Source organism: Diadema antillarum, unplaced genomic scaffold, assembly GCF_040938485.1.
Source record: "Diadema antillarum isolate AM-2024a unplaced genomic scaffold, OU_Dant_1.0 scf00000004, whole genome shotgun sequence".
Taxonomy (NCBI): domain Eukaryota; kingdom Metazoa; phylum Echinodermata; class Echinoidea; order Diadematoida; family Diadematidae; genus Diadema; species Diadema antillarum.
This window is the reverse complement of record NW_027270893.1, coordinates 315832-387920: the sequence shown is the minus strand read 5'-3', so window position 1 is coordinate 387920 and position 72089 is coordinate 315832. Positions and strand designations below refer to the sequence as shown.

General features: G+C 37.2%; 3 protein-coding genes across 3 annotated transcripts; 1 reads left to right on the top strand and 2 right to left on the bottom strand.

Moving 5' to 3' along the window:
- The first annotated feature begins 229 nt into the window (after positions 1-229).
- On the top strand, positions 230-1350 carry LOC139708865 (succinate dehydrogenase cytochrome b560 subunit, mitochondrial-like). The gene is made up of 2 exons (XM_071620866.1): positions 230-390; positions 1062-1350. Exons 1-2 carry the CDS (start codon positions 250-252, stop codon positions 1164-1166), a joined length of 246 nt encoding a protein of 81 aa, XP_071476967.1. The 5' UTR covers positions 230-249; the 3' UTR covers positions 1167-1350.
- Positions 1351-5786: 4436 nt separating this feature from the next.
- LOC139743515 (transmembrane protein 218-like) lies at positions 5787-8358 on the bottom strand. Its single transcript, XM_071654028.1, has 4 exons — positions 8200-8358; positions 7535-7634; positions 6588-6724; positions 5787-5829 (listed from the first exon to the last, which is right to left on the bottom strand). Exons 1-4 carry the CDS (start codon positions 8301-8303, stop codon positions 5787-5789), a joined length of 384 nt encoding a protein of 127 aa, XP_071510129.1. The 5' UTR covers positions 8304-8358.
- A 29934-nt stretch (positions 8359-38292) lies between these two features.
- Positions 38293-44726, bottom strand: LOC139743312 (NXPE family member 3-like). Its single transcript, XM_071653834.1, has 5 exons — positions 44712-44726; positions 43282-43776; positions 42444-42616; positions 41405-41463; positions 38293-39089 (listed from the first exon to the last, which is right to left on the bottom strand). The coding sequence occupies exons 1-5, from the start codon at positions 44724-44726 to the stop codon at positions 38293-38295; spliced, it is 1539 nt and encodes a 512-aa protein (XP_071509935.1).
- Positions 44727-72089: the final 27363 nt, after the last annotated feature.

The following is a 72089-nucleotide window of genomic DNA, read 5'->3' as shown; positions in this document are numbered from 1 at the left end:
TCCCACACCCTCCCCTCGCTCAGTTGCTTCGCTCCCTCACTCATGCACATGCGCGCGCCGAGATGCCGAGTCGAGTCATGAAAATCTCACTCATAATTTTTTTTTTGAACTTGGCATCTATGAATAAAAGCCAGGTGTACCTTCCAGCATGATGGCCTGAAGTGGAGTGTGCATTATTTAACATATTTGTTTCTGTACCCCTCTACCCTCCCCCTTACACCCCTAGGTATCTATGCAGTGGGACTAGCCATGGCGGTACTCCCCCAGGACTTTGCTCACTACTTGGAGCTGGTGAAGTCACTCCCCTACGGCCCTGCTCTTCTTTTCCTCACCAAGCTGGCCATCGCGTGGCCGGTGACGTTCCACACGCTGAACGGTGTTCGCCACCTGGTGAGTGTGGAAAGCTAGCTTCTCCCCAAACTGATTTGCTCATATTCCATACAAGGAATCTGGAAGTTCTAGCTGCTAGGTATTTGTATCGTCTGCCTATAGTGATATATCATTTATTTTTACCTCCGCCAAGGCAGGAGGTTATGTTTTCGTTGGCATTTGTGTGTTTGTTAGTTTATTTGTTTGTCTGTGTGCAAAATAACTCAAAAAGTTGTAAACAGATTTGGATGAAACTCACAGGAAAGATTGAGGATGACACAAGGAACAGATGATTGAATTTTGTTAGTGATCCGGAAATTTTCATGGATTTTTGGAGGATTTTTATTATCTTTTGGCAGTTAAGGTCAGTGAACTTGGGAGTTCAAGCTAGGTGTATTTGAGGTTTACATACGCGCTCTAAAGCGCATGCTCTGCTCGGGCCAGGCGCCGTGTTGCTGGAAGCTGATGACGTAAACAAAAAAGCTTCTATCTTGGAAAATGTGATTTTCAACTTGGGTATTATTGAGCTGCTTAGCGGAGGTCTGCGCTCTGTACGAGTGCTTTTCTGGTTTTCCTCGTATCATTTTTCACAAGTTATTTGCATAATTATGGTGATGTACATGACATACAAGTTAAATGATTGATGGTGCTGGTACCTCCTTCCTCTATTTTTATTTCCTGCTTCATTGTAGTTCTGGGACATGGGCTATGGCTATGACATCAAGACTCTGTACAAGACTGGCTACCTGGTTCTCGGCCTCTCCATCGCAGGAGCAGCGGGCCTGGCAGCCCTGTAGGGCGCCCTTGCTCATTTCAACCTCCCCGGGCAGACGGCAATGGCGTCATTCCTCAGTAAATGTGGATGCGGACTGCTGCACTTCTGCTGGTCATTAACTTGTTAACTACCGATGTATAATTGGAGTTGTACACCCACACAAGGGCATTGAGATGATGTTTTGGAGATTTCAGATGAAGATCATGCTCTTTACTGAGCTTCCTTTGCGTGATGTTGGCTTTCATTTTTTTTCAAAGACTTTTATCTTTTGTTTATATTCTTCTTTCTTTCCAGAGGTCATAATTTATGAAGGAAACGGGCACTGACATTTCAGAAGAATTTCTGTCTGGAGGGAAAAAAATTATTATTTTATTTTATTTTTTTTTTTGAGGAAGAAGTTTTCTGTATATGCTATATATTTCACAAATTGGCACTTGTTAGGCAATTGCATGACTGGTTAAATTCACAATCTAGGACCGCATCCATGGAATAAGAACAACATGTTGTCACCTGTCACAAGAAATATTAACAATTTTTTCCTTACGTACACTGCATTTGTGTCGGGGAGGGAATATTTTTAGCGGGTTGTAAACATCACAATTACCCGTCAACTCTCCAAATTTGTGAAAAGAAATAGTATCACTGTGAAATAAAGCGTGTATACAGTAATGTATAATATGGAAGTGTACCTGTAACAAGGTTGTACTGTAGAAGATATCTCTAGATAAGTAATGCCTGCCAGTGCTTCAGAAATTTCATAAACTGTGAATTAACATCAATGATTTCTGCTTGGGGCAAATCATCTGGATGCTGTCTTTGTGAAATAGAATATGACACAGAATCAGCCATAAAGTAAATGGAGATGAAGTTAGCGTTGAAATGATTGATCCAGTGTTGGGATTAGCTATTAGCCAAAGTCTGGTCATGTGTGCTCAAGTGATATTTAGCATCTTCAACCATGTAGAAGCTGGTGAACGACATTTCACTTGTTCTGTTGATTAATTCAATCTATACACGAGTACGACCCACTCACTATGCATTGCCCCTTACACTACTTATAAAAAAAGGAAGACCATAACACGTTTACTGTGACTGAATACGTACGTATGTGGATCTCATTGCTGTTTGCCTGGAATATGCATGTGAAGTGTGTACTGAAATTGTGAATGTGTAGATTATAATAAAGTATTTGAAAGAAAACGTCAGAAGTGCAGATTGAGGGATTGCTTTGATTCTTGGTTAAGAAACAATGCTGCTTTTTGAGTTCTCTTGCCTTTTTTTTTTCAAGTTTATGGAAAGAGAGAAAGAGAGAGAGAGAGAGAGAGAGAGAGGGGGGGGGGGGGGGCAGAGAGAGAGGGAGAGAGAGGGAGAGGGAGAAGGGGGGGGGGAGAGCATAGTATAGCATGCCTTATTTACACTCTCATTTTGACAGTGTTGCAAAGTTTTTCTTTGCATTTCTTTTTTCCAAATGCAGATTTTAAGAAATTTAATGTTTTGTTATCGTGATATGTTATCTTTACCTGCAGCAGCCCTTTGAATTGGGCTCTTCATGTTAATTCATTTGTATTCAAATTAAAAATACATACATCAAGAAGAGGCCAGCTTAGTGGACAGAAAGCTATTATTTTCTGGTAAAAATCGCATTCCATTTTGCTGATCATGATACTCATGATCAGATGCAGTTTCTTTTTTGTGTGTGTGTGTGTGTGTTCATTATTGCATTTAAAAGTAAATTCAATTTCCCTTTTCGCTTTCTAAGCATTACCTCTACTCAGGTTATGACTAAATTTTCTCCACCAAGTATTCAGAAATGTGTGCGTTTTTTTTCTTTTTTTGAAGAGGAAAGCTTACGCTAGTGATACCTATACAGTATTGTGGTGTTAGTGTTGGTGTCTGTTACACTGTAAGGAATGATGTAGGCAAGATATGGAGATGTGTTGCCTTTCTCTAATGCTTGACGACACGAAATGATGTCACACTTATCTACCACAGCTTGTGATATGAGGGAGCTTTAGATTTTAGACGCGCGGACGTTCAAAGGAAAAAGACATGATCTGAGCTTGCGCAGTAGCGCGCGTAAAGTCAATCTATTTTTAGCTTGCGTCGCCTGAGTTGTTTACTACGCGTACTGGGCTATTTTCACGTCCGCACATTTTGCGACGTAGAGAGCTTCTTCATGCACTGATCATATGGGGGCGCGATTTTATTTTTTATACGTTGCGTCCCAGGGTAATCTAAAGCTACTTTTCCACACGACGCAGGCAGAGGAGAACGTCCAGCGCAAGCGTCGGCTCAAACGTCCGCGCGTCAAAATCTAAAGCTCCCTATTAAAAGAGTACAGACAGGACTAAATACTATGTTGTGCCTGCTTCAGCCATGTCTATTTCATTTTTTTTGTACTGGATATACATTGCATAAATGAATAATGAACGAGTGAATGAATGAGTGAGTAAATACATACATATCATATACGTATTGTGTGTGTATATATATATATGTATATATGTGTATGTATAATATTATGTATAATAAATAGCGAAAACTTTGAGCAAAGAAAATGGGTTTTCATCGGGATTCGAACCCGAGACCTCTGAATTACTAGACCGGTGCTCTACCGACTGAGCTATTGAAAGCCCTAGATCGGTGTTCGTCCCAAACCCTTAACTCTCTTTGCTCGTGTGGAAACCCATTTTCTTTGCTCAAAAATTTCGCTATTTATTATTATAATTGTTTCTGGTCAGTTTTCCCTTCCTTGTTTCAAAATATATACATGTATGTATGTATATATATATATATATATATATATATATACTGTACATATACAACCATTGTATGAAGTTTGATAGCAAAATTATGGTTCAGCCCACTTTTTTTAAATTTTAGATACATGTATTTTCGATTAAAGCCACAAAAAAAAGAAGAAAAAAAGTAGAAAAGCTAATGACCATAACCTCAAGAATATTCCTTAATTATATACTTAACATGTGAGGTACAATTTACCACTGTAAGATTTAATTTTGCTCTATTGATGGACTTTTAATGTTAAATAATGGCGCTTTACCTATTTTGTGGTCAAACTGATTTTTTTATTAGCATAATGATATTTTTTTTTCTAAATTGATTTTGTAACATTTAAATGGAGGAACAAGACCATGCCACATGACAATCAGGAAAGCAATGTCACACCAACAATAATTTCTCAGAAATAAAGAAGTGTATTTACAAGCCAAATCTCTATGATACATAAATCTATGGATGAATGAACAAATATAATACACATGACTACAAAAGAACACATTGTCTGTCTTACACTACGTCAAGGTTTTGACTGCCTGCCATAGAACCAGCTACCTCTATCCAGGCTTTCAACAAATGCAAAAGTGTACTGAATACATGTACTGTACATGGCTTTGTGACCGACTCCCATCTTTTGGGAGTTCATTGGTTATTGAGGGAAAAATTGTTAGTGTATGGGCAATAATTCCAATTCAATTACTATACAGTACTAAAGCTTTTCCCCCCATTCTGATCACATTCAATATAAGGCTCGGCAGCATCATGCGTTACGTCTGTGGAACATTGCCATGGTAAAAAACAAACAAACAAACAAACAACCCCCAACACAAAAACAAAATGCACAATGCAAGTCTGTACACTTACATAGCATGCATTATATTACACCTGAATAGAACCTTGTTATCTGATCGGTTGTTTGCTATGTGGCTCCATTTACCGTGTAATCTTGGATCCATGCGATTTGCTCCATTGCACGCACGCCGAGAGCCCAGCAGACTGTACGTAAAAATGCCTGCGCTTGCAGTGTGTATGCAACAGTGCGCTAGTGAAAAACGTGCAGTGAGCACTCTCTCCATCTCAGATCCCACACATTCTCTCTTGTTTCTAAATTCATAAAACATCAAATGACAAGATGTTATTCCTAAAGGCTATATAAAACAAATAATGAATGTTTTTCATTCATGCAATGGACAGAATATTTCATTCGGTGAAAGATGAAATTATTGATCCATTCAACTCGGCTGTGCCTCGTTGAATGGATTATTTTATCTTTCACCTCATGAAATAGTCTATCCATTGCACTCATAAACATTCATTATTTGTGTACTTATGAAGGAAGAGGCAGGCCTCTATGTATTACCTGCATGTACTGGTATTGGGCTCCTCAGTCACATTACCAAGAAAGTAAATTGCACACTGTAGGCATTAACCTATTGAGGACTGGCTGATTATGCTACAACACGCATTTCCCGTAGACACTTGCCTGAGTATACTCGGGACTTGTCTTCAATGGGTTAAACATGCAAATGAATAATGTACAGTGGAAACTTGGTACATCGACATCTTTGGGACCACGATAATTTGTTCTTTATATCAGATACTAATGTATTTCATTACTGTATATCAGCAGTCAATAAACAGTACAAAACAAAGGAAATAATTTCATTGGGACCAGAGAAATTAGTGTGTACATGTATCAGGTATTTTGTTATAGCGGATCTCTTTATATTGAGTTTCCACTGTACATTTATTGCATTGATATTGACTTTTCCATGGTGGGGTTTATGCCAAAGACAGAGAATACTAATAGGATTCAATCGAGTATGAAAGTGAATTTTGAAGTGGATTACTGGTCTAGAAAATTTTCCGACGTCTTGGCGTGGTAGATCCTGTGTATCAGGAAACAGTACAGAAACAGTCATCGTCTTTCACACTGGAGGCTCAGCTGTCTCTGGATGTGGGTCTTGTTCCTCTCGTCATTTGAAACACCATCCTCTGGCACTAAATGATCGAACATCTTCGAGGCTGATGCAGTTTACTGACATGACTGTCTTGTGGTTCATACTGACTTTTGACATCATCACACAACATAGAGTGGTACAGTGCCAAAATATTGCCTTGTTATTGCTTATGCCATTGCTCCATACTTTTAATAGGCTGATGGCTACACTGAAACTTCAAATGAGGGTGCACATCATGGTTGCAACCAGCAGTTTACCTACATGACGCGGGTAAAGTGGAAATCTGGAATTAAAGAAATCTGAAACAGTGCACTCCCGTTATAACGAACATGGTTATAACAAAATTCCGGTTACAAAGAAGTAAAAATTCAGGCACAAGATTATCCACTCTGTATAATTATTGTGTATTTGTATGGTTATAACGAGATCTCGACATAACAAAAGAAAACCGCCGGTCTCGAGGACTTTGTTACAACGGGAGTCCACTGTACAACCAAAAAATACCAGATATGACAATATTTTGTGGTCCCACTGTGATAATTTCACCCCTTCATGTAGGACTCGGCTAAGCCATGGATATAGCAAGATGTTTGACAGTACTGTATCAGCAAAAACCTTTGCAGTCCCAGATCTCTTTGAACAGACTTTCCGCTGCACATGAATCAGCTGCTCTGTCTCCACCCTACAATCTCTTGCTCTTGATGGGCTTTGCGTGGATGGGTTCCGTCCAGTGCAGTGAGAACATGAAGACGAGGGAGAGGAAAGCGAAGAGGCCAAACAGGGTCAGCATGAGCACCCGGGGGATGAAGGTTTGGTCTGTGATCTGTCGGGAGTTGAAAGGAGATTTTATAATGTCAGCAACAACAGAAACAACAACAACAGCAGCAACAACAACAACAACAACAACAACAAGAGCAACAACAACAACTTTTGAGGGACAGGGTGATGGCTCTCAAAGAAAATAAAATCAAAACAAACTTACTTTGTCACATTTCTAAAATTTAAATGTTAGAATTCCTGGTTACTGATTGAATACGCAACTCTCAACTGAAAAGCGACTGCTTGTTTAAACTGTGTTTGATTTTAAAACAGTAAAATTGATTTGAATAGAAAGAGTAAAACTTGATAAGCACAACACTAAAAATGTGATCAAAAGCAGATATAAATCAGGGAAGATATGAACTTGTGCTCAGTGAATAAGACCACTAAACTATCAACCCCAAGGGTCCTGCTTCAAGCCTCCTGGTATACAGTAGTTATGTCCTTAGGCAAATCACTTTATCCAGATTTCATACAATGTAGTCCTTCAGAAGGGACTTGGAATGTCAGTCCTGAGGGCGGGTTTTTGTTTTTTTTGATACAGTGCACTCCTGTTATAACAAACACAGTTATAACGAAATTCTGGTTACAACAAAGTACATTGTAATAATTCAGGCCACAACATAATCCACTCTATGTATTTCTATTGTTTATTTGCTCGGATATAACAAAATTTCAATATAACGAAAGAAAACTGCCGGTCCCAAGGACTTTGTTATAATGGAAGTTCACTGTACAGGCAGTCACTGCCTGTTTAGCAGCCACATGATCACAGCATATTTCAAAATATTAAAACATTGAATATTATACAAACCTTATTTCCTTCAGGTTCCGGCACACTTCCCTCTCTCGGAATAACAAGTAAGACGATGGTGATGATAGTAACAAGGAAGGAAAAACCAAATGCTGCTCCCCTGTTAGAAAATACCATAGTATACCAGTAGTAAATAAAAGACAGGTAGAATATCGTTATGTCATAATTACTGTAAAATGAGAAATATTCACGGCATGGAATTTTAGTGAATTGGAGCCAACGGCCTTTTTGCAGCATCAATTTTTTTTCTTTAATTACCACTGGCATACAATTCATTAAGTGTAGACAAGAACTTTCTCGTGCCTTTTAATTTCGCAAATCTTGGGTCTCGCAAAAAATCTATGGTTTTACAGCACTCAGATGTGAATATACTGAGAGTTTCGATCTAATACCCTCTATGTGCAATTCGCCACACTGTAGAGATACCAAAGTGAATATGTGAATGCTGAGTACTTTCTGAATTTTTTCAATGCAAAGTGGACATTACCCCACACCATAACAAACTGCATTTACATTTACCAAATGATTAAAAGAAAACTTGCAAATAAGAAGATGAAGAAAGAAAAAGTGAGAAGAAGATGAAGAGTGAAAGGAAAGGAATAAAAGAAAAAGAAAAAGAAAATGACACGGACTAAGGAGAAAATGGTAATAAAAAGGAGACAAACCTCAGATTATCAGCCCTTGACAAGACTGCACAAAGAAGAATGGCCAGGGACCAGAGAAGAGCCAGGACAAACAGCCCAGTTCCGATACCAAATATGAGAGCCATCTTGGTTGCCGTGAGCTCCTCCGGTGCAACGCGCAGGCTGTCATTTGATATTGGCTTTCATCTAAACCAGTGTACAGGAGAGACAGATATATGAGATAAAGATACAAATGGACAGGTGTCTGTAGACCTGAGAATGAAGAATTTAATTATAAGCATTAGTGGCAGGATCTAGGGATTTTCTCTCAGCAAAAATTGGGTATCATACTAATCAATGTCAAGCCTTACAGACAAAGATAGCTGGGCACTATACAGTATACGCACATTCTGGTGTGGTTACCTACATTACAGTGAAGAGCAAATTACTACATTTACTTACTTTGTTTTATTGATTTATCATTATCATTATATATTACTATCATTACTGCAAGAGGATGTTATCTCTTGAGTAACCATCAAGTGATTTTTTTTTTTCTGATTAAACATTGCAATTGTTGCACATGTTTGGAACAAAGTGAATTCACTAATGAATTTTACTTTAAATATTTTGGTTTGTTTTGTTTTGTTTTGTTTTTTGCCCAGTTGACTTATTGCATCACCAGCCAAATCAAAGATATCAAAAATAGCAAACTGACTCATTCCCCTCAATACAACAACAAAAGGATGCAACAAATGACTCATCATCCAGAGACCAAAACTCCACGCATATCTTCATCCGGAGTCTCCCGTCTGGATGCCCAGCAAAGTGGAAACTGATCTGATGAACATATAAGTGCACAAGGCATATGCGAGTAGAGTTTATCATGAGGGGCAGGTACAGCATCCCTTGCAGCGAGAGTCCAGCTCGATGGAATTACATGGGCAAGTCCAAGATAACGCGCGCGTTACGTATGGGACATTCAGAGACTTTTATGACCTGAAAAATAGTGTTAATGGCCTTTGATCGTATTGAACTTTTTCATGGTGATTGATATCTAGGAGAAGTATAATCAGGTAAAAAATGGAGAAAAATGACATTCACAATTATATTCTAGAAGATAAAATATGTGCCGTTAAGTATGGGACCAGAAAAATTTTGTTTTTTTGAACATTTTTTTCAACCTCAAAACTCTCTGAAAGTATTTCATTCTACAACTTGTAACTCACTGTGATGAAAGTCACAATACTCAAGATTATCAGAGGTAAGTTTCATGTCATGAGGCAAAAAGCTGTAATTACAGGTTCTAATTAAAGACAGACATGACGTGTTACGTATGGGACAGATACGTATGGGACACTTTGTCCCCCATTCGTTTAGTGTGTGGAGAACCATGTTTATGGGTATTTTGTATAATTATTGAAGTAAAATCAGTTGAAACTACTCAAATACTGATCCAGATTGTCAAGGGAACAATATTCCCCAAATATTTACCATCATAATCATATTCAGTCATATTTTTTTATGACCAACCTGAGTATGCAAGCCCTTTGTCCCCCATTCGTTTAGTGTGTGGAGAACCATGTTTATGGGTATATTTTGCAAAATGATTTTGCAAAATACCCATAACAAAATTTTTGCATAATTATTGAGGTAGAATCAGTTGAAATTACTAAAATACTAATCCAGATTGTCAAGGGAACAATATTCCCCATATATTTATCATCATAATCTCTAATCATATTCTATATTTCTATGACCAACCTGAGTATGTATGCCCTGTATTTTTAGCAGGATAGTTACAAATTGTACTACTAAAAGATTGAACAGTAAAGTGTTTTAATACTTCCATTGATGAAGGGCAGTTTGCCATTCAGTTTCAATAAAAAACAACTTGACACAAGAAATATCAATTTCAATAAATATGCAATACCTGCTGCGTGGAACCCCAGTAATCGAGTAGATCCCACATGTACATGTATGATGTCTGTCTATCAATCAGGTCATTGATTCGAGTCACACCTCAGTGTGTATACCCATGATTTTTGTCGTGGCTACTACTGAAAACTGAATAAGGACAATTTGTTTATCACTTGCAATAAAAAAAAAATGATGCACGAAACACTAATTTGAAGTAACATCTTCATTATCATCACATACATGTGTTGTACAATGCAGCTAAACGTAACTAGAGCTCTACGTTGTGTGGTGGACAGTACCCAATATACTTGTAGTTGAACTGCAATTTTTCAATCTGCTTGTGTATTCGGTTTCAGTACCCTTTAAATCAGAGGTGTCTACTTGAAGGGATTGCATAGTTCTGGTTCAGATGGGAATTCTGATTTCAACTTTTACAAGATAATTAGCACTTCTTTTATGAAATATTTAAAAAGCATACAATTCTAAGAGGAATTCAAAGTTAACATGACAAAAATCCATTTTGAAATGGCTGAGATATCCAGAAATGTGGTTTCCTAACAAAAGGTGGGTCACATTTTTTATTGGAACCACTTCATATAACTTTGTATTTGCTTGTTTTTTGATATCTCAGCCCTTTCAAATTGGATCTCCATCAAATAATTTTTGAATTCCTCTAGTCTTAGAATTGTATACTCTTTAATAATTCATATAATTGGTTTCCAATCATCTCGTAAAATGTTGAAAACTGAATCCCCATTCCTGCAAAAACTATACCATCCCTTTAATGCTGATTTTCATGTTTGTTTTTTTTTTTTGCCATCTCCCCCTCCCCCTTTCTAAAAATTGTTCAGTCAAGTACATGTATTGTTTCAAGTGTCCATAACTCAAAAGTAGCTGCAAAGTTGGGATGCTTTCTTCAGGATGATTAACCATTTGTGTACTGAGAGACCCTCCCAGCTAGCTACACCGTTATGCATTTACATGCAATATGTATGGGGATGTCCCATACGTAACGCATTTGTCCCATACGTAACATTATTTAATTCCCTAATAAAAAATATTTCTTTTACTATTTTTTCTTCTTTCTTTGGTATTTAACTTCTCCAAACAATAAATTAGAACTTTCCAAAAGGGCATTCATATAACCTTAGAAATTTCAGAAAAAACCTAAAAAAATGAGGTACCTCAATTTGTTACGTATGGGACATCTCACGATAGGACATGAGCTAATTTGCTTAATCATTTGCATAATCCCTAAATTTTTGTACCAAGTTAAACTATTTGATGAACTTCCTATGTCCACATATTAATCAAATATCATTTGCTTTCCTTTGAATAAATATGAATTTTTATAAATGTCCCATACGTAACGCTCTATTTCACATTTATGCAAATTAAGCCCTTGAAATTTGCATAAATTTACATAATATAATTTTTTCCTTCATGGAAATCAAAACTTCAACTCATAAGCTTCAAAATGATACCAAACATGTCAATATTGAACAAAGATGAAATTTTGCCTTCCGAGGGGACCTCATCTTGGACTTGCCCACATGTAGATGCTGTCTGGTCCTGTCTTTATATCTTTATTTTAGAATCGTAAATGGCTAATTAGAAGAAAATGCTAATTAAACTAAACCTTGATATCAAAGAAAAATTCTACAAGGGAGAAAATATTCTTTATGTGGAAAACACACAGCTAGAGCAGGAGAAATTCAAACTCAAACAGGAGAATGGGAGATTTTGTGAAGATGACCTCGAAGCAGGATTTCGGTGGAAGAGTTGGTCATCTCCCAAAACCTGAATCGCAGTGCTTCATAGGGGGAGACTCCTCCCAGACACCATACATCTCTGGAACAGCCTACCCCAAAGTGCAAAATGCTCACCATAAACTGACATCTTCAAATCCCAGAGTAAAGACATAACCTATGCAGGGGAACACCGTAATAACGAGGATCTAAAAATCATCACAATTACAGGGATGGTATAGTTTTGGTTGAGACCTAGCTTCAGGCTTCTAGCACTTTTTGGTGAGATAATAAGAAACCTCTTATGGAATGTGAAAAAGGATGTAATTCCAAGAAGAATTCAACGTTTTATTTGATGAAAATTGATTTTGAAATGGCTGAGATATCCAAAACAGAGCGATTCTAACAAAAGGTGGGGCCCATCTTTTATTAGGATTGCTTTGTTTTACTTAGTTTTTGGATATCTCAGCCATTCCAAATCTGATTTTCATCAAATGAACTTTGAATTCCTTTTGAATTGAATGCTCTGTGTTATGAGAGTTTCCAGCCTCTTCATAGCGAGGTTCCACTGTGTTCAGTTATAGGGGAGCACCCATCATAACAGAGAGATTTTTGGAACTGAGAAAGTCTTAATTTCATGTGCATACCATTCTCTCCAACCTCAATTTTATGCCATGAGTCTCATGTCCTTGGCACTGGGAGCACTCTACATAATGTGTGAGCTTATGACTCAGAGGCCATGCAGGAGTGTAATAGAAGATGAGAATGTGCTGCTGGGGCAGGATGGGCTTAGCAACAGATAGCCTTGACTTTGATACCTGCTGAGAACAGAAGTTTGGTAACACTCAAACAACAGGATCTCTCTTTAACCTGTTGAGGACGAGTCCCGAGTATACTCAGGCAAGTGTCTATGGGAAATGCGTATTGTAGCAAAATCAAACCGTCCTCAACGGGTTAATCAAAACCAAAACACACTGTTAGTGTTACCAAACAAATTACTTCGCCAAATCGTGATATCAGTCCCCTCTCGTTCTGCGTGTGCGTCTCCAATGTGCAAAGTCTATGGAGGTTGAAAGAAGTCCCCGGCTATGACAAAATGAATGGCGGTGAATGGAGGAGTGGGGACCTATGTTGTACATGTATTTCGCAATAATGCCAATTACTTCCTGGACATCATCAAACTGTTGTAATACGTCGTATAGGGATCAATTCCTTCCAGAAGGTTGATCTACCAGACCTGAGAATCATGAATCCTCCTGCGGGCTCTAACATCCTTTTTCTCCCAAGCTCAGTTTTTAATGCTAGCACCTGCACCCATGCAGATTTTACTGTAAAAAAAAAAAAAAAAAAAAAAAAAAAAAAAGGTTGCTTAAGTATCTTAACTGTACTTTACACTGAATCCTCATGGCACTCCTTGACCTTACATTTGTAGTAACACTTGACTGGCACCATCATCCCACCATACCAGTGCCCAGCATACCACTGAGCTGAGCTACACTGACAGTAAGACACTGTATGCCTCCTACCACTAGCAGTTACCATTCCTACTCCTAAACGTTAGTTGTTGTAAGAACTGCATTTCTCACGTAGCTCACGTCACCCGACTTCATTCAATTCAACTTGTCATAATCATGTGCAAATTTACATCAATTGTTTTGCACATCTCTGTTTTCATAGTAAAATGGGATTATCTCGTCAATGCTGCTACAGCTCGGTTAAACTTGGTCTCAACTTCAACTTCAGTTCAAGCTTTCATAGACGAAAGGGGAGGTCAAGTTTGCATGTAGTCCTTGTGGTTCAAGGGTCCTCAAATTTTGGAGAAATTTTAAGGCTGATCTGTATTTTTTTGTTTGTTAATTACAATAATCTGGTTATATGGATTATGTTTTCTCTGAAGACTTCACCTGCTTTTTGACACATTTGAAAATTGTTGTATTTTGGGAGTCATTGTCTTCATGGGGTCTGGATCAAAGATGGCTTCTGCATATTCAGCATATCCCCACATGTAACAGATGGTGTTAGTATGGTGTACAATGTGTCTACACTGTACTGTACAGCACAGCTTGCAATTTCTTATCCACCATGATGGCTGCCCACCTCACACAGCCCCACATACTTCAGAGGATATGACTGTAAGTGCATCATTCATTTGATTGATGGTGACTCAATATTTGATGGCCGGTGACTCGGCTTCAAAGCTTCAAGCTTCAATCAACTCGGCTTTGGCTTCATTTGACATTTGTTATTTGCAGTAAATTTAAGCCTGCAACTTGGGATATTACAACAGTGCTCAGTACAGTAGCAGGGTTCGAAATTGGCGATGGTCCGCTGGCCATTGGCCACCCAAAATCACGTCGGACTAGCTAAAAATCGTAAAATTATGAAGTTACTAGTCCGTCTGGCTAGCCAAAATATTGCTTCAGTGTCAAAATTAATTCTAAGTAGTCCGCCTGGCTAGTTAAAAAAAAAGTTAAGTGCGACCCCTGCAGTAGTATCAGTTGCAGCATGTTCTATGTCTACAGTGTGCTCTTCCGCCGCAACTACCGGTATGTGATGAAAATTCTTGTCATTGATTTGATAATGCCTGGCACTCCTGCTAACTAGTGCTAGGACATTGGCAATTGGCAATATGCTGTTTTCTTCAATCTCGACAAACTTTTTATGGATCTTACTGACATTTACTTTCATAAGAGACCTGCATATCATTGATGTTTCTGGAACAGTTTATGATGTGATTGACGTTCACACAACACACTTCAGGAATAAAGCCTTATTCCGTACCCCTAAGGCTCCCTCCGTCAGTCTGTTTGTACATGCATCCAAGTCAATATTTCACCGGGACACCTGTAAAGATGGGTTAGTTCTTCTCTACCTGTCTTCACTCCTTTTAAGTCTTTCCTATGCACCGGAACCCAATCCTGGACCTGCTAATGGCAAGCTGAGTCCTGACACAAATGTGTCTACAGATGCTCACTCAAAGCACTTGTCATGGTTATGTGGTACCTGCGACGGCACAGTAAACTGGAGTGACCGAGGATTGGCATGCAATGCGTGTGAACAATGGTAACATGCCCGTTGTCAGAGTGTAGATACAACCCTCTATGAGCACCTTGGGGAGCTAGGCGAAGAGGAGTCTTGGTATTGTGCCATCTGTGGCATTCCTAATGCCAGTTCAACTGTCTTTGATCTCCATGGAATAAATAGTAGTACACACTCGACACCAAATTACTTTGACAGACCAGTTCATATGTCAACACCAACCCGTGCCAGTCAGCAAGATGGATGGAAAAAACGGCCCCTTCGTCTTTTAAACGTCAACTTTCAGTCCTCTCGAGGAAAACAAGCGGAAATCCTTAACCTCCTGGAGAGCACAAAACCAGATATAGTTGTGGGAACGGAATCCTGGCTCGACTCATCTATCCAAGATGCTGAAGTATTTCCAAGCACGTACAGAGTATTCCGAAAGGACAGAAACCGCCATGGTGGGGGTGTTCTCATCGCGGTGCATTCAAAATTTAATTGCTCAGTAGTAACAGAGCTCCAGGAAGATTGTGAAATTCTGTGGGTAAATCTGAAATTACACAGAAGACGGTCAGTTTACATTTGCGCATATTACAGGCCAGATGTTTCAGATGAAGACAGCCTGAAACTCCTCAATGCATCCATGACCAGAGCAACTTCAATTAAAAATGCCCACATCATCTTGGCTGGTGATCTTAACCTTCCATCTTGGGATTGGAAACAAATGAGGATGAAGCCCAGACCATCATACCCGAGACTTCATGACCTCTTCATTGAAATGCTGGATGACCTAGGTATGGAGCAGTTAGTCGAGGAGTCCACTCGAGCAGACAACATACTTGACTTGATTGTCACAAACAGCCCCCATCTTATTCCCAGAGTCGAAGTCCTACCAGGCCTTTCAGACCATGATGCTGTCTTCTGTGAGATCAACATATGCCCACGGTCACAAAAGCAAAAGCCTCGCCTTATACCGCTTTACAAGCAGGCAGATTGGGATGCCCTGAAGCAAGAGTTAGTTGATTTGCATGCAACCTTCAACGCAAAGGATGACCTGATTTCAACGGAAGATTTGTGGTTGTCATTTAAGGATACTCTTCATGCTGGTGTCAAAAACACATCCCCCACAAAAAAGTCTGACCAAAAGAAAGTAAACCCTGGATTACCCCAGCCATACGTCGTCTAATCAAAAAGCGTGACCGTCTCTACAAAAAGATGCGTAAAAAGGGCAGAGAGAAGTATGAAATGTCATACAAAGATCTTCGCAGGCAAGTCCAACAAAAACTTCGCAGATCCTACTGGGCATACTTGAATGATATCTTTGAAGAAACAGCCACTGACCCCAGTGGAGCCAACAGACACAAGCGCTTCTGGACATACATTAAGCATCTTAAGACTTCCAATATCGGAGTTGCTCCCCTCAAGGTAGATGGCCGACTGGTTACTGATGCAAAAGAACAAGCCAATGTCCTGAACCAACAGTTTCATCAGGCATTCAGTGATGGTACAACATACTCCAAAGAAGAGTTTAACACTAAATGCCAAATGCCAGTGAGGGATTACCCAGTCTTAGATGAGGTGTTCATTTCAGTGGAAGGCATTGCAAAGCTTCTACACAACCTCAAACCAGGTAAAGCTCCTGGTCCAGATGACATTAACCCAATGGTCTTAAAGGAGCTAGCCAATGAAGTTGCCCCTATTCTTGCAATCATCTTTCAGTCCTCCATGGACAGTGGAATAGTACCAGCTGACTGGAAAGAGGCCAACGTGACGCCCATCTTCAAAAAGGGTGAGCAGTACGAACCTACAAATTACCGTCCTGTGTCTCTAACAAGTGTGTGCTGCAAGCTGCTAGAGCACATCTTGACTAGCACAATAATGGGTCACCTTGAACAAAATAACATCTTGTGCCCACAACAGCACGGTTTCAGAAAGAAGAGATCCTGTGAAACTCAACTGCTGGAATTTACTGATGAGCTGATCAACAATATGGCTCAAGGGAAGCAGACAGACATCTTAGTCTTAGACTTTGCAAAAGCCTTTGACAGAGTCAACCATTCACTCCTGGTTCACAAGCTCCACTATTACGGGATCAGAGGGCATACGAATAAATGGATCTGCAACTTCCTCACTGGCAGGCGTCAAGCTGTGGTGATTAATGGAGCTCGTTCGGATCTCATCGACGTACAGTCTGGAGTCCCACAGGGCAGTGTGCTGGGCCCATGTCTATTTCTTGTTTACATCAATGACATCCCGGAACTGCTCACCTCCAGTGTCAGGCTTTTCGCAGATGACACAGCGACGTATGATGTAGTTACTAATCCAAGCAACCAGGAGGCCATCCAGCAGAACTTGGATAAACTGGTCCAATGGGAAAAGAAATGGGACATGCTATTCCACCCTCAAAAGTGTGTTGCCCTGTCTGTTACCCGTAAAAGGAAGCCACTGCGGACAGAATACAAGCTCCATGGACACACGCTTGATAATGTTAACAGTGTGAAATATCTAGGAATCACCATCACATCAGACTTGAATTGGTCAGAGCATATCAACACAATCTGTGCTAAAGCTAACAAAACTCTTGGCTTCATTAGATGCAACCTCAGGATCTCATCGAGGAGGATTAAAGAAGTTGCATACAAGACCTACGTTCGTCCTATTATTGAATACGGCCACACCATCTGGGACCCATATACCCAACAGTCAATCAGGATGCTTGAGGCTGTGCAGAGACGGGCAGCACGTTTTGTAATGCTGCGCTACCACAATACATCCAGTGTAACAGCAATGCTAGAGGAGCTGCAGTGGCCCTCTCTTGCAGACCGTCGGCGAATTGCACACCTGGCAATGCTGTACAAGATAACGCATAACCTCGCACATGTCAACATGATTAAAGAACAGCTTCAACCACTCCTTACACATCCAAGAAGAACTCACAGCCACCAATACCTGGTCCCGCCCAGCCGAACTCTCTATCACCAAAACTCCTTCTTACCAAGAACCGTCAAAGACTGGAACAGATTACCCCAGGAAGTGGTCGAGGCCAATACCATCGACACATTTGTGTCACGAGCCTCGGCCCAGGAGCGAGTAGTTGCTTAGCACTCTTTTCTTTTCTTTTTTTATCATTATTGTTATTATTGTTACTATTATTGATGGACTTGTCAGTTTATTGGTTACCTATTTATTCATTGGATGATGATTACTACGGCAACTACTTGAACCCTTTGAAGACTTGTACAACTTAGACCTCCCCGAAAGTGACAGAATAATCAGCAAGTTGATTGTGGTCACTCTTACGGAAGAAGAAGAAGAAGCTTGGTTACGCGGCTGGGAGCTGTCAGCAAGCGCACACAAATATTCCCATGCGTGGGACTACGAGTAACTTGCTCTAATCACGTACGTCTGGCTTCCAGTTTTATAGCACCTTGTGCTCAAATTTCTACATAATTTAGCCGTCATAGGCCATTAAGTGTCACATCTGCAAGTAACTTACAACTTTCATGCCGTCTGTCACCGGATCACGTCGGGTTTTCGTATGAGCTAGCTGTATACAGTGCAAAGGCATGCAGACTGAGTAACGTAGACCACTGGCGGCGCCCAACAACCTGCCTAAACCAAAATAACGTTTATAGATAGTGAAGTCCCATCTCAGTCTCAATGGTGATGTACTTTACTACAAAGTAGGTAGCTAGGGACGCCGAATATTCGGCGGCCGAAATGTGACCCACCTGTCCTGTCTTTCCACAACCCCCAGCTACCTCCCCGGCCCTCATCCCGCCACTAGAACGAGCTCTTTAACAATTCCACGAGTTTAACTAAAAATCAATGGTTGTTTTGTGTTTATTAGTAAACTAGAGAGCTTCCTTTCAGTTTGTCAAAATGTGAACATTTTTTCTAATCTACGTAGGCTTATATATTTCTATGCCATACACCCGGCCGCAGTGGCGGATCAAAGAGAGGGCACAAGGGATCGACGGCGCCCCTTCTAATTTTTATTTTATTTTTAAGCATTATACACTGAAAATGCATATTAATATAGCTAAATCTAAGAATATTGTAATTTCCGTCCCCTCTAGTTTCATATCCTTGATTCGCCACTAGTATTTTACTAGTAAATTTGTGCGTGTTTACACATCTTCAATAAGATGGACAGAGCAATAAAGTAAAAAAAAATATGTATAATAGTATATATATAATTTATATATACGTGCTCCATTGTCTTCTCTATATTCCTGGCATGTGAGACATGGACCCTACGCGAAGATCTAGAAAGGAGGATACTTTATAGAATGATGGATGAGGCCCCATCCATTTCAAGCTTAATCGCTTACGATGGCGGTCTCCTGCATTCAATTATCTCTGTTATTTACTTAAAAATACTGTATATTTTATTTTATGTTTCTGTGTATGTGTATACTGCTCAATGCAATCACTTATGTGTACCTGTTTGTGTACTGTTATCGATATATTTCACTGCACTTGCTATTCTTTGTCTTTGTGCTTTTGAAATTTGTATTCAATTTGTATCTGATTAAAGGCGGAAATAAATCAAATCAAATCAAATTATAAGGAGGATTCAGGCAACAGAGATGAGATGCTATCGTAAACCACTTGGCATCTACTACAAAGATCACATTACCAATGATGACGTAACAAACCGAGTCCAACAAGCCATCGGGGCCCTCTGAAGACATACTGTCAACCGTGAAAATACGCAAACTCAAATGGTATGGGCACACAGTGAGATCAACAGGACTGGCCTAAACAATCTTACAAGGCACAGTGAGAAGAAAGAGAGCAAGAGGTAGACCAATGAAGAGATGGGAAGACAACATACGAGACTGGACATAATATAATTGACAGAGGCACAAAATGAGGCAGAGGAGAGGGAGGAATGGAGGAAACTGGCTGCAAAGTCTTCTGTGGCGCCCCAACGGTCTTCCGGCGACTAGGGGATATGCAAGATGGGTAGGCCTAAGATATATTGAACTGCTATACATGGCTATAATTGGGACAAAACTATGAAAAGAAAAATATTCAATGCTTTACTGTCAAAGGAAGGATTTGATTTTTTTTTTGCATTGAATACAGATGAACACTGTTATCATTCCCAAACAATATACTATAAAGCTGCCCTTATTATAATTATTTTTTTTTTTTTGGTTCTCATAAAATTCATCCGAATGAATACACGGTCAATTATGTGAGTTAGTTTAAAAAAGTGGTATAGGCCTACCACCATTGTTGTGCTCACTTCGTTGCACCTGGCTGTAGATGATTCTTGTTGTTGTCATAATGTTTTCATTTCCCAACACTTAACCCAGCCACTTCCGAGGACACAAAATATTTCCTAGTTGTCCAAATCGCATTATTACATTTTACTGTTAACATAATGACACTCTGTTTTCCCGTCTGCAGCATGCTAATATCACGCAAGTGGCTTATAGGCCTACCATTGTTCTCCTAATCTGTATTCGAGAAGAATTTGCTATGTTCCCGTGTATTTTTGTCTTGTCTTATTCGTGCTCCGCATTTTGGTCTTTACATTCGGTTCAATATGGGACCTATGCTTAACAAGATTGCTTTTAAGTAAGGGTCCACTATAAAAATCTTTAACACTTGAATTATACTTAGATTCAAACTTTCATAGATTTACCACCATGCGGGTCTGTATTTTTGCAGCATCCCGAATAGCTAGATATCATGCATGTATCATTTTACTTACTATAGTAAGTGACTAGTAGCACGAACTGTTTTGTGCAAACGTGCAGAGTGCTATTAATCTTTTTAAGCCCGCAAGGGCTGAAACATCAAATATAGACACCGTTCCGTTCCCCTATTTTACTCTGAATACAATATTATGTATAATGAAATTAAGACGAACAAGGTCTGTTCTATTTTTTTTGGTACCACATCTGCGTGTAGTGTTGTCTCATGATTTACCATTTCCAGCGTATCAAGTAAATTGTAGTGTCCGTGTTTTCCTTAAAAAACTCCTATGAAGACGTACGTAGCCATCAAAGATGAGCCCACGAGATTTGACTTTTCCTGACCCCACTCAATTCGGATGCCCTTCCATAGTGTGTAACAAAGGATGTTGCGAGCCCATCAGCGCAAGCTCTGCACGTCCGATCGATATTTTGCATTGTTTGATAGCACATAGCGTATGCAATTGACCATGGAATACTAGTACATGTATACCGCTTGACTGCCTTCGCACAGGTGGATATTAGAACCAACTCGTCTCTTCTCTGTCGACGGACAAAATAATCAAAAAAAAATCTCGTTTGGTGAGCACTGACAGCTCTCGGAGAATTGCGAGGAACGAGTAGTAATTGAAGCCATATTTCAAGATACGACTTACACATTTGTATGAAACGAACTGTACGAACGAACTTCCTTAAATTCTCAGATGGTGGTACAAACGGATGACCTAGATAGATTTTATTGTGCATCTTCGTTTTTCTCCACTCTCTGGTTTCGATTTCGACCTTAACAATGGAGGAAAAGGCCAAACCGGCAACGCATTATTTGGAAAATAATTTGACTATAAGCTTTCTTTTAAAGACTGAAGAAGGCGACCTTGTGAATGGTTTTGTAAGGCTGTAGTTCTTTTGTTAGTGTTCAATGTGTTATATTCATACTTCTGTCTACTCATCATACATGCCATACATGTTCGTACATTCACGAGTGATAATTATTGGTTTTCAGGGGAAAGCATATTACAAGGTCTGCTTTTCAGATTTGCCTCCATTTTCAGCACTACGCAGTAAAAGCATGTATACGTTTATTCATTTCTTCCTTAAATCATGGTGTTTATATGACATTTCGACGAATGTGTATTTTTATGTTCATATTATAGTTCTTTTCTTGTGATATGTTTGTACATTGTTACTCTCCGTTGAAAATGAAATAAACGAAACGATAACAAGGGACTGCTTTACACAAAATGAGGTGAGACACATGCTTTTGAAGTGGCAAATATTGGAATTCCATGACAACTCTAAAGAAATCCAACATTGTAAAAACATCGGTGTTAGATTTAACACCACGGGTGTTAAATCTAACACCGATCAAACTTCAATAGAGGACCACACCCACAGGTGTTAAAAATGCACTGTGATGGTGTTGAAAAGTGTTCACCTGACACTTCGTGGTGTTAATTTGACACTGTACCTGGTGTTATTTTGACACTGTACTGGTGTTAATTCAAAAATGACACCACATGGTGTTGATTTGATATTTGTTGGTGTTAATATCAATGGTTTAACACCCGTCCAGCTTCAATAAGAGACCACACCAGCTGGTGTTACTTTGGTGTAAATTTATTTTCACATTTTTTCAAAAATCTAGTATTTTAATGTAAAATTCTTGATCGTCTTGTTTAAATTAAAAATCAACAAGAAGTGCAGTTACTAAGAAACTCTTCAAAGAACAGTTTAAAATTTGGAAATGATACCCGGAGGTGTTAATTTAACACCATAAATGAGCACCGAAAATTTAACACCAGCTCGGTGTTCACTATTTAAAACCGGACTTTTTGCAGTGAACATTCCCATCACAATGTATAGTAATGTTAAATTGCATTTACTAACACTTTCCATTCTATCATCATATTCCGAAAGTGTCTCTTGGGTATAGATGGATTGCCAATCTCCACACATAAGAGAAAGAAAGATAAAGGAAAAAAATACGGTCTATACGTGTTCTATCATTCATGGAATACGTTTTTTATGTTAGTTAATTTCAGTTCACAGTTACATTTTGCTAATTCAGAGAGAAAGGAAGCCTCGCATCCGCCTATATACAGCATGTGGCTTTTCCGATCCCTAACCTGCACTAGAGAAGAATTTGTTATATAACTGTATATTTGTACTTTTTTATTTTTTTGTTTTTCTCTTATGTTCCGGTCATTGTTGTACCCGTGCTCCCCTTCTCAATCTTAAACTCGTTTTTAACCGGGACCTACGCTCAACAAGCTCGCTTTTTAAGTAGGTTCCTTCATATTTCTTTAGCATTCATTCACAGATTCCAAACTGAACAGATCGACCACTATTATGTTTACATATTTGCAATATTCTATGTATGTCATGTATTTCATTTAATTTTGTTATATTTGATGTAATTTTTCATCGAGAAATATGAAAATAAATTGAAATTGAAATTGAAATTGAAATTGAAATTGAAACTAAACATGTGAAAATGGAGCAAGTATAATGAATTCCAACTCATATCAGTTCATGATATCATTACATAGAGCAAGTATCAAGAATATCAAAATGCATGTCAGTTCCATTCTGATTTGTTTTCTTATTGAAATCTTTTTCCATTATCACACATATTGCGCTGCAGCTGTTTTTATCCCTATTGTCACCTTTACACAAATGTATTTTAAATTTTTATTTTATAACAAACATGCCGAAAAAAAACTATAGTAGGAATCGAACTTGCCATCTAATGCTTTCTAGGCAGCGACAATACAATCTGCGTATCCATGGTTGCCGGTAGTGACACAATGAAAATACCCAGGCGCCGAAACTCCGACATTGTTATCCTAGAATATTAGTCCTTCGGGCGGACAAGGCTTATCGTACGAAAAAAAAAAGAGAGATTAATTGATCAAGAGGAATGAGTTGTTTTATGTCGTCGGGTGCCCGTGCATTGGCCGCTAACGCAATACAAATTGTATTGCGTTAGCGGCCAATGCACGGGCACCCGACGATGTGCTCTGCTTGGCTTTCTTTTCCAATGGTTGCCCTCTGTCCTCTATTCAATTTCAATTGTACGTTTAAGATCCCAACTGCTGATCCACATTTCCGACAACAAGCGAAAATTTTCAGACATTGTGAAAAATATATTCAGTCAGTTGCGATCTGATACAAATACATTTGTATACAGAGGGTGACAATTGAAAAAAGAAATCATAATATGCCATACCACATCTTCACCTCTCTGCATCAATAATCTATCTTTTATCACAGAAATTCTTTTGAATACCAGTTACAATGATTACAAATATCAATGTAATACACAATACAGAAACTCACATTTAAAATCGGAAAAGAAACATCGGCTATGAAGTACACTTCATAATTTGGACCTTTTGAACCAAATCACTGCTTTGTTGGAAAAGTGAAGCCCGCGAATAAGACAGCTTTATTATAATTGCTGTTTATTTGCCCATGCGTCAGTACGTACAAAAGTTTATAATTTTATGTGAAGCTTATGTCGGACATAAACTCGAATGCTTGGCAGACCTGGAAGACAATTTGAAAGAAACAGGTTGATTTTCATCAGACAAATATTTCAGTAATCGCAATAATAGTATACGTAAATTAGAGTACCCCTTTTAACGTGGAAATGCACCGTTCTTAGATATTTCTACATAAAGAAAAGTACAAACAATTTAGCAGAAACAAGCACATGCATGTCTACAGTAGTGTGTACAAGCAATAACTTAGCAAATGTGAAATCGATGTGCACCGTAAACTACAGCAAAAACGGCAATTTAAAAGCTTAACTATAATGTTTGTGCATGAACTACAAAATTAAAGTCACTTCAATTAAAGAGCAGCAAGAAAGAGACATTCTGAAAACTCATTATTATACTGATATAGTGTCACGGTTATCATTTATAATATTGGATTCAGGAAGTACTGACAAAAACGAACAAATACAAAACAATATGCGATATTACGACATATTCCCATCGACACATTTATTTATATATTTATAAATATATATTTATTATTTATCTATTAGACTTTATCATCACGAAAGGAAATGATATTTTTCTGTTTATCAAAATCTACTCTTTCCAGTTGGATGCCATTATACTGCTGATGAGTCACATAGATACTCTTGTCTCGGTATGACAACAAGAACAATAATCTATTTTATGTTGACGATTGTACAGAATTAAGCTCTGAAGATACGATATCAACGTCATGGGGACTAAGACGTCTAATGTGCTAAAATAGATTCTATTTTAAATTGGAATGAAAAACACTATTTTCTTTATTGAATGTTTTTCATAACCTTGAGAAATGATTTCTCGTACAAAAAATACAGTGAATACTGTTTCAGAACATTACTATACAAGGCATTACTATATATATAAAGATATTAACCTTGCTTCCATTCATTTACATTACTCTTGTAAAAAAAAAAACCACACAAAAAACCCCAAAAACCAAAACAGAACACCTTTGTATCGGAGTATTATAATACTGCACGTACACACTAAGAAAAAAAGGTTCAATAAGGGAGCTAGAAGGGTTCGAAGTCGCGAAAATGGGTGCAAACTACACGATTTGAGAAAATGGTGGAACTTTGCTTCTTATATGGTTCATTTTGGGTTCGATCTTGCCACGGTCATTGACGGTGCAATATTACGCCCCAAACTAGTCTCAAAACAAAGGCCATCCTATGGTGTTGCTCGGCACTAAAATGCAATATTACATATCCTTGTGCTGATATTATGAACATATATTTTTTGATATCAGGAAACTTAAATATCTTTCATATTCTATAATCATTCATCGAGAGTATATTTTCAAATTAAGTTGAGTCCATGATGAAAGGGGTCTACTAAAAAAACAAAAGTAGAATACTTGACTGCTTGTCTGGTATTGACCAATCACATTGTACACATAACCTAGGAGGTTTAACAGATGAAGTTCCAACTGGATGTAATTATTCAAATAGTCGTCAGATTTCTATTGCTGTACAAAACAATTCCACAGGTGCATTTGTGCCTTCGCTGATCGGGATTGGATGCCGCCGTCTCACTGAGCAATCTGAAGATTCATTTTGGACGTTTACATAATTTTGGCTATATTTTGCTTCAAATGAAATCCTAAACTTTAAGATAAAAACATATAAAACAAAAGTCAATTCTGAACAGAAATATTATCGTGCAAAAGTGTTAATCAGAGCTGTTTCATGTGAAAGTGTTTAAACTGTACCCTGGATAGCCGGTTTATTTTATCACTTTTCCTCATGATTCTGACAAAGCAAACTGATATGAATCTTCAAATAGAATTCTCTATCAATAGGAACATCAGATTACTGCCCAGGCATGCCTATTAGAATAATGTTCGTTTTATTTCATTTTTTTGGAGCAATTTCTATTCGTGTATCCCCGTGTCTTTAACATTCACCTAACCTATCTCTTATTGTTAGGGATGTCGAAACGTAATTACCATTACAAAGACATATCTTCCTGTTTGTGGTTCATTCTTGCTGAGGTGCAATATTGAGCCCATAACAAGTCTCAAAGAAAGACCCATATGGTGTTGATTGACACTTGAATACAATATTGCATACCGTCGTGGTGCTACTATGTACATGAATTTTTAAAGACATCATAAAACTTGATGTTCTCCCATAATTTCATAATCATTCATCGGAGCATCTTTAAATGAAGTTGAGTCTTTGATGAAAGGGTCTGCGAACAAGCTAACGAAGAATACTTGACTGCTCGTCTGGTATTGACCAATCGAAATGGAATATGTCACAGCATTCCCTGCATGCTTACTGTGCGATGATGGAATCAAACCCTACTACACGCTAAAGATTTTCGTTGCGACTCGATCTCGGGACAGAAAAAAAAAGTCAATATTTTTTCAAGGCCCTCAAATCTGGAATTCCATCCACTCTGATGTGAAATGTAAGAAAACGGTACAAAGTTTAAAGGAAGCTTTAAAACGTATTTTACTTGAAAGGTTTTCTGGAAGTTACCAATATCATTTTACGAATTTATAAGAGACTAGCAAGATAGGGTGTGTTTGTGAAAATGACATCTTGTGTATTGCTAATATGCACTGGTCCATGTTTTTGTCTGTGTATGCATGTGTGTGTATGTGTGAGTGTGTGTGTGTTTGTGTGTGTGTGTGTGCCAATGTTTTTCTCTGTATATACAATGTATTTACTTTTCCAGGATTAGTTTTAAATAAGGCCAATTGCCTTCTCACTCACCCCTTCACTTGATATCTTTTGCTGTTTGTTTGCTTTGTTTGTTTGTCACATTGTCATTTTATTCATACCATTGTCACATTTTATGTATGCATATTTTATTAAGTAAACGTAAAGGAAATGATAAACTAAAATCATTTAGAGAGCAAACTCGCGGATATATAAGGGTGCAAACTACACGATTTATTTTTAAGGGTTGATTTTTTCCCCTTTTTTTTTCATGGATTCATGCACGGTAAAGCCTAAGGGTAAAATGCACGCACATGAAAAATGTAAGCACATGTTTCCGTGTGCTTGCAAACACCACATTTTAGAATGAATAAAGACTAGCTGTGATAGTGGAATTTCTCATGAATAAATAATAAAGCATTAAAACCCTGGCTATTGTTCAACACCAATGTCAGGGTGTTAACCACATACTCCCATACACACCCATTGACCCCTGTGCAAAGTGAAAATTTTGTACACAGGGTTGGAAATAGAGCAAAATCTGTAACCTAACTGTGAAATTGATCATGGATTTCATGAAACTGATTTGTGTTTTAAACCACCTCCAACGAAATTGTACACTATACAACTATCTCCCATATCAATGATAGTGTTATCTGATATATAGTTACTGAATTATTAAGAATCAAAAGTGGAAATTTTTTTTAAAACGCCTATTAATCCATAGAATACATTCGATGCAAAATAATGACATGGATGTTTCCTAGAGTGTCAATTCACGGACCCAGTAATTTGGTCACCTGGTGTGGGCATGTTCATTCTTTTCTTGAACATGATTTATGAATTCAATGAATTGTTGAGTCGTGCAAACTTATGTGCACATAAGTTGACTCCCAGATGGCTCATTGTACAGCTCGTTCATGCGTGTTTGAGCTGAGCATCTAGCGCAAATTCCATTTCCATAGCAGATCAGCTCTTCTGAGGCTTTTCGTAGCGGCTTACTGCAACTCTGACTTCAAAATTATTTTGTCCACTTCATAATATCAAGACCCCGCAGATTCCTACCACGTGGAAAATGGTGAGTTAAAACATCATCGTAAAGCATGATTTGAAATATCCACAATGTTCTCGACCAAGGCCTTACTCTCGATATTACCCTTCATCAAATTTCTTGTATCTGTTATGTTTTTGGTTGTATAGCCATGTCTTATAATGTAGGCTTGCAGGCAGTAATATCAAAATGTTCATTTTAGAGTTCTGTTAAAACTGGCTAGTTTTATGCGTGCTGTTTTCTGTTCTATTTTGTTTTGTTTCGTAACCATTCTGTGGAATTAGAGCAGCTTTAGCGATAAAATGTCTTGCTAAAGACGTCATGGCATTCCGATTTCAGATTTCAGATTCATCTATTCATTTAGGAAATTCTTTTTGTTGGTACATGGGCGTGCACATAGGAATATCTACATACATGCACAAACTCACATATATTCATGTACATGTACACATTATAAATGATACAATTTTTACTACATACACAATTATACAAGCATAATTTATACTCACAATACAGTGAACACATACATAATCACAAATTTCAAGTAATTCTTTATATTTACCGATCAACAACAAAACAAAATAGTTAAGAAAACGTGGAATCGGATATTCCTATAGGAAGTGTATCCTTAACATAACCTTTACGCCACCCCCCCCCCCACACACACAAACACACATCCCCAAGGATAATACATCGCGTCGTGCCATACCACATTTGATTAATAACGAATAAAAGGAACGGAACTGAAGTTGATGAATAATTGTTGATAAACTCATGGATAAATAGACTAGTGTACTAACTGAACTTATAATGGCAAACATTGCACGCTTATCTTTATGCTGGGATAATTCTCTGTAGTCAGGTAGTGTTAGTGGTAGACTTAAGTTCACCCTGTATGCAGCAAGGCAGTGCATAAAAATTGAACTATACATTAAGCTGCCATGGAGAGAGTTATGTAGTCACATTTACATAAGTTAGCTCTTCTGCAAAATTATTACACACGCATGAACAGTGGCCTTGAACTCATGACACTTGATTTTCCTTTTCAGGTATTCAAGCAAGATACAATAATTTGCGCGCATTCTCCTGATCACGTAAACTGATATGCAATTCTGAAGGACAGAGTGATTCCTCAACAGAATATGTAAGTTTCATTAATGGATTAATCCGTAATACATGTACACTTGTATATGTATTTTCAGGTTATTGATTCATCTAGATTTTCAGCATGTGATATCCGTGAAGTATATTATATTAAAGCGTATTATTACACATGAACGCAGTTTTATCAGTTACTATAACGTAGCCACCGTTTAGTGGGTTGCGGAAAATTTGATAAGACTATAGTGCAATTTTTTATACCATCAATAATCGAGAGATATGTTACTCAAGTGGACCATCGCGATCATTCATTCTTGCCTTTTCCGTTCTACGTCTTCTCAGTTTTTTTTTTTTTTTTTGACTTTTTCCTGAAAACTCCATGATGGATTGTAACTCATACAGGCAGCATCTCTACCCCGCAAGAATCTTCATTTTTTTCATTTTTTATTTATTTATTTATTTATATATTATTTATCTTATTTTATATTATTTTATTTATTATTATCATTTTTTTTTTTGGGGGGGGGGGGGTAATCTTCTTTTCTGTAACCAGTATTATCAAAGTAAATCAAATCAATGTTATGAATAAGTAGAGGGGGCTATATTTTCACTTTTTTGTGTGTGTGGTAGCAGGATTAGAGGTGTCAACCATAATGGGCATCATTACACCCATTGCCATGGCCAGCACCCGGACCATCATCTGTGGCAAGCTCAGCAACGGCTAAATGGCTGAGGTCTATAAGTCTTACTCCTTTTCCTAACTGTGTAAAATATACAGCAAACTGATGTTAAATTGGCATGTAATTTGATGTTGTCTTACTTTGTTATTTTATGTTATGAAGACTTTGAGTTGGTCAGGAAAAATGTGGGAATATTTGAATATGCCCTATGTCATAAATGTATGCAGGCCTACATAAAAGGTGTGTATTTTCATCTCAGTCCAAATTCGCCACATTTTTCTTTTCAACATGACTTTACTCAGGCTATTCCACATTTATTCTTTTTTTTTTCAGCTCTAACTTAGTGATGCCGGCATGCTGTCTCCTAATTCCCCGTCTGCCTGGAGAGGACATGCTGTATGTCTGTGACAAAGTAAGTGCTGCACTTTTATTTTTTTATGGGAGACGGGAATTCCATCTGCTTTGTGACTAGAAATGTAAGAGGAATATTTCTTTGCAACATTATCATGTTTTACTTATATGACAAAGAGCTGAAATAAATCTATCCGACCGGATTTGTTTAGAAACCAATATCAAAGCTTAAAGGGATGGTATAGTATTGGTGGAGGTGAGGATTTGGGCTTTTAACTTGTTGTGATATACCAAGAACCTACTTATGAAATAATAGAGAGTGTGCCATTCTAAGAGGAATTCTAAAGATTATTTGATGAAAATTGGTTTTGAAATGGATCAGCCATCCAAAAACAAAATAAAACGCAGCGATCGTGATAAAAAGTGAGTCCTATATTATATTATTATTGCTCTGCTTTGGATATCGCAGCTATTTCAAACCATTTCTCATTATTTCAGCAAAAGACGTTAGAAACCTGAAGTAGATCTATGCAATCAATTTAATTTTCCTTTTTCTGGTCAATGGTCATAGTTGCAACCTGTTAGTTTATGTAAGCAACAAAACCGCCTATAGTGTAAACGACCTATATTTCCTTCGAAATTTTATTCAGTCATTATTTATTCATGCCAAAATCTCTTTCAGAACCTGGCAGAACTAAATCCCACAATCTTCACTGTGAATGCTGCGCACTATTTGGCTGGATGGTTGTGAAATCTGCCCGAATTCCTGTATACAATCGTGTCTTCCTTCGCTACAATGTTTCCGGCCTGCTGTGCTCTGTGGCTTTCAGTATCCCAGACAAGGCAGAAACACCCGATGCATACTTCAGCAGTACATTGCAAGCCTTGATCTGAACAGGCAACTATCACTAAGAAAAACCTACGGCATTTCATTAACAATATTGTTCAATAATTGTCTTGATAAAGTTTACCAGCCTAAAGTTTTCATGGTGTATACTTTTACAAGGAATTGTCACCAGAGAAATGATGTTGTTCAGCTTGTCCCTCCGTTCGTACATCAGTCTGTTATCGATTATGGCAACGTTGTATCACGAAGGGAAATGAAACGAAAAGTACAAGTGGACAAGTTAATGCAGGGAGATTACTTTAGCAGTTGAACACATCGTCACAAATTGAGGAATATCGGAAAATCCGTTGCAGAGCTATATATACACATATATTTAGAGTTTCAGTGCCGCCATTACGAGATGAGAAAGCTACATCTTTGACGTCAACCATGGAAAATTATATAAAGAAATGTAAGGAAAATAGGCATAGTTTCACGTTTATAGCATTACAAAAGGAGCACTTGATTTACTTCTTCCAGAAGGGGGTGGGGGTAATATTACCCTTAACATTATGGCAACGACAAATAAGTGGAGGCAATTTGTACTTTTCATTTAGAATCAGATTTTATGGAATTCCCTTGATATTTTCGTCATATACGTTTCCATACATGAAAGTGACACTAAAACTTTAAAAAATGCATAACTTCCACTGGATCATACGATTTTCCATGTTCACTTATGTGTTCTTATGATATTGCTCCAATCCACGGGTACATTTGGGTTTCATTCCCCTTTAAGTACTGTTTGAGCTATCCAAATGAAACTTTGCATATGTATGTACGATTGGATGAAGTTACTTCTACCACCTTGTGGGTGCCAGCGTTCAAGGTCAAATATTGTAGGTCATTGTCAAATTCTACAATGTCATTTCGTGCTCTTTCTTTGTATCTCACCTTGTAAGCACTGTCGACATAGTATTGTGGTGTTCTTTTAATAACTTTCCACACTTTTGAGCTATATGACCACCAAATTCACTCCCCAGAACATCTAAAGATGGCTGTCAAGTGTTGATATTGGTGAAGTCCGACTCCGTCAACAGTCAAAAAGTCAATGAGCTTACATTTGAAAATCAGTGTAATCACAAATTCGATATGTGGGCAAGACATCACTTCGCTTTTACCTTGTTAGATGGTGAATATTTGTGAAGCTTCCGTTTCTAATTCATACAGCATCAGCATACATTATGTCTGAGAATAGTGGTAAAGAAGATTAGTTACTTTGGCAACAGCGTGTAAAATTCGCAAAATTTTATTTTGTGCCTTATTTGCTGAACAAACGTCGTAGGAGGACTACAACCTGCAAGGCAGTATGGCGGAACAATTACTCTATTATTAGCGTCATAGAATAAATGACAATGATGTAGTTCTGAAGCATGCTATTCATGAGATACTTTTGCAATGACTCCATGTATACTTTTAATCGAACTAGGTATATAATCATCAATGTCTTGTACTTGAATAACGACAGAATGATTTCGGTGAGGAAAGTTTTCTGTCACGTCATTTAGGAATAAGGGAACGTTTCAATATTATGCTATTTGTTCCATAGTTATTTCTGAAGTGGTTAAATGTATTTTCCTTAAAAAAAAATCATTTCATATATACCTATTCAAAGTTTTTTCAAAGTTTATTTCATTTTTTCGACATAACATATGTTTCACTTCTTTTGATAACAGAGAACAAGGTAAATAGAACATAGTGAAATGAAAAGACTGTACAATAATTGAGGACCTATAGTAATCATACATTGTATAGTAAAAAAGAAACAGAAGTGATCGAAATGAAGTACATGTATACCGTGCGAAAAATGGAGGAACCCACTAAAAAGACAGAGCTTGTAGTGTGTGGGCCCCTCTGGAAAAGAACATTGATGGAATCGAATCATCGTAGATACAAAAGATAACAAAGTGGAAGAAGTCTGGATACAAAAGATAATAAAGTGGAAGAAGTCTGGAAGCCCACTGAAAATTAGATTACCAGATATACACTTTCATAGACGCGAACAAACATGAAACCTATGTTGCATCCAGATGCTTATTCGTTGAAAAATATGGGCAATGTATTCAAAGGACAAAGATCATACACTAATGGCCTAGGGTATACAACATTTCACTCGTTGTTGTTGTTTTGCTTTGTTTTGTTTTGTGTGTTTTTTTTTTTTTTGGGGGGGGGAGGGGGGGGGGGACACGGTTCAAAGTGTCCTGAAACCTTGTATAATACATGCATTTAGTCATGTATGATGCCAAACAGTTCCCGCTCATACAAATGCAGCCGTTTCAAGGAAATAACATAAGATTATTCTTATACTCCATGATTTGGTAATGCTTAAGTGGTTCATAAGAGTCCAGTGAAACTGTGTACAGAACATAAAATGGATTTGACAATGGTATACGATATCCGCAATTTACTCTTTGACGGGGTCTATCATCCGATTAATATGTATAAGCACGGTAGTCCCCTATTCGGAAACTACAAGTTAGATAAGCTGCAATCATTTTGCACGCGACCATGGCGTTATAGCCAAAGGTGATCTGCAAATCCCTGTGTGCCTACAGAGGATTGGAAACACCTTTCACACCTTTAACAACTTTCTATGTATAGAACAACGAAACAGAAACTGGTGCAATTATTATTCTCAGTCACTTTGTTAGTCATTATGATGATTTGCTCATTGCAGTTCCGGAATCTCAGCTCGAGGGACTCGAATTGATCACCCAAAACAAAATCTGAATACATAACCATGATAACTGCGATTCTGCCTAGTCTCCATTGGTAGCCCACAAGGGCTGGTATCAAGTTCGATTTTCATATTATAATTATACCTTGTATTTAGATGTTTTCATCGAAATGCCCGTATACCTGAATATGGTATGCGTATGTCAGTTAAGTATCTAAACCATAACAAATTGTAATCGTAATCTAAGTGCCAAGAATCTCATGATTTGAATAAGTGTGAACACCAAGACATGTCGTGATAAGGACTTTAAGACAATTGGCATCGTCATTATAAAACAAACTCCTAATTGTAAGACATGTTTTAAATTTTAGATAAATTAATGTCTATGCTGGAAACATATCTTTTTGATGATTCATGATGACGTCACTGTTACATGAATAGTGTACGCATGGAAATATGTAGGCCTATTCGTTTAAATGCATACAAACAACTTGTTAAATCCTCTTACATTTTTTTAAGATATGGTGCATACTTTAGAAATGTACGTAGCATGCTTTTGTTTTTTGAGGCTTTGTGTACTGGCAAAAAGCATATCTTATTCTTATAGATTATGTGAATAAGTACGTATTCAAGTACGTTTTGAATAAAACGTATCCAGACAAATGTATATCATATTTTTACCTCTTCCTTCATGCAGATGTATGCTCTTGCCTAGAGGGTTTGTTTGATAGATAGTGTTAGTGCTCACCTCATTGGAAAGGTAATTGGGTAAATATTTGGTTTTAGTATGTCATTCAAACACAACTATAAGTTAACTTCTACATTAACATTTCAAAACTCACAAATTCCACGCACACATTTCATGATTCACAGGATCCAAATTACACCAATCTTATTTACTTTGCAGAGTGCAACAACAGCATAAGTTTGATATACTGAGCAAACAGGCTTGCATTAGTTCGCACTATTCAAGGTTTAAAGTAGTTAAGTAACCAAATTGTACCTTGTTATGTGATGTGAAGTATATTTACCTTATAGGTATAATGATGCAAATATGTGGTTCTTATTTCATCCATAACTGCTGCAAAATTGCTTCTTTAAAGGAGCCAATCAGTGTCACTGCCTGTTCCTCTAGAGACGCAATGTTGCCCAGTAATCTCAAGGTTCACTTGAGGTTATACTGGGCAACATTGCGCCTCTAAAGGCGTAGACAGTGACACTGACTGGCTCCTTTAAGAAGCAATTTTGCTGCAGTCATGGATCAAATAAGCACCACATAGGTGCAACATTATACCTATATATATGGCACAAAATCGCACCCTCAAAAGAGGCTACAATCTTGGAACTTAGGGTGCTTCTTTGCACCCTCACGAAAGGTGTAAAGTTGCACCAAAAGTAGAGGCAAGAGAGGGTGCAAAGTTGCGCCGAAAATTAAAGGGAGAAAGATCGCACCCTCAAGAAAGGTGCATTTCAGCACCAATTAGTGTGGGTGGAAAGATGCACCCTCAATAAAAGGGTGCAACTCAGCACCACTTAGTGTGGGTGGAAATATGTACCCAAGGGAACCACTTCGCACCCTCAATAAAGGGTGCAATGTTGCACCTTCTTTGGCGGTGCAAAGGTGCACCCACAGGTTGCAAGGTTATACCCTTGCGCAAGGTACCACTTTTGCACCCATTTCTCGAGGGTGCAAGATAACGCCCATAGGGAGCCACCAGTGTGACATCACTTTGCACCCTTAAAAGGTGCAAGAATGAATCATTTTTTCTTAGTGTGTACAAAGGGATTGCACAGAATGTGAAATTGACCTATTTGAAAGAGCTGAATGTCCTGAAATACCTCATGCATTAGAAATACAATGAACAAGTGATGCGTCAGTTCAAACAGTGTCATCATTTTTTTTTTCACCAGGAAATGAATAAATTCAATGGCGTACACGAAATCATCCAACTCACAACGTGTGCGATACAATCACTTTTTACCCATTACACCTGTAATTACATCATCACCATGAAGAGGGATTTTGGGTAATTTTATTATCTACACTATACATAGAAAGTGACAAGTGAAGAACAAGTGAATAATGATAGAAGATTTTGCCAAATATCAACTTTGAATACAACCAATGTCAGGTTTCTACCAACATTTTCCGATCCCTAACCTGCACTAGAGAAGAAGTTGCTATATAACTGTATATTTGTACTTTTTTTTGTTTTTCTCTTATGCTCCGGTCATTGTTGTACCCGTGCTCCCCTTCTCAATCTTAAACTCGTTTTTAACCGGGACCTACGCTCAACAAGCTCGCTTTTTAAGTAGGTCCCTTCATATTTCTTTAGCATTCATTCACAGATTCCAAACTGAACAGATCGACCACTATAATTATGTTTTACATATTTGCAATATTCTATGTATGTCATGTATTTCATTTAATTTTGTTATATTTGATGTAATTTTTCATCGAGAAATATGAAAATAAATTGAAATTGAAATTGAAATTGAACATTTAGGAGTGGACGATAGCTTGCTCACAAATTCTTTTTTTTTTCCTGTCAACTCTAATTCTTCCTTGACCGTGGATTCTATGCTTTTACAACTACAACGTTGACATGCAATGGTATCGAAAAGACGATAGTGCATGAACACTGATGATGAAAAAATAATAAACATTCTAAAAAAAAAATACATATTTTGGATGGCTATCAATAAAAGGCGAATAGAAGTGAAAATTGCAACAAATGTCATATTATTTCAACACTAAACAATGAAATACATAATTATAAAAAAGGCACTTGAACCAAGCATACTAACATGACTAATGATCTATTATGAACCTTCAGGAAATAGATCGTTCTTTTCACGGTTCATTGATTTATCCAACCCGTCAATCTCCTCATGATAATCATAGGGTCATTGTCAAATCTATGCTTGCTCATTTTCTTTTTAACACTTTAAAGTTACACTGACAATGCAATCTTTGCTGAAACATCTGTTTCGTTTCTTACACATAGCGGGTGCTCGATGCAGGAGATGTTTTAAAGGGATGGTATAGCATGGGTGGAGAATAGAATGAGAATTGGGCTTTTAACATTTTGCGAGATACCAAGAAAAAAAAAACAAAAAACAAAACTACATGGCATACCATTCAGAGGAATTCAAAGTTTATCAAATGAAAATCGGTTTCGGAATGGTTGAGACATCCAAAAACAAAGTGATCCTAATAAAAGGTGGGTCCCACCTTTTATTAGAATTGCTCTTTTTTGGATATCTCAGCAATTTCAAAACCAATTTTCATGAAATAAATGTTGGATCCCTCTTGGAATTACATGTGCTTTCATATTTCATGAAGAGGTTTCTCATATCCCCCCCCCCCTAAAAAAAAAAAGAAAAGAAAAGAAAAAAAAAACGTTAGAAACCTGAAGTTAGGTCTCAACCAGAAGTAGGCGGCCCCTTTAAAGGGAAATGAGTGATTTCCTCGTATATTGGAGTCATGAAATGATGCCGCGAAGGGGTGGGAATGCGGCGCGGGTGGGGAAGTAGCATAAATATGAAAAACGCAATGGTCAAACGCGGCTGTATAAAGCAATGCACCAAAACGTTTATGGAATTAACACATGTGACTTTTTCCATTGGTCCTACAGGTTGTATGAACCTTCTTTGTATGACAAAGGGTGTGGCTACGCAAGGTAACTGATCTACAGTGTATATGGTGTGCTACACAGTTGGGTTCTTTGTGTTCATTGGATTAAGTTTGTCACCTTCAGCGGCCTGTGACTGTTACTAATTGGATAGTCCACAGCCTATAAGGAGAAGAAATTTCAGTACTTTTGGTTTATATTCTCCTGCGTATCAGGGCAATTACCCCCCCCCCCCCCGACAATTACCGCTTAATTATCTAAATACTGGTTAGTGATAAGGTTAGAGTAAAAGAATAGGGTTCGGGTTAGCTTTAGGGTAAGAATTTGGATTAGAGTTTGGATTAGGATTATGGTTAGGCTAGGGGAAGGGTCCGGGGTACTTGCCAAGGGGGTACTTGTCCTGGAACCATTCTCGTCATTATAATAATAATATTAATAATACTGGCAATAGCAACACAATAATAATAAACATTATCATGATAATCATTATTATTATTATTATTTCCCTCGACATAAATGTAGAACAAAAAATAAGTTCCTTACATGCTTTACTTCAGGTTAATTTCGATCGAAATTGGGACAGCTAGTCGAAGTGGAACGGTATGACCTGCAAGAGCTCTAAATATTGATTACATCAATCAAACTCCAGTACGTGATCATAAAATTAATAAGAATCATCTTGCTATACACTGTTCTGAAGGAAAGCCCAAAGGCAATAATACACTAGCCTTAAGGCCTCCACACATTGAGCCCGGTAGCGGCAACGGTGCTGTTAAAGAAATAAATCAATAATTTTTGTACAAAATCACCCAAAAAACTACTCATATGTCAAAATCAAGGTGGAGATTTATTTTGTGTATTGGCGGTGAAGTGATATTGTAACAGAACCACACATGGTTCCTTTTGACGCACCATAGCAAAAAAAAAAAAGAAAAAAAAAGGAAAAAAAAAGGGGGTCGTTGCCGTTACCGTGCTCGTTGTGCGGAGACCTTAATGCGCGTGCGCTAGCGCACGCACACACACACACACACACACCCATATCAGCATTTATGTATAATATATACATATATTATTTACAATGATATATTCATACATGTATGTAACATGACAGTGATATAAAGTATAAATTATATCATATTACGGACATATAAATGAGAGGAAGTTATCAGTGAGACTTCGAAGGACTTTGGGACTGGGATGTACGCCGTCTGGGAAATTTTGGCTGACGGTAACGTCCCAAGCGTCGATGAATCCCACGCGAGGATAATCCGCGAATATTTCTCTCATCTTTTCATCGATGGTCTTGATATACCACTCGCTATTTTGGAGAACATGAACAATATGGGCGTATTCTCTGGTATTAGCGCTCTTTATCACGACGAGCGTGTTCGGACTTTTGGCATGCAATCTCTTTATGGCTGCTTTGATATCTCTCATGCGACGTTCGTACATTTCCAGGGAATATATCGTAAAATGTGTTCCAATTGATAACAAAATGATCGTGTAGTCATCAACTTCTAGGTCGTTTAGTCTGTTGACGACGTAATGAACTGGGTCCCTGCGCAAGAATTTTGACGGGCGCGCAGGATGACCGTGAAAGTTGAAAGTCATCGTGATATTGTTCTGCAAGTCTTTGGCAATCAATGGACCAACGATAGACTGAGTGGTATCTATCGGAATATTCCCTTTAAGGCTTGGGTGGGCTGACGTGAAAAATATGTAAAACTGCCTCGCTGTCGAATCTCCGAATATGCGGACGGATTTGTGGCTCAAGCACGCGAGGGTGGACTCAGCGTTGAATCTGCGAATTCGACATTGGTCCGAGTACCAGACGTCGTTATGAAAAAATCCAGATGGAATAGTGTTCTTAAGGTGCTGTCCAGGCTGGCAACCGGGGAGAGATTCTTCGTAACGAGTCAAATTATTTCTCCAATCTGGAAATTTGACGCAGAGAAAGAGAGGAAATAATGTAAACCGGAGAGTAAAAACAGATCACATATCGTACTCGCGAATATTTTACTCATAAATTATTTTTTATACTGTAACGTTAAATCAACATTTTGACGTTATGATTTCTTGACTTTAGTGTAATACATTTAAGAAATCATTATTCCAGGCACACGTTCTGGCATTACAAGCATGTGGGATTACTAAATGTCAGTTTTGAGACAGAAAAGACATCAGCACGCAAAGTTACCGAAACAGTAATAAATCGGTACAAGAAGTAGAATTCATGGCATAATCTACCATTTGAAAATGAAAAAAAAAACAGCATTAGTGCTCCAAACTAGTTTGAAAATGTGAGTTTGAGCTAGAAACACAGAAAGTAAAAATTTGAATAAGTATAGCCGATGTCAAAGTATTGTTAGATATACAAAATGAACAATAGTTATAAAGAGAATGTTTCCTGAATAAACCGTCTACACTTATGGTTTATGGTTTTCGGTTTTTCCTTATATTTTAGGTTTTATTGCAAAAATCTTATATGGTAGGATGTTTTGTGATATAACTGATCTACACATAACATGCATCAAATGTGATATCTTGAACATTTTTAAAATTACTGCTCCCAAAGGTAAACATCACCTTTAAAGGGGAAGGCTAGTAACTGATCAGTGGGAATCAGTGGAAATGCTGGGAGATGATTGTTCCAATCCTTATGGGATTCATTCAAGAGTTCATTGTATATCTATTGTTGTGTGAAAATGATTTGCTTCAGAATGGTCTCATATTCAAGTAATGTGCAGATTAATGCTCCGTCACTGACCAGGGACGCTCACCTGGAAGCATTAAACTGCACATTACTTGAATATGAGACCATTCTGAAGCAAATCATTTTCACACAACAATAGATATACAATGAACTCTTGAATGAATCCCATAAGGACTGGAACAATCTTCTCCCAGCATTTCCACTGATTCCCACTGATCAGTTACTAGCCTTCCCCTTTAAGCTAGAGTTAGTTCTTTAATTTCATTTTGCGGAGGAAATAAGAAATTCCGCATTCCCAAATTCTTATTTCACACCTGAGTGCAATGTCATTTTTCATCTTTCTGCCTTCTTATAGATATGTTTGAGCAGTCATTACACTTTCCTAATGCCTGGTCACCTGTTCGCCCTCAACCAATCATTTGAGTATACAATATGCTTCATCATATTTTGCCTCGTGAATCAAAAAAAAAAAAAAAAAAAAAAATATATATATATATATATATACTATTCACCGAGGGGTAAAGCCCCATGCGTGAATAGTACTTTTGGAGGTAGCAAAGTCTATGATTTTGACCAGAAACTTTCAATAAGGCAGAGTATTAATTGTTTTATATCTTGATCAAAAATGTCAATATAAAAAGGGGAACATGTGAGGTGAGAAGTTGTGTGGTGGATGCGATTTTGTGGAATGATCCAACACTGACCAAACGAAACGGGGCACGATGTCAGAATTGCTTCATGACGTTAATATTGTTTTGGTTGAAATTTTATACATTTTACAGAGTGACGGTACGAAGCAGTGCGTCTGAGGTCAGAAGCATCGTAATGTAAGTGGGTGTCCGTTGCTCAAGTGGGTATATCATTGGCTTGGAGATTTGGTGGCGACCTGGCGGCCACTGATGTTGTGGAGACGTCTCGGCGACGTCTTGGCGGCGTCTCCGAGGAGTCGCGAGAAAATCGAACATGTTCGTGTTTGTTTGTTTGTTTGTTTTTCAACGACTTTTCCAGTCTCCCAACTGGTCTCGGAGACGTCTCCACGACTGACGTGTCGTCGACATCTCCTTAGTTGTGTCCGAGCCTCGGAGACTATTTTTTTTTTCACGACGTCTCGAAGACGTGGCAGGAGCGACCTTCCGACGACGTCCTTGCTGCATGCTTCCGGGCGAATAAGGTGTCACCTTGTTGGAGACATTTTGGACGTCGGCCTGGAGTCGCCTTCTAGTTGAGAGAACAAGCCCCCCTTTTTTGTCTTCTTGAGCCGCACGGAGCGCGATAGGCCTTCTTAAGGCACCGAACAAGAATTGTTACGTCTACGTTTACTTATTTCAATTCTATTTTGAAAATCATTGTGAAGTTCATAAAAGGCCGGTCTTAGTTTATAAATAATACAGAAATGTGTGTGTGTGTGTGTGTGTGTGTGTGAATGTGTGTTCACATTATGCTTAGTCTCATTTTTCTGAAAGAGAGAAGAGTAGTGTAGAAGAGTAGGAACATAAAACCGTCTAGCACATATTTCATCACAGATATCATACACACCTGTCATATCACCGACAACCTTTACAACTACATGAGAACTCGTAAGCAGTTTCTTGTGTCTGCAAAAAAAAAAACAAACACATTACATAGATTAAAGCTAATAACAAGGGAATACGGAAAGGCTGTATGATTTGGAATTGAGCGTCAAGGGCAAGATTTGCAGTCTTATCATTTTTCCGAGGCAACTGTAACTTTTTTTTTTCAGACAGGAGTAGTTAGCAACACGTGTCGCAATTGATAGTATTGGAGATTGCAGTAACAAAGCAGATACGTGAGCCCCTCCCAATATATGGGACCTTTGTGACAATGATGTTGGCTAGTGTATTACACTGTATTACCATTACTTTCTATTACTTTCTATGTTAAACATACTGTATCTTGGTCATATGTTTCTCAGGACAACACTGTTGTCATAACACACACATTCTCTGTGACGCATGCAATGATTGCATTCATTGCGAATAGGAATACAGCAGAATCAAATATTCATAGGGGCAGAGATATTAGCAAAATAAGCGGCAATATGGATTACTAGTACTGTATATTAATGATGATGATAATAATGATAATAATAATATTACATTTACATCGCGCTGATATACGCGCTCAAGAGAAGATATACAATATGTATAAACCTAGCTACAACAATGATTTAAGTAAAATAAAATACATTGCATGAAACATTGTATGAAAATAGCAGTCAATCAGGGGAGTTTAGCATAAAATACTTTAGTTAGGATTTAAGGGATTCTGGTGATGACATATTTTGTGGAATTCCGGATCCTAATTCGCAAATTGTTCTAAAGTTTAGGGGCACAGACAAAAAAGGCAAATCGAGTGCATATAAGTGCGAGGATTAGGAGTATATTGGGGATGAGTATCTTTACTTGACCGTAAATACGGGACGGAATCACTGTGCAATCATAACATATCAATAATCATTTCATGTCATTCAATTTATTTATTTCCATATCCAAATAATACAAAATTATTGTAATATACTGAGTCACAAACAATACTGGGCTAAAAGAATACTTACGAGCTAAAATACTCTTGTTCTTTCAGTGTGATGGCACCCATGGTGTATTTTGTTGACTTGGTGTTATCAGTGGTGTAGAGTCTCCAATCCTCGCAGCTTAGACCGGGGTTCGACGGGCGGACACAGTACAACGGGTACCCGCTGCGCTCGTCTGTATAGTTACAAACTGGGCCCTGTACGATCAGCACCCATATACGAAATGGTAAAAGAGTAATACACACACACACACACTCATATATATATATATATATATATATATATATATATATATATATATACACACAAATCAAATATCGGATGAAGTATCAAATATAATCAATTACATTCATTATGTATATGATTTACATGTATTATGCATAATTATAGACAAACATTTACTTATAAACATATTATGTCAACGAGTTTTATTGATATAAGAAAAGTAGAACACGGCCAGTTTTCTGGTGATCTGTTCATTTTGTAGGTAAAACGTTTGTTTACCATTGGGTGCAGTAATTTCAAAAAATGCTCGAGTTATCACATGACTGATGGGTATGTATTGGTCAGTTGCATCACAAAACATCCTACCATATGAAAATTTCGCAAGAAATCCTATTATGGAGATATCACTATTTTTCTCACTAAAACCATAACTGTTGACGGTTCATTCTAGAAACATTTATCATTATATCTATTGTTTGAATTTTGTAAGTTTAACTTAACATTGATTATATTGATTAACATTTTTACATTAGTTGTATCATTCCCTAACTCACATTTAAAAACTATTTTGAAGAGCTAAATTTGGTTTTTGTTTCATCTGCAAATGGTAAATAATGCCTTTATTAACTATACTCGCCTCCCGTATGACCAGAGGAACGCACATGACGTCTTCAGTCAACTTTTTCGTGCCATTGCCAATCCCCAAGAACCTCCCGGCGAAGACGACCCGCCCTGGCTCGATATCTCGGATCCTCTCCAGCACATGCACGGCCTCCCTTGGATGGACCAACCTGACAAACACCTGTACGTAACCGGGCCACTTGAGGGTGGCTTCTGCCAGGTATTGACCGTTTCCAAGGTAATTACTAACATCAAACCCGACTGAAGACTTGGTTGCCTTGGAGAATAGCTTGACCCGGAAGTAGTCCCCCTTGCTTGATTTGAGTTTGTTGTTCGTATCCCTCGCAGTTATTAAGATCCGAAGAGTGTCGTTGACGTTATAAGTTTCTTTTGGCTCTAGCACCTCAAACGTTGAAAGCGTAATACTGGTGTAACTGAAAACATCAGATTTAGAATCTTTACTCGTGCTGTTCGTGACTGTTGAAATGTTTTCGGCTGTTCTGCTGAAGACCTTTATAGGAGTAAAAAGAAAAACATAACAAGAAACAAAAACAAAAAACCAGGATATCATCATTAGACCAACGATATGGTTATATATATGGGTGAAAACGTTGAACGATGTACAATTGGCCATTTTCGGGCTTTGCGATATTCAAACCCTTGTAAAATTGTCACATGGGGGTGTTTTTCATAGTTTTAGGTATCATTTGGTAGGGGAGGGTTGTGCCTTTCAGAAAATATATACTTTGTATTGTTGTTACTGCATTTCCTTAAAAAATAATGCCTTAAAGCTGAAAAAATTGACAAAAATGCATATTTTATGAAAAAATCCCAGAATCACACGTCTCAATTTTTGTTCTAATCCAATTCTACAGCTTTGTTTTTCCTTGTGAGTAAGCCCACATAGTTCAACTATTTAATCAAGTACTTCTGCCATGAACTTGTGTATTATTTATCTTATCAGGAACTTTTGAGTTCACTCATGTCTGAAAAAGTACGTCTCTGAATGAATTATCTTTTCCTTGACGCAAAAAATTCAGGATGAATATGAAAACATGTAAGGCTATATTTATTTAGCGTCTTATTCATACTACCATTCCATCAAAATTTGTGAGTGAGCCATATAAAATAATCGCGTGGTGGCTCATTAAAGAAAATCATACTGAATAACCATCAGAGACGTTCGATTGGTTAATGGTGTCATTAATGAAAGTGGATTATGCTTGAGATAAAAACTGGCGATCAGTATGTCAGTGTGAGCCAGGCAACTATGATGATTGGCAACTTCAGTAGCATACTGTCCACAAAAAAGTGTTCTGGTTGAAAACCCACATTGGCGAATGTCTCTGATCAAAACGAATGTCCCTGATTGGAAATCTCTGAAGGGATATTCCTTCATCTGACACTTACGCACTGCATGATACTTTATTTGCGTGCTTATTTTACGCACTGACGCGCCATTCTGGAATCGAGTCGGAACAATTCAACAACGGAAATGCCGACAAATTCTGAAAATGTGAGTAATAACAAAAACTTAGCTGGTGTTTGTGCCGATTTATAAGAGTTATTATTCTGTAGATTTGCCAATTAGTATCATTTGTGAAATTATGTATTGTAATCTTTGGATTAGAAATGAATGAAAGAAGGATAGACAGTAAAATAGTAAGAATCTGCGTGAAGATCAAAGACCGCACGTCTCTGAGCAAAATGAAAAACGTCTCTGATAATTACTGTCTCATGAAATAAAGACATCCACTGTACAAATTATGAGAACATTAAAGTAAAATTAGCTCTGGATGGGTGCGGTTAGTATAATAGGAACAAGTAGAACACACTTTACACGGGTGTGTTATAATATTAAGAAAAATGAAGCTTCCTGAAAGATGTTGAAAATATGTAGAAGAGTTTCAAATTTAAGGTTTTCTGTTGATTGAGCAAGTTTAAACACATTGCCTGGACAGAAACTATGTTTTATGACTAGTAATAGGTCAATAGTCTATAATTATAATGTAGTAGCCACTTTAAATTACGTATGTTTTGTGAGAGAAGCAGAAATGTAAGAAAAACAGGTTTGGGTCAGGGACGTTCTCTGAACAAGTAGGATCTGTTCTCAAACCAATATTAATGACCCATCATGGCGAATTGCTGCCTACGTATGTAGCACATAGGTTCCTCAATCCAAATATAGTGCCAATATCTTATAAAAATAAAACCCATTAAGTACTGATAAGCAAAGATGTTTACGTCAGAGACGTTATACGGGACGTTTTACGTAATTTCAATTACTACAATTAGGAGTAGATCTTTAATTATTCCACAGTAGATGACCCTCGTATACATACATTATTGTAGGTAATTTGCGCAATCTACAAACAATGTTGATTTTATAATTTTGATCAGAGACGTTCATTTGTGCATGCATTGTTCTTCCAGTGTATGGCAAGTTAACTTTAATATCATTTTAATTCATTTTTTTTTTCTTACAGCAAGATGGGAAGACCAGATGGATTTTAAACACTCCGAATATTAGAATTTCTTCCTGTTAGGATCTTTAGTCTCAGTCATGTTCATGCGACCTACAAGTTCAAGGCCACGGCCGTGGTACTGGCAAGACCGGACGGATATCTTGGAAGTGCCTTCCGTTTAAAAAAAAATAATGACTATCCCAACTCCGGTTTCAGGTAGCAAGCGACACAGTTGGTACTATGCACTGATTGAGGACATTGAGATACCAAATGGAGGAGAAATTCAGTTCAATGTTATAATGCGGACTCTGTTTTTAATGCACATCACTGCGTTTCCTTCTGAGCCTGTGAAATTTGAGGCTTACACGCTAGAAGTAAAGGTTCAATTTGCACCCAATTTGAAACAATGGCAGCACACCTGCGGGGCACACTTGCACCTTTAATTATGCTTAATTGCACCCTTACTTAACTGTCTTTTTGAATTTTTGCTCATTTCTGCAAACAAGTTCTTGTATAGTGGATAAAAATATGCACATGAGTGAGCTAACCATGTCATAACTTCACAATTTTCCATTGATTGTGTACAAAAAATAACGAAAATTAAATGTTTCTGGCATTGAAATCTGAAACATGATGCTATTCCTGGTTGATTACCTTCGGAATAGTGATCACTTAGATATACCCGGATTTAAGCCTAGGGCATAATTATGTTTGAATGAAAAACTGGAAATTTCAAAATGTCATGTACAAATGTTAAGGCAAGTTGTGAGGGGATGACATGCTCACTTTGTCATTTGCAGATTCATAATGACCATTCAAAAACTGTTTACTGAAAAACTAGGGAAACTTCAAAATGTCATAACTTCTTCATATTTGTTGAGCCCATAAGATTTTCTTTCTTATACATTTGGGCTGAATTTCCCCTTTAATGAAGCTTTTTCCTTTAGAAGTAAGGTGAAATAGTCTAGTAATATTTTTGAGGTTTGTAAGCCAAATATATGAGTAAAGGAAAAATACCAACGTCTGTGATGAAACAGGAAAACGTCTACACTGCAAAAAGTCCGGTGTTAAATATGAAACACCGAACTGGTGTTAAATTTCCGGTGCTCATTCATGGTGTTAGATTAACACCTCCGGGTGTCATTTCAAAATACAAAATTGTTTTTTTTTTTAATACTAGTAGTTTCTTAGGGACTGAATTTCTTGTTAATTCTGAACAAGACGATGAAGAATTTTCCGATAAAGTACTTGATTTTTGAAAAAAAAAGTGTAAACACATTTACACAGTAACACCAGTTGGTGTGGTCTCCTGTTGAAGCTGGACGGGTGTTATACCATTGAAATTAACACCACCAATATCAAATCAACACCATGCGGTGTCATTAATGAATTAACTCTAGCGCAGTGTCAAAAATATCACCAGCCACAGTGTCAAATTAACACCACGAAGTGCTAAGTGAACACTTTTTAACACCGTCACAATACATATTCTACACCTGTGGATGTGGTCCTTTATTGAAGCTTGATCGGTGTTAGATTTAACACCCATGGTGTTAAATCTAGCACCGATGTTTTTACAGTATATTAAGAATTTCCCTTACCTAGTTTCCTCTAAAACACTATGTATCGCCTTTGAGTTGAAGGAAGATTAATAATCCCCTAACGATGTGACAGATAATATGTGATATTGTTATGCTATCATTGTCAACCTCTTGAAAGAGCTTTTCAGTTCACTTTTGGTCAACAAACAGTTGGTATACCACACCGTTGATATACTTTTGAGTTTGGGTTGTGGCAAGTGCATTACATTGTTAACAATTTATATCTGCCATAGTGTACAAAAAATGTGCAGCGAAATTTGATGCTTCTAGGATGAGCAAAGGTTAATCACAGCTTTCTGAGACAACATCATAACAGTGGCCAAGGTACGGTCCCTAATAAAAATCTGAATTGGCCTGACATACTCATACAATCATATTTTAGGCTTATAAGGGGTCAAACCAAATTAGTATCAATAAATTCGTGTTTACCTTTGTTATAGATTTGGACTACATTTGAAAGCAAACATACAAAATTGATAGCGTGTGGGCACACCTGCATATTGTACACCTGAAGGTAAAATGCAAAGTAGTGGTCATCATTAACAAAAACAATTCTTGACATTTAGGCCAAGGAAAATGATTTCTCTATGAATGTGGAATGTCGAGTTACGAGCATCTTCTAAAATAGGGAGTTTGATGTTTAAGTTTAGTGATAACTAACAGCCGAAACGTCCCTGATGGAAAAGCAAATGTCTCTTATATAAACAAGTTATTAGGTAAAGTAGTTGAAATTGAAAGTTGTTCATGTAATTTTGTTGTGTGTCATTCAAAAGTGTTGTAAAGATCTAAATAGTATATCAAGAACAGGCTTGTTGTTGATTTTTGGTGCAGAAATCGAAATTTCTCTTACAATTTCGAGATTTGTAGTTACAATCAGTTAGTATGAAAAATAATTAGGTGATCCGAGTATCCTCTCGGATCACCTTCTGTTTCTGTTCTTCTTTCTTTATTTCTCCCCAAAAGTTGTGCAGAGGTTAGCTCAGAAAGTGCTATGTCTATCAAGTTCAAACTTATACCATGTATGTATCGTGTCGCAAAGATGACAGATCTAGTAAAATCATAGTGATCAGTCGACCGTGACGTCACTATGACGTCATTATATGAAACACATTCTCAATCATATCTCATTAATTGAATGAAATTTTTCAATGAAATTTACGTCACATCAAGTCAAGCGCTTTGTACTCATATTCTCAAAATTAATCTATATCTTAAAATGTGCGCTACGCGCGCGTTAAAATATTTGTATGCTCCAATCGAGCTCAATTTTTTTTTGCACACGTTTCAGACCATTTGGAGCATTTTCTGAAAAATTGAAAAAATCGGACGGACGCGTACGCGCGCGCGCATATACGCACGCACAGCTCATATGCAATAGAAATTTCTCATTTTTTCACTTTGATCGGATGTCTGAAATGTCAAGGAATATTTCTACCAAGTTTCAAGTAAATCCGATTGAATATGACGTCATACGGGCACGTCAAAGTTGAAATTCCTCGCGCGCGTCAATGGCGTTATACAGTGCAACTATGCCAAAAAAACCGCCAATTTTAAATCCGAATTTACTCGTCAGGATGGACGGTGACCCCCCAATTTCTTTACATATTCTGAAAGCTGATGAGTTGTACATGTCATGTCATGGGTTAGCGATGCTGGCAAAATGATGAAAAGATATCAAATTTCTTAATAAAATAAAACAAGTAAATTTTCAAAATGACGTCATCAAATTTCAAGTTTACTCGAGAGTATCTCACTAATCCTTTGCCAATTTTCACCCAGATTTCAGTATGATGTAGTTTATTTAATGTTCTTTCAAACGTAAATTTACAAAATTTTGATTGGATGACGGCATCACCTCATAAAAATGGATTGAAAGTAATCTTGACAAATTTGACCAGCTTACGTGTTATCTCTATGGGAGTGCAGTTTTTCTGGAAATGAAAATTGACATGACTATCTTTATCGAGCACTAGCTCACTTACCCTTCAGTGAATTTCTCCCAGATTTTAATATGTTGTAGCTGAGACTTTGCGCTATCGTTAAAGCGTCCTCCGTATTTTCATACGACGTCAAAATTACGTCCAAAAACCTGGCTAAAATTAAAGCTTAGCTTCGATGTATTTTCATATTTCTTTCTTTTTGCAACTTTCTTTGCAATAATTCAAGAAAAACAGCTCCTATCATCCCCATATACTGCACATGTTTAGTTCATGTCTCGCACATCATTTCCTAAGATAACAACTACTTGATAGGACACCATCTTGGGTATGTAAATTAGGGTCAAAGGTCATAAATGTTTCATCCTGTATCTTGGTGAATACCTGCCCTATCTTTCCCATATTTTTCACACGTAAAGATGATGTCGCAAGAATCATTTCACAAAATAACCACTTTTTCCTCGGATGCCATCTTGGGAGTGCAAAGGTGGGTCAAAGGTCATATGTACTTGTTGCTGTATCTTCGTTATAGTGTATACAAAATTTGGTACCAAAGATGGCAGATATGACTCCCTTTTCTAGATGAGAATCCAAACATCACACGGCCATTGTCTCTAAACACAGATGAAACTTGTATAGTCATGCCTATTGCGATCGGGACTCGAATCATTGATTTTAAAAAAATCGGATCACCTTAATTTGTCGGTGATGACAAATTACAATCTCTAGTTCAAGTTGAAATTACCATTCTGAATTGTTGACAAAAGGTTAGCATGTGTTTAATAAAGGAATAATGTTGTTTGCTCACAAAACTCTTATATGGATCAAAGGACATCATTTGTATTGTCTATGTCTGAGGAACGTCTATGAGTGAAACCAGAACGTCTCTGATCAAAACATGGCTTACTTCCAGCATCTGTATAGGGCTTTTATGGTGATTTGATCAAACGAAATGCACTAAATTCATTATTAGTATCTACTGAACATTAACATTTAAACAAATGAGACCCCTGCTATATGTTTTGTTCAAATGAGATGAAAGTGAAGATAAGAATACGAAAATCTCTGCTTAAATGACAAAAACACCACTTTTTCTTTAACTTCCGTGTGTATTAGCTTTTGTAAACTTCACAGGAGGTAAACAATATTTTATGAACAAATTAACTCAGTCTTTGAAAGTATGAACAAGATTAAATTATCTTCATTTGAATGCTCTTTCACCCTTCATTTGAATTTTCACTAAAACAATGTTTATTCTAGTCAGAGACGTTCGCCAATATGTCACAGTTCTATTTAACCTCGAATAAAAACAACACCCTTGGAGATATCCCAGTATAATTGGGTTTGCAATAAAGCTGACATCAATGACATTTCACTGAGATATATTTATATCAGTGAGTCACATGTTTTAATTTTGACCCCTGATTTTGCCCAATTGTACATCGTTCAACGTTTTCACCCATATATATATATATATATATATATATATATTACAGGGCTCGATTCTAACGGTGGCCCGGGGCCACCAAAAATGAAAGTCGGGCCACAAAATTTCAAAAAAAGGGCAAATTTGGTGGCCCGCCTTGGGCCACCAAATATTTTTGAAAAGTACTTGTATGTCAATAAATTTGTAACTTTTTAGCAGTTAAATTTGTTTAAAGCATGGATGAAAAGGACTGAATGAGTGCCTGAGAGTAAGTGTTTAGAGTTTGTTGAGGTTTATTTATGAGAAGATATGTCCAACTTCCAAGTCTTATCATGATGAAACTTAGATATCTGACTCATTAAAAAAACAGAACTTTTAATGCTTTTAATTGGATTTTTCTTTTGGGCCACCAAATTTTTCTCTGGGGCCATCACAAATTTGAAATTGAGGATTTTGGTGGCCCCATCGGGCCACCAAACAAAAAAGTTAGTGTCGAGCCCTGAATATATATATATATATATATATATATGTGTGTGTGTGTGTGTGTGTGTGTGTAACACATTTGTATACTTGTATAGACTAAACTCAATCTCCTAAGGTCATCTATCCCCCACTAATCCAATCCAGCTAAAAGCAGGATTCAGGAACACGTTTGTCTCAATTTACTTTGAAACTGCTGCCGAAGTTTTGAAAAAGAAATGAAACCCACATAATCTTAATATGGAATTTTGTTGACGTAGAAGTCCGACAATGATTTGCTCTGTTTTCCTCAATTCTAAAAGGCGGCTGAAGAATCTAACCAGAAATGAATTCGTAAAAGATTTCGTTTATAATATTCAACAAATTAAAAATGTCAACACAATTATTTGACAATTTAACAATAATTATTTCATTGTGTCATAAATGTAAGGGTCGGATTGGACTACGCTTCACATTCACGTTCTATCTGCCATAAAAATAGTAAGACGATAAGGTGATGACAAGGTGAAGACTCACACTCACAATTTTCCCTCAGTATTTATCATTTTACTTTAAGATTACACATTTACTTAAAATTCTACCAACAGTGGGCACCAGATTGTATTTCAATTGTAAAAATGCAACAGCTCTTCACAACGCATCACAATTAGATATACCACGAGTAGCACTTTACATTGTCCTGTATAGTTTTGTATCTCACTTGGATTTTCCCTCAAGGGTGTACACTAGATTGTTGAATTCCACATCTTGAAATGCAACTGCTCCCTCATGTCAGAGCCGGGGGGGGGGGGGGGGGGGGTTCATTATCCCGACCAGGTTCCAGACAAAAACATTACGCTCCGCAGACAAAAATTCTCCCAAATCGATAGAAACGCCCTGCGACAATCACTGCTCCGGTGACATTTGCTCCTACGACGATGTTTTTGCTCCGTCGCAGTTATTTCAGTGAAAAAAAACAACAACAAACAATCCACAAAAACAGAAAAAAACCCAAACTCCCTGGATCGAATTGACGCCCAAAATGAACCTATGTGTACATGTCCTGTGCATTATATAGTTTTCTCATTTCATATCACCTAATCCGTTCCCTCATGATGGTTAAGTTAATTCGTTCTTTCTTAAAAGTTTATTCGCGCTGGCAATGCGCCCATTTTGCTGACGTATTTTGAAGGACGTATCGTTATTTCCCTTTGCACTATACAATTGTACTAGTATTTGCTATAATGTCTCGTAACTATCATTGCGTGTTGGTACTTTGTGATATGTTTGCTGAGGTTTATAGCTCAAATAATCGTGTCATGACTAGTGATGACGGTTTAATTGTGTCGTGTCGGTATACAATGCGCCCATTTTCCTGCAGCATTTAAGACGTTTTGCTATGTATACTATTAATTTGTTATATGATATAGTAGTTGTCTCGAAACTGCAGGCATGTTGGTATTTTGTGATTTGTTTGATATAAGGTGTCTAGCTCTCTATAAATGGTAAAATGATGGTTGTGATAGCGATTCTGAATGTTTGGCAACTGGAAAGAATTGTACTTGAGGACAGATAGTAATTATGATTTAAACATAAAGAGGTGACAAAAATAACAATTAAGACATTTACATTGTACACAAATGTTCATTTTCTCATTTTTGTTCGAAAATTGTTCCAAATATGCAAAAGCTCCCCCGTTTGGGAGGGAGATGCCCTCCGATATCTGATTATGCTATATAGGATTAGATTCACCCTAAAAAGGCCGGGGGGGGGGGGGCAGTGTCCCCCGCGACAATAAATCTGCATACCGTTTCTAGAGTCTAGAAGTTTTGCGCGATTACCTCCAAATTTGGTTAATTTTTGTAAAACAAGTTGATATCTTTCATTTGTACTATTCTATGGTTACAAAAAGTTAAAAGCTGAGTTTTCACCTTAACCAATACTATACCCTTCCTTTTTCCCATTTTGCAACCAAACTCTTCATACATATGTTTATAAGTAATCCGTAGTCCACATATAATAGTCAAACAATATTATCAATAGTAGAACCGAACTCCAGGTATGGGCATCTATCATGCTGTCGATACCAACAGTTTATTTGAAGAACACACAAATTTTCGGGCACCCTGCCTTTAATGTGTGTGTTATTCAAACAAACTATTGGTATACTGACAGCATAATACATGTCCATTTCCGGAGAGATCTGCTCTAGTGTTGATAACATGACGTATATCTGGAATACGTGGTGTCTTCTGTTGTATGTTATATGTTTCATCTTTTCATGTAGAGATATATTCATTTCAAATGATTGAACTTATGTATCTTAATTGATGATGTTTATGATTTTTTTTTCTTACGCGGACTCCCGCTTTCCCTTTCACCCCCACCCTCATTTCTGCCTCTATAATCCATATCAGTACCTCTGTCCTTCTTCCCTTCCTCACTTCCTCTCGAGTCAATATCCTGGCTAAATATGATGTGTTCATAATGGAAATGCTTTTTGTAATTTTATGATTATTTTATCTGTATTGTGTATGTGTTATATTTTTTTGTAACATCGTGCAATTCAGTCTCTGACTGCAATGCGATTGAAATAAAACCATTGTTGAATTGAATTGAACTGGACTTATTGAATTCATTATATCTGCGCGAAATCAGACATACATTTGTGAAAAAAGAAAAATCCAACGTGACAGAGGAACCGGAATCTAATCTTTGGTCACGTGTTTCCCATCTAAAAATCAGATTGCGTGGAATCACCAATGGATGCACCCAGGGAGGTGCACCTCCCTGATGCACCTGAGAAGGTATCTTCTCAAAGAGAATAATCTTCAAATCGGCAACGTTAACAATGGATAATTTGTTATCGATGAGTGTACCTTCTGTGCGCATATATATGCTGACGAGCATGTCTGTTACTAAGCAGGCCAGCACTAGTGGGGTTTTTTTTTTTCGGATGCCCCCACTCCCCAAAATAAAAACAAAGGCAAAAAAAAAAAAAAAAACACACACGAAACAAAACAAAACAAAACAAAACAAAACAAAACAAAACAAAACAAAACAAAACAAAACAAAACACCAGACGGAAGTTGCGATGGAATTTGTATACACCATAAACGCCATACATCATTATTTTCTCTTCAAAGAAATCGTAACTGTGCTATGGTCATATCAGTGACATGTATACATACACATGTGATACATATATATACATAAAGATATACATATATATATATATATAAACCCAAAACAGATAAACACAAGTCTTCTTTAACCCAGAGATTCTCTTTTAAAGCCCCACCCCCTCCTATTCGTTATTCATCAGCTTCGTTAATCCGACAATGAATCCAGGTTCGTTCTTTCGAAGGCTTGTTTCTCCAAATACACATATTTCCCATACCAATATGTTCATTGAATACCAAAGTAAAACAAGGTTTGTTAATCTGATCATTATTTCATTGGCGCTATGGAAGGTTATTCCAAAGGTTCGTAATACCAAAGGTCCGTTAACTAGAAAATGAAAAGAAGGTGTGTACTTAACAAACAGTCGGAATTACGAATTTTGTTTCGTTTATGAATTATAACAAACCTTCGGAATAATTACCTTTTTTTTCACTTTAGGATTAACGAATCTTCGGAATGATTACCTTTTTTTCACTTTAGGATAAACGAACCTTCAGAAAACGAACCTTCGAAATAACGAACGGTATAACCCCTTCCCCTCCCAACACACACGAACACACACCTTTCCATTTATATGGTTGCGGTCAACCACCTGATTGCCTTACTTTAGGGCTTTTTACACTTGTAAAATTTTGCTTAGCCCCGGACCAACGGTGGGGCTAAGGGGGGGGGGGGGGGGGGGGGGGGGGGGCTTAGCCCCACCGTTGGTACGGGACTATCCTTAGCCCACTTTAGGGCTTTTTACACTTGTGTTTCTTAACCCCGGACTTTCTCTGACCCAGGACTATCGTTAGTCCCGTACCAATTTTTTCAGCTTTTTACACTCGCCAATTAGTCCCGTACTATCTCTTGTCCGGGGCTAAGGAGAAATCTGACCTTTTTACACTCGTATTTCTTAGCCCCGGACTTTCCAAACAACATGAATATTCATAATTACGCTGTGTACTGTACACGTACACGCACGCACCGGCAGCACTTGATTACCTCGTTTCTGATTGGTCAGTGAGGGTCGGACTTCGTCTCCGTCGCTTAGCCCAGGATTATTTTTTCGTTCTGTTTACACTCACTTGCTTGGCACCGCAATTGCGGTGCTAACCCCTGCTATTTTGCAGGGCCAGATAGTACCGTACTATCGGTGGGGCTAGCCCACTTTGGCAAAAACGAGTGTAAACAGAAAGTGGGCTAAGGATAGTCCCGTACCAACGGTGGGGCTAAGGCCCCCCCTTAGCCCCACCGTTGGTCCGGGGCTAAGCAAAAATTTACAAGTGTAAAAAGCCCTTAATCTGTTTACACTCGTTTTTGCCAAAGTGGGCTAGCCCCACGGATAGTACGGTACTATCTGGCCCTGCAAAATAGCAGGGGTTAGCACCGCAATTGCGGTGCCAAGCAAGTGAGTGTAAACAGAACGAAAAAATAATCCTGGGCTAAGCGACGGAGACGAAGTCCGACCCTCACTGACCAATCAGAAACAAGGTAATCAAGTGCTGCCGGTGCGTGCGTGTACGTGTACAGTACACAGCGTAATTATGAATATTCATGTGGTTTGGAAAGTCCGGGGCTAAGAAATACGAGTGTAAAAAGGTCAGTTTTCTCCTTAGCCCCGGACAAGAGATAGTACGGGACTAATTGGCGAGTGTAAAAAGCTCAAAAAATTGGTACGGGACTAACGATAGTCCTGGGTCAGAGAAAGTCCGGGGTTAAGAAACACAAGTGTAAAAAGCCCTTTTGAATCATTGTTTCGATATACCAATGTTCACCTTTCAACTCCTCTTTACTTACTTGGCTATTAGCCGAAGCTGCTGGCGGTGGACGGAATTCTTCCCGATTGGAACCGATTGAATATTGGCTGAGGAAAATTGACAGAACAATCACAGATCCCACAAAGATTGTAAGAAAGGATGATTTCGAAAATGTAGACGTCAGATCAGCCATCTGTAATAGGTGGAACGAAAAACACGAATGGAATCAAAGCAGATAAAAAGTTATGAAGGCCTATATACCGCAGTATGAGAGACTGCTTAACTTTTCGGTTAGGTACCTAAAGACCTCGGTAAGTATAGGCCTATTCACATCCATTTCCACCCCCTCCCCCTCCGCTGGTCCGGCGGCACCGTCAAACAATAGTTTTTCGTCTGAAAGCACCAAATTTGGCGCAGATAAGACTGCTATATTCTAAGTAGATTGAGGTCTTAGCGTCCGTAATAAATCTGACGTCTTAATTCTTCATGCAGTTGCAATGGTAATTTTTTTTTTGTCGTTACCCTCCCCCCCCCATATTTCCGATTATACAGTACTAGAATTTAATAGAATGCTGAAACGTAATAAAAGTCACTAAATATGGGATTTGAAACTACTCATTAAAATACAATCTAAGTCCCAGGTATTGAAGGTGAGGATAATACTAAGAAATGGCTATTGCTATGGTAACACTTGATTGTTCCCAAAACTTACATACGTTATGTATAAAGAAACAATGTAAAAACATTATGGAAGTGTCTGAGAATGTTTGTTAATTCGAGTTAAAAATTTTGTTTGCCGCCATCAAAATTTGGTCATGGAAAGTCATATTTTCCCTGTTACACGGTGATTGCCATGGCAACTACACTTTGTAGAAATGGCTGTGCGAGGAGATAAAAGCATTTCTACATCAAATCATTTGTAACACAAATGGATAAGTACTCCAAGTTCAATCACTGGCCCTTTACAATCTCCCGATAAGACACAGTTGTCATGGCAACACCATGCTGGAAGTTTTAACGTGCCATGGGTATGTGCTTGGCTTTGAATCACTAAAAATTGCATATGCGATGTATTTGAAAACGTAAATTCTCTCCGAGACGCATATTTCATTTGTTTATTTATTCCAAAAAAGATCGGTGGCTACAAAAACAAACAAACAAATCGATTAAAGCGTAATCAATCACATAATTCAAGCAAACAAAATTAGAGTTTACATATTTGCCATATCAAGCAGTACATAGAAATGAAAAAGAGAACTAGAGAAACACCTTGTGGCCTTGTATGAAATAAGTTCTCTCAGGTATGTATTAAAGTGCTTATAAAGGCACATTGAGTGTTTTATATTTTCAGACATCAAAACATAATATAGAAATGTAACAATCATTTGAAATTGTGCTTACAAAAGCAATAATGTTCAGTACTTAACAAGAAAATAGTTTGTAATAGATATTTTGACCATCTTTAAATGCTTATGAGACTGAGCATCATTTAATAAGGAATTCCAAACAACATGAAGATTACACCGGAGAGATTTTTTATTCATTCATTTTTTAAAGCAAAAGTTGTATTAATAAAAATCTCAATCATACGAAATAAGTTACTGTTTCAAGTATCATAATGATGGCTGCTATTACTTACGAAAAACTCTTGAGAAATATTGAGAGGTAACAGATTCTAGAAACACAAAAAACAATTATTGAAACAAAAAAATCACGAAAATTCAAAATATTCAACTTTTTAAATAAAGGGGCTGAATGAGCAAAGTAACCACTACCAGTGCAATTACGTTTCTTCTGTTATGTTCATTGCATCTACTCAGCCCTGAATACAAGTTCCTCAAACAACTACACAATGTGTTTAATCAGGTAATATCAGTAAATGATACAAAATAAGAGCAAGTAATGGCAAAATACTTTAATTCAATATAGCGACACACCTGTAAATTTCACTAATAACATAATCTACATGTGTGCTCAATTGTGAATGTTTGTCAATATAAACACCAAGAAATTTAACACCGTCTAATCTTTCTATACAAAGTGAATCGACTGTGATATCAATATTCTCTATTGAATCAAAAACCCTACTCTATTTTTCGTAACAACTTTATCAACTTTTTATTTATTAACTATTTTATTTATTAACTTTTCTTAACTCATGCTCAATATCATACTTCAAATTGTCATTTTCAGGGCGGGAGTAAAATAAAGTTGTGTCATCAGCATACAAAATAGAAAATGAAAAAAAAATTATAAAGAATTAGTTACATTATACATAAATTACATTATATAATCATAATCATCATTAAATGTCATTTTACCTGGTTGACTTTACTTTCCTAATCTGTTTGGTGGTGAACGTTTGTTTGGCTGGTTGTTCTTCTTTTTTATTTACTCTGCAAATAGTGCTAAGTCAGGGTGCCAAAGTCAGATTTCCGACCTATCCTAAATTGTTTTAACGTCCGCGCGATCTTTTTCTATTTTCTATCTATCTATTAGTATTTTCTTTTTGAGTAGTGGTTTTGAGTTTTGACGTGTTTCGGGGTGCTGAATCCAAATTTTGCATGATGCAACCCTTGCATCCTTGGGGATTTTTAGATATACAAGAACATAACATCAAAACATTACACAAACTTTCATTTTCTGATGTCTTACTTCCGAACTTCTTAGTCACAGTAGTCGACGCATTTGGTCTTTGACTCATTTTGTATATACCCCTGCAAATTTTAACAGAATTATCGTTGTTTATTCTAATTTGTTAATGTTTTATCAAATTATTGCAATTTTGTGCCTTTCTTTTTTTTTTCAGGACCAATAAAAATGATATTTGATGTTAGGCCTAGAAAAAGAGTTAACACCAAGCCTTGTTCTACTGATCAACAATATCTGGCTAAGGACCCTATATCTACGTATACATATATTACCTAATGATTGTTAGTTAAAGTATTATCACGGCACGGCGATTGTGAAATATAACTATGATTTCTAATAACTGAGGTTTAATAGTTTATTGACAAAAATAAAATTTGCTCCTTACAATGTTCATGCATTGTCAGTCGCCGCATACCTCCGAAGAAAAATAAATATGTTTCCCCATCAATATTCAGTTGATCTTGACATTATTTAAGTAACATGACAACAATGAACATCATTTATTGAGACTTTCTCTATTTACGATCAGTTTACCATTCAAGAGACAACAAAGAGTAGTAAACTAACTAGGTAAAATGAACATGTGAAGTGATGTCAATTCAGAGAGGAGGTTTTACATTTAGAAAATTTGGCTCGTGGACTTTCTCTTGATTTTAGCCAATTACTTGCTAAAACTTTTCCAGTTTTGTTTTGCCCCGGCAACTGCCAATCGGGCATGACTTAAAAATCTACATCTAGATGGTTAAAGGTCCTGTTTATCTTTGGGAACAGTGATTTAAAAGAAAAAGGTTCAAAATATCACATTTGACGCATATGTGTAGGTCTGTTGTATCACAAAACATCCTGCCATATATATATATTTTTTTGCAATAAAACCTAAAATATAAGGAGATATCAATCTTTTTCTCACTAAACCATAAATGTAGACGGTTTACTCTGCCAACATTTTTATCATAACTATTGTCCACATTTTGTCTATTTAACAATACTTAACATTGATAATACGGACTCAAATTTTTACAGTGGTTGTTTCTGTCCCTAACTGCGTAACATTTTGGAACTACTTTAAAGCACTAATGTTGGGTTTTCGTTTAGTCTGCAAATGGTAAATTATTCCTTTAATTAGTCAGTTTCAGAGCATTGTATATTCATTCATTTGTGTACCTACAGTCATTCCTGATTTGTTTTGATACAGAACTGCTCTTATTTCCTCGCACATTAATTTCTACAAAGTCGCTGCCATAGTAGCCACCATATTACAGAGAAAATATATGGCCTATAGCATACAATGGCCAATGATTGTGGTGGCAAACAGAGTCCCATTACAATGAAATAGACATTCTCAGGCAATTCTATCATCTTTATATCGTTTCATTATAAATGCATGCTAGTTTCTGGAAATGCAAGTGCTACCATAGGAACTCTCATTTTTTATTAGCATTCTCACAGCCTTGAACGACTAGGACCATAATTGCATATGAACGAGCAATTGTAAATATATGAATTAGGTAGCTTTTATTACACCGTATAGTACTATATAGTTGGAAATATATGAGTATATGAAATTATATGGTTACCACAGCAACGGAAGAAGACGTCCATATCTTGAAGTGCTAAATATCTTACTGTACTTACAAAATATCAGTATAAATGAGTGACAGATTTGGTGCCTTTAGACACAACAGAAAAATTGGCATGATGCATTTAATATCATTATGCAGCTGGACTATGCCATCCCACTCCCCACTTAACACATAAACTTGCACGAATAAAAAAAAAAGAAATCGATAATACGCCACATCTGTGTTTGTGCTCAGCCTTTGGTTTTGTGTGCTAATATGCTCGTGTGTAAGCACATCACTAACTCCAGTAATCAAAGTACTTAACAAGATTCACTTGACATATATTCTCTCGCTTTTTTATCTATTTATTCATTTTTATTTCTTTACTTTGCTCCATAAAGTGAGCGTTCAATTTGCAAAATAATCAGGGATGACGAATTCTTGTAAATATCGCGTTAGCACAGCTGGATGATGTGAAACTGTAAATAATAATAGTAATAATAATAATAAAAGGACATTTATATTGCGCAGCTACTATAATGATATACTCTACTGCGCATTACAAAATGACATGCATACAAGAAATTCAAACAGAAAATACACTACTTCAAGAGATGACTTTTTAACCTGGTCTTAAACTCATTAATTGTAACTGCTTGTCTTACAAACAAAGGGAGATTATTCCATAATTTTGGTGCAGCGTATAAAATGCCCTGTCACCAAGAGTAACTTTTAATTTCCCCGATGGATATTTCAATAATGTTTGATCCCGTGAACTTCGAAGATGGTAAAATGTTTGAAATGATGTTTTGAACTCTACAAGTTCCTGTATGTACACTGGTGCTGTACCATGAATAACTCTATATACAATTAGCAGAGTTTTAAATATGATTCTCTGCTTTATAGGCAACCAATGTAATGCACGCAGTAATGAACGACAATGAGAAAAACGAGGAGAATTACAAACTAATCTAGCACATGCATTTTGCACCCTTTGTAGTTTACTTAACTGATTATCAGGTAAACCATAAAATAAACTGTTACAATAATCCAATCTGCTTGTGACAAACGCATGGATGATTTTTTTCAGTACTTTCCCGTGTCAAATGCTTCCGAATATGTGCCATATTAAACAAATGATAAAATGAATTTTTTTTCAGTAAAAAAGATAAATAGAAATAAATAAAAGATAAGTATTATGCTCTTTTTTACATACATAATGGGGGATATCACGTCAAAGGGAAACCAACTAAAAAGAAAGAAAGAAAAAGAATCACTTGCCGGTTTAGGTTGGCGTCATCAGGGCTCACAACCGAGTATAAAGACCAGGATTAAGTTTACAAAACAGGAGTTCGGAAAATGATCTCAGTTTGAAGCTTAAGGAGCTATACCATTACGGTTAAAACCGAATAAAAAATTATGATTTTTTTTTTAAAGTTTCGGTTCCGCCATTGCAGGATAAGGAGATTACTTCACTCCTTTACGTCATATTTGGACGACAATAACGCTTAAAAAAATATTCAAAGAAGTCAACACGTTTTCATTTTTCTAGCAAATCTAGAAAGCTGTAGGAAGATATTACCCTTAACGTTTGTCGGCAACAAATCGATGGAATCTGTACTTTTCATTTAAAAAAAAAATGAAATTTTGTTGAATTCTCCTCATATTTTTTTTTTTTTACATTGTTGTCCAAGTGAACTGTAGTAGTATTCTTATTCAGCAATGACAGCGCCAAACCTTTAAAGATTCGAAGATTTTTAGTGGAGCGTCCGTTTTTTTTTCTCAAGCTTTCACAGATGTGCTCTACTGATATTGCTGCTTTCACTCTATTCACAATTCTATTTGGGCCTTGGGTTTCTCTCACGTGCTTAGTTTCACAGAACCTTGACTATTTTTTTTTTCCCGTTTTACTAAGTGCTGGGTAGAGATTGTTTTGTTTTGGCGTTAGCGTGTGATGGCAACAAACAATCGAAAATAGTCAATATTTGTATCACCATGTGAGCATCAATAATTCTCTTTATATAACGCTTTTGTAGTTATTCAATGACGAGGAAATAGTGAATATGAGAGACAAAAGGTCCAAACCTGATGCACAAGCACACGAACCTAATCGACTTTTTTGTTCATTGTTTATAGTGAGCGAAGCGTAAATTTTGACACGTAGGCTACACGACAACACAGCTGCAGCATGAAGAAAGATGAAATAAATGAAATTAGATGACCGCAGGTTAGACAATATTTTTTTTTCACATCTGGAGGCAACATTGTCACAGTTTATAATGTGTCATGATGTGTTTGATTAATGAACTTGTAGTGAGGAATAGGGAACAATAAAAGCACATATCAACAAGTTATTCTTTTCCCTAACAGATATGGCTTATCAACACACACACACACACACGCACACACACACACACACACACACACACATACACACACACATAAACACACTAAAAACGTTCCGCGGGCCTGTGGATATAGTGCACGTACTACGTAAGGGAGCCAAAAAAAAAGTGTATGGGTGAGTGGAATGAAATTCTAATTATCAAAATTATGAATTTTAATACCTTCAGGTTTCATTTTAAACAGCAGCAGTTGTAGTGTAATACCTTACACTAAGGATAACACCTGGTCATTAAGCAAAATATGCTATGTGATGAGTACCTCTGTTGATTTGTGTTATATCAGTCTCTTGTCTACGTTATGTATTCTTCCCATGTTCAGTATAAACTCCTCAAAAAAAAGTTCTGCAAGCCCAATTTGATGTATCATATTTCTCTTAAAACTACTTCATTTCATTCAAATGTGACATCATAAGAAAGCCTGATTATTTTCTTTACAACCACAACTCACTTGTTTACATTATGCATTCCTGGAATGCACAGTATATGACTGTGTATGAGGAAAGGTCAAATGTGAAATGTTGCAGAATAGAGTTAACATGTTATGTAAAACAATGTAGTTCCCATCTGCTTTATCGTTTCAGGGAAGGATCGCGAATGTGCTTGAAAAGAATGCATTGTGAGATTATCATTAGATTCCAGGCTTCATCCATGAATTAAATACTGCACTAGTATCTGCAGATTAAAATTGAACATAAGCTTGACCAAGAAGTCATCTAATGTCTGTAGGAAATGGGAGTTTTTGAAAGTGCTCTCATTTCTAGTGCTTATTCCTGTGGCCTTTTTTCATAACTGTACATTATCAAGAGCAGAATTGTTGCTACTTTACACCTTTGATCTGTCCCCATACTCAGCTGTTTTGCACATTTCAAGAACAACCATTCATATCAAATGAGATGTAATTTTAAAGATCATTTATCAGGCCTTCTTATGATTTCATATTTAACTAGAAATGTCGCCATGGCGACTGATATGCCTCCGCCATAATGCATGATTCTCCCAATAGGTCTATAGTACATGTGGACAATGTGTGATTACATCTTCACGAAATTGGCAAATATTAAAACAACATGTTTGTTACAAATGTGTTGAATGTTCACTTTCCTTGACCTATAGGTTTAATAGAATAAATGGGAGAGCATGAATTTGGGGATTTTAGGACTTTTACTTGACTTTGACCCTTTCATAAGCTTATGGATTGAGTAACTTTCAAGGTACGGAGAAAAAGTGCAATTTCTGCATCGAATACTAAATTGTTACCATTTTCATCTGGCCTTTGACCCTTGACTTTTGACCCTAAAATTCATAAGAGAATCACTGTCAGGCAGAACACGCATAAATATGTACTAAGTTTCAAGATAACTTGAGCCACTTCCGAGATATGGAGGAAGAGGTAAAGTTCAGCACTTTCACTTGATTTTTTGACCTTTGACCTTTTTGGCACGAAAAAAAATAGAGGATCTCTATTGGGTTATACATGCATATACCAAGTTAAAATAATGATAATACTCCTGCAGGCATTGCATAAATAATGAAGGAAATAGTACAATTTTGAGGTGTTGCCCTTGACTTTTAACCCCTGACCTTTGACCCCATGAACCCAAAATTCCCTAGATAATCACTGCCATGCAGTCAGTACATGCATATATACTATGTTCCATGAAGACACCTTGAACCATTTCCAAGAAATGGAGAATAAAGTGAAATTGTAACATTCTTACTTTTGACCTTTGACCTTTGACTTTGAGCATGAGCACCCAAAAGTTGGTAGGCACAACTTCACCCCGAACTTTCACCAGAGAACCTTAATTTGGTAATACACATATATACACTAAGTTTCAAGAAAATACAGTATCTTCAGGCATTGCATAGATATGGGGGAGATAGTGAAATTTGAGCATTTGACCTTGACCTTTTGACCTTTAACCGTGAGCTTGAGCACCCAAAAGTTGGTAGGCACAAATTCATCCCCTAATACGAACACATGCCAAGTTCCATTAGGATGTACACCTCAAACGGTTTTTTAGTTATGCTGTCCACAAAACTCATTACGGAGGGACGGAAGGAAGGACGGACAACCCGAAAACATACAGCATTATGTATGGCACCACTTCGTGGCGGAGGCGTAATGAAGATAATGCAGGTATAAGAGAAATATGATATATCAAACTTTAATTATATATATCTTAGTATATATATATATATATATACATGTGTGTGTGTATGTGTGTGTGTGTGTGTGTGTGTGCGTGTGTCAGTATTTTCTCCACAGGATTTTATATGCTGTATGCTGAATTTATTGTGCTATTTTTGTTGTTGTTGTTGTTAGTTTATGCAGGGACTTGCAGAGAAACAGCCATACCCGTGATGAGTAAGGTCCTACTGTTATACCATGTTGAAATAAAATGAAAATGAAATGAAGAATACAGATGGAGTTTGAACAGAGTGGAGTGTACATGTATAATTAGTGCTTTGAAGAAATCGCAACAAATGCATAGAATTGCAAAGCATTACCTCTTATCAAGGAAATTACAGTAGACTACTTCATATTCTGCATAAGTTGAAATTAGTGATTCTCATGAAAAAAAACCCCCAGAGATTATCTAATCGATTTTGATACACATATTACAAAGGTCAACTTTCCGAAATTTTTTTTTCACGCATTGGCTGTATTAACTTATTCAAACATTAAGCAGAAAGGTGCATGCAGTAAACTTTGTTTGGTTTTCATGGTGTGTGAGGTATGATTATGTTAGGTAGGGTGGGGCAGGGGACCGAATATCAAAACTTCGAGTAATCTAAAGAAATCAAATATGTACTATGAAGAAATGGGATAAGGTCTAGTGTAAACTTTACACTTAATTTGGTTAATTGTTTAAGCAATATGGATTGGGTTTAGTGACCACGAATATCTTCCTTTTCGGTAAGTTCATTGTATATTGTATCTGCACGTGTGTGTGTGTGTGTGTGTGTGTGTGTCGGGGGGGGGGGGGGGCACAATCTACAAGCTACGCCTTTTTCTGGGTCCCGGCCCCATCTCCATCCTCAAATTAATCTATCGCTTAAAAGGGACTGTACTTTCTTGTTGAGTTGAGGATTTAGTTTTGCGAGATATTCAGAAACCACTCTATGAGATGTCAAAGAGCATGCAATTCTAAGGGGAATCAGAAGTTTATTTGATGAAAATCGGTTTTGAGATAGCTTAGATATCCAAAAACGAGGTGAAACAAAGAGATCCTAATATATATATATATATATATATATATATATATTTTTTGATATATTTTTATAAAATATTTTTTATTGTCACTTTTTGGGATATCTTAGCCATTTGAAAACCAATTTTCATCAAATTAAACGTTGAATCCCTTTTTAGATGATCTTTCATATTTCATTAGAGGTTCCTATTTTACCTCACTTATGTAGGAATGTTATAAAGAGATTTTACAAATTGAATGGGTATCGCGGCACTGTGACACTCCGATCGCGTGAACTCCAGATTATTCAAAATGGCCGTTAGTAAAAGACGATATTCCGTTCGCACACGCTGAATATAATCTTCGCTTTTGGTAAGTTGTGAATTCTGTATGTCAATATTGATAACATAGACATGAGGTCTAATTAATGAAGATTGTCTTTAATGAGTTTGAGGTAACAAAAATGATGTCAAGTAGCAAAACTCAAGGCGATCGACATGTTCGCTTTGTGTTTGCTTTGTTGTTGTGCACCATCCTGGTACAGCCCTGTCGCGGTTTTACAGCAACTGGGCTGTGTATTACTGTACCGATTATAGTTACCAAAATACCCATGGCGTTGTGGAACAGATTACGCTACAACAGAGTATCGTAGACCAGGGGTGGTATTCTGAAATCCTTCCTAGGAAGATCATTTATTCCTAAGCAGGATTTTTTTTTTCGCAAGCGGTATTCTAAAAATGTTCCTAAGGGGTCTTGGGCAATTACCCCCAGGGCAATTACCCCGGACCCTTCCCCTGGCCGCCCGGATACGGCCGCGCACACGTGTATTATACGTCATAGTAATATACGATTGTCATTAGTTGGTTCCTTATGATACGGCATTTCGTATTGGCTTAAGAAAGGACGTTGGCGGGGATAAGGATGGCCTAATTTGCATTAAGAAGTGCCTAGGAAGAAATGTCAGAATACCAATTCTGTCTTTCCTAGGCACTTCCTAAGTTTCGTTTCGTTTCGTTTCGTTTCGTTTATTTCATTTCCAGCAATGTGAAACATTTTCATACACAAAATAACACAATATCAATACAATGTAGTAACAAAGAAAAATACGTGAAGTTAAGAATACTACGCATCACAAATGCAAGTGAAAATGGAATTAAATATACAACTGCAGGAAATGGAGGAGACAGGCTGAAAAGCGAAGCCTGTATTTTGCAGTCTCCTCGTGGATAAAAAGACGAAATAACATCGAAGAAGCAATTTGCTAGATATAATATAAACAAACAAACAAACAGATGGACAGACAAACACAAGCAACCTCTCTTGTAAAGAGAAAGATAGAGAGAAAAAAAAAGAACACAGTGAAGGAAAAAGAAGAAATTATTTTGAAAGAAGAAACAGAAAGAGACATGAGGACAGGAAAAAGTCGAGAAGGGAGAAGAGATGAAGGGTTCATATCAGCACACGCGAGGCACATGGTGCGATGGATCACCGAGGTATGTTTAGGAACGGAATACTAGTAGATAAAAGAAAGGAATGAGTGTAACGAATAAAAAAGAAGGCTCAAAATTAGTGGTAACTAAAAAGTAACTCATATAGCTATATAGGAATTTATGAACAACTTCTTCAGTTTGAATGTGAATGTGTTTAAACTTAGAACTTGTTTCATGCTATTATCGAGAGAGTTCCAAAATTTGGGGCCAGTGAAAGAAAATAGAGATTTAGCAAACATAGTCCTAGTTAACGGTAAATGAAATGAGTTGGATTGTCGGGAAGGATAAAGATGAACAGATCTTTTTTTTTTTTTTTTGTGAACATGGACTCAAACACAAATGGGAGAGAATTATTGGCAAGTTTATACATAAATTGTCCTAAATGTAGAAAATACAAATCCTTTACCTTTAAGATTTTGTTTTCATGAAATAACACATCAGTGTGACTTCTCCACGATTCATTGCAAATGATACAAGAGCTTTTTTTCTGTAACAAAAGTAGTCTTTCCAAATGTGAAAAATGTGTGTTTCCCCAAGCGAGTATATCATAATTCAAATAAGGTAAAATCAGAGATGAATATAACATTAAAAGAACGTTTTTGGGTAAACAAAATTTAACTTTATTTATAACACCTATATTATTTTTCTTGAAATAATACGGCTTATGGAATCAATATGTAAATTCCAAGTAAGTTTACGCTCAAGAATCAAACCTAAAATGTGATTGAAGAGACTTCTTCAATAACTGTGGCATTCAGATAAACATTCCTTGGTATGATGGGGGGGTTGGGTTTCCGGACAGTTAAGTTCGCGCACGAAAACTTACCTATTTTACATAGAATATGCACCCTTTACCTCAAAGACTTGATATAGACTCCTCATATACTATAGACAACATACTCTGAAAACTGCGTAAGAATTATCCTGCTAAATCGTTGGATTTTCCCTTCAAAGTGACTCCATGTACGCGTCCGGTCCCACAACGCTTGGTCATACATTTTCCAAAGAATTACTAAAAATCATACATTTAGTTTTTTGAATATATATTGACAATTTATTTGCTCTTACCCATATAATTTATCCAATTCAATATTCAAAACATCGATTAACATATCAGGATCAGAATGTGATAATTAGAATCATCAGCAAATAAAAGAAAGGAAAGAACACTTGATTAATTGGGCATGTCATTAACATAAAGGATAAATAAAAGAGGTCCAAGCAAACTTCCTTGAGGCACTCCACAATTGACATTTTGCATAACAGATGTATGTCCATTAATATATAAAAATTGCTTGTGTTAAAATATGGTTAGAAAGATAACTCCTGAACCACTCCAAGGCTTTCTGTCTCAGGAAGAAACTTAGGAAGATTTTTAGAATACCACCCCTACTCTCTTTGCGAGGAAAACAACAACTAAGTCTACCGTATATCTTGGCCTGATTAAGGTTTTGAGGTTCTTTTTGAAAGCATCAAATTCGATGCTTGTCGTAGGCCTATAGTATTAGAAGTAGGACCTACTACTACTAGGCCTATTCGGATAGATATATTAGAAGGACGTTCAAAAGTTTTGGGCCCTTGTATGACTATGAGGAAGTACGATCCCCCAACTACGGGGTACGGTACGATACCGTATGCTTGATTCGAGGTATTGTCTATAGATGGCAAATGCCTATTCCATGGTAGGACTAGATTCTATCTGTAATTTTTGGGAATTCATGCTTCGCCGCTTGGTGATCGGTCAACTACGGGGTACGGTACGATACCGTATGCTTGATTCGAGGTATTGTCTATAGATGGTAAATGCCTATTCCATGGTAGGACTAGATTCTATCTGTAATTTTTGGGAATTCATGCTTCGCCGCTTGGTGATCGGTCAACCGTCTCCGTAGTTAAAAACGCAGTCGCATGACTCGCAGATATCTGGTTCAACCTAACTTTGATCCCGTAGTTCATCAATAAACTTGAGCGACCCACCAAAAGAATGTTGACAATCAGGGGGGTATTTCATGAAGGATTTTGTCCGACAAAGTTGTCGGACAAATTTGCTCTCAGCCAATCAGATGCAAGGATTTCTGTAGCTTGTAACAGTTTGTCAGAAAAATATCCGACTAAACTGCTTCATGAAATGCCCCCCCCCCCCGATCTAGTCCTGCTTAGAATAGATCTAACTACTTTCACCTGTCTATCATACCTTACCGGTACTTAGTGGCACTTGATAATCGATGCTAATATTGCTAATTTGCTAGTGCCTAATCTATTCTAACGTTAGACTTGCCGTTACCGAATTTAGACCGGTCTACCCATATTAACAATGTATCTGTCTACTCGCACTTTTAACACAGCTAGAAAACGCTAGAAAGACAACAGAAAACAATCTTGACATTTCTGGTGCTAGCTACAGCTACACTGCAGTTGCACTCACTGTCCATGGCCATGATCGCAACCAATAGCAGCTGCTACTCACCCCGACCACGTGGGCCACATACCGGTAGTTGATCAGCTCACTATGATCACTGATACGTAGTGTGTGAAGGATAGATCTTCGCTCACGCACGATCACCACAGGCGTAATTGCATGCATGAAGCGCGTAATGAGTTTGCAGATGACGCGCATGCAGTGTACGTTACTGGGCGCGCAGTTATGTGCACGTATCGCGCTGCCCTCCTGCTGCTTTCCCCAAGTGGCCCATTCTCAGTAAAAGCGTTCAAATACGGAATTTTGGTGTCGCCGACATTCCATGACAGTTTGCGGTTCCCTGAAACCTATTAGATACTATTTAAATGTTTATAATACATCACGAGGACTTTATTTGTTAAAAATAAACACGATCAATTGCGGTTGTCTGACTTTTTGTATAAAATTTGCTGTTAACTTCGTTAAGACCCCCAAAACGCAGTGTCGCCGGCTATTTTAGAATCATGTTTTATTGCTCCTCTCCATCCACAAACACACTTTCCAAATATCATTTGCATGGACGATGAGCATATCATATGTGCTAATCACAATACTCGAAGAGTTCCAAAATTTTTACTGACTTCTTTTTTTATAGCCCTTTGAAACCTGTCGCCAAGTTCACCGCCGGATACGTTACCAGTTTCTTTAGTGTTACAGCATTGCGAAAATAACAAGACTATGCAATGACCCTGTGTATAAGTAACCCTGAGGATATACTTCACACATTGCAAGTATGCTTGGGTGACCCGCACCTCGTCATAGTTAATTTTTGTTCATATTTGAATCACATTTCGTCACTGAAATTCTATGAAATCCCCTTCACATACAGGAAAAATGCTGAAAATTCCAACGGAATCACACGTTCACTGATCGATATCGAAAATTTGCAGCTATCGTCGCCAAACGCGAACGATGCGGAATAGATGTTACCACAGATACGTGACCGAATTTTACTCATTGGTCTTGTGCTTTCAGGGGATCAAATCTCGTCAAAATTCATCCCTATATACCATGACGACATTACATGCTTCGTTTTGTTAACCCTCAGGATTATATTCTTACACCAAAAGGACAGGGAGGTGAAAAAGAGCAACACTTCCACATGATTTTTCTTTCTGCGTCAGTGCCACTTTCATATTCTATGCAACAACTTTTAACGTTTATTTTACAAGACGAAGCTATAATTCAGCATATCAGTTTTTTGCTTTCAGATTTAGCAGATACGTTACGTATAATTCAGGGCACCCACGTGACAAATAATGTTATGTGAAACAAAGTGTTCATAAAACAATTCTGCTTATAGAATGACGCTTCCATAAGAAAACTAAAGTTATGTTCAAATGAAGAATATTCAGTAGAAATGGCTCTGTAACTTCACCGACAGATTCGTTTACGGTAAGCCAGATACGTTACCTAACTTTGAAAGAGTAAAAAGTAGTTTATGAAAAGTTTCCGAGAAAAGTTTCAGTGTTCTGTTGCATATTTATTCTAGTGTTTTTCAACATAAGAAGAACTACTCAAGATTCATTGATAAGTTGAACAATTATTTATTCATTTTCATTAAAAGGGGTGAGCCAAATACGTTACCATAGGTCAAACAACTTTTTAGTTATACATCGAGTTCATAGAGACTGTACCTACTTCCCTCTAAGTGCATGAAGTGCCTGCAAAAATATATTTTTTAAACCTTGTTTGCATTATCCATCAAAACTTAATGAATATTTATAGTCAGATGGCTAAATACATTCAGACGTAAGATGATAACATTCTGTGAATGAAAAACTCAGCTTTCACATTTAGGGCTCTTTTCCACTACATTTCATTGTTTAAATATTACGTACAATGTTTAAAATGGTTAATTTGGGCTTACATCATTCATTTTTACATCAATTCATAGGGTAAATAATTACACAGGTGATATTCATTAATTCATACACAACTAAAATTATTAGTTATATTTTACCAGATACGTTACCAAAGGCGATTCGATGTTTTTCAATAGTTATTTCATTTTCATTAAAAGGGGTGAGCCAAATACGTTATTTACTACTATAGGTCAAACAACTGTTTAGTATATCGAGTTCATAGAGACTGTATATACAGTAAACCTCGCATGAGTCGAAGCTCTCGGGACTGACAAAAATGCGTCGACTTAAGTGAAATTCGACTCTCGCGAGAGTCGATTTTTTTTCGACTCACAGTTTAGTATGTACATGTATTATAGTACATTTGCATGCATGTGTGCATGTGTGT

Coding starts and splice junctions, on each gene's coding strand:
- LOC139708865 (XM_071620866.1), top strand. CDS start 250: ATGGCGGTACTCCCCCAGGACTTTGCTCACTACTTGGAGCTGGTGAAG. Junction 391..1,061: donor TGAACGGTGTTCGCCACCTG/GTGAGTGTGGAA, acceptor GCTTCATTGTAG/TTCTGGGACATGGGCTATGG.
- LOC139743312 (XM_071653834.1), bottom strand. Junction 42,617..43,281: donor TTCCTCTGGTCATACGGGAG/GCGAGTATAGTT, acceptor CTGATCGTACAG/GGCCCAGTTTGTAACTATAC. Junction 41,464..42,443: donor GAACAAGAGTATTTTAGCTC/GTAAGTATTCTT, acceptor TTTTTTTTGCAG/ACACAAGAAACTGCTTACGA.
- LOC139743515 (XM_071654028.1), bottom strand. CDS start 8,303: ATGGCTCTCATATTTGGTATCGGAACTGGGCTGTTTGTCCTGGCTCTT. Junction 7,635..8,199: donor TCAAGGGCTGATAATCTGAG/GTTTGTCTCCTT, acceptor ATTTTCTAACAG/GGGAGCAGCATTTGGTTTTT. Junction 6,725..7,534: donor CGGAACCTGAAGGAAATAAG/GTTTGTATAATA, acceptor AACTCCCGACAG/ATCACAGACCAAACCTTCAT.